The 71357-nt window shown below is 43.4% G+C and overlaps 2 protein-coding genes and 1 non-coding gene across 5 annotated transcripts; all 3 read right to left on the bottom strand.

The window, feature by feature from the left end:
* Positions 1-6117: 6117 nt before the first annotated feature.
* On the bottom strand, positions 6118-22461 carry SNRNP48 (small nuclear ribonucleoprotein U11/U12 subunit 48). 2 transcript variants are annotated; one of them, XM_061194802.1, is made up of 9 exons: positions 22282-22461; positions 19091-19204; positions 18781-18841; positions 17333-17407; positions 12514-12702; positions 11933-12054; positions 10224-10315; positions 9740-9904; positions 6118-7043 (listed from the first exon to the last, which is right to left on the bottom strand). In XM_061194802.1, exons 1-9 carry the CDS (start codon positions 22435-22437, stop codon positions 6995-6997), a joined length of 1023 nt encoding a protein of 340 aa, XP_061050785.1. In that variant the 5' UTR covers positions 22438-22461; the 3' UTR covers positions 6118-6994. The 2 variants fall into 2 exon arrangements, with proteins under 2 accessions (XP_061050785.1, XP_061050786.1); XM_061194803.1 differs by lacking the exon at positions 19091-19204.
* A 3655-nt stretch (positions 22462-26116) lies between these two features.
* DSP (desmoplakin) lies at positions 26117-68186 on the bottom strand. 2 transcript variants are annotated; one of them, XM_061195698.1, is made up of 24 exons: positions 67981-68186; positions 55869-55968; positions 54597-54745; positions 53716-53890; positions 50594-50722; positions 48928-48978; positions 47870-48031; positions 46929-47033; positions 45174-45269; positions 44720-44845; positions 44026-44178; positions 42687-42841; positions 41752-41878; positions 40774-40975; positions 40294-40520; positions 39465-39631; positions 38887-39025; positions 38166-38359; positions 36938-37100; positions 35765-35848; positions 35098-35205; positions 34409-34507; positions 33140-33637; positions 26117-30029 (listed from the first exon to the last, which is right to left on the bottom strand). In XM_061195698.1, the coding sequence occupies exons 1-24, from the start codon at positions 68169-68171 to the stop codon at positions 26805-26807; spliced, it is 6825 nt and encodes a 2274-aa protein (XP_061051681.1). In that variant the 5' UTR covers positions 68172-68186; the 3' UTR covers positions 26117-26804. The 2 variants fall into 2 exon arrangements, with proteins under 2 accessions (XP_061051681.1, XP_061051680.1); XM_061195697.1 differs by having other exon boundaries at positions 31343-33637; positions 67981-68171.
* On the bottom strand, positions 35609-35712 carry LOC133095799 (U6 spliceosomal RNA). Its single transcript, XR_009701662.1, has one exon. It is a non-coding gene; the product is annotated as a U6 spliceosomal RNA (small nuclear RNA).
* Positions 68187-71357: the final 3171 nt, after the last annotated feature.

Below are 71357 nucleotides of genomic sequence, written 5' to 3'. Positions count from 1 at the left end.
GCAATGATTTCCTTTAGCAGAGAATCCAACTCACCAACTTTTCCCAATTCTGAAGGCCGGCCTAAGGCTCTGAGATTTAGACTTGTTCCTCCATTTTGACTTTTAATGTGATTTCATCCAAAGAAGCCAGAAAAACATGACAAATTGTTTCATTTGTGTTTACATATTATCCTGAAACCTCTGACCTTCTAGAATTTTTTGAAAATTCCAAATCTTAATTCTTCTCCTGTCAAACAAAGCCACTTTTGTTAGTATTTTAAAAATAGACTTTATTTGGGGGCGAACAGTTTTAGGTTCACAGCAAAATTGAGAGGAAGGTACAGAGAGTTCCCAGACAGCCCCTCCACACACCAATCTACAGCCTGCCTAGTAATCTTTTTAATGATCACCTCTAATAAGATGAAGAGGCAGAATCTTTTTTCATAAACCCCATGGAATAACTGCCTTGGGTAAACAGTCACATTCTAACCTGCCAAAAAAGTTATGGGAAATGTATCTACTCTTGGTAAAAATCATAATTCAACAAAGCTATCATTTTGCTTCCTTGGCTCCAAATTTTACCTTTTCTCCAAAGAAATCAAATAAACTCTATACCCACAGCAATGCTTTATGGGAGAGGGGTTGGCGTTGTGGTTGTTTGCTTTTCAAATTGGACGTCCCCGTCCAATTTGAGTCCCCACGACTCAACCTCCATCTCCAGTGCTACCCCGTTCCTGTTGCCCTCAGAGTCCTGCTCTTTCTGCTTCTTTGGGATTATTATCAGAACTACTAGGTTTGGTACTTCACCTCCAGCAGACTCAAAACCCATGACCTGCAGGAATATGCCCATAAACAACTCTTCACATGGAATAACCAAATTTTCCATATTTAGTCTATTTATCCCCAATTACTATCAACTTTCCAGTTTCTCAAGTGTAGGTTTTTATTCCCTCAGTGATTGCTCTAAACTGTGTTTCTTTTCAATCCCCAAAACCAGGCTGGGCACACTGTGTATTCCAGTTAAAACACAGGTGCTTTAGGGGCTTTCCTGGTGGCGCAGTGGTTAGGAATCCGCCTGCTACAATGCAGGGGACATGGGTTCGATCCCTGGTCCGGGAAGATCCCACATGCCACGGAGCAACTAAGCCCGTGCGCCACAACTACTGAGCCTGCGCTCTAGAGCCTGCGAGCCACAACTACTGAGCCCATGTGCCACAACTACTGAAGCCTGCACACCTAGAGCCCGTGCTCCGCAACAAGAGAAGCCACCGCAATGAGAAGCCCACGCACCGCAACGATGAGTAGCCCCCGCTCGCCGCAACTAGAGAAAGCCCACGTGCAGCAACCAAGACCCAACACAGCCAAAAATAAAAATAAAAACTAAATTAAAAAAACAAAAACAAAAAACACACAGGTGCTTTAAACTGCCTTACAGAGTCAAAGAAGAACCCAGAGTCCTTCCAGATGGAAAAAAGTGAGACAGGAAAGCCTGCCATGACTTGTTAATAGAAAGCCTCAGTGTTAAGTTCCTTCCCTGAAGGAAACTGGAATTGCTGTTAATTTTCTTAACAGTGCCTTTTGAGGAGCAAAAGTTTAATTTGATAAAATCCAACCGAGGGATTTTCTCTTTTATGGTTTATGCTTTCTGTGTCCTATTTAAGAAATCTTTGCCTAACCCAAGGTCACAGAGAATTTCTGCTATGTTCTCTTTTAGAAATTTTATATTTTAGCTCCTACATGTAAGTTTACGATTCACTTCCGGCTGTTTGTGTATCGCTGAAGGTAGAATTCAAGGCTCACTGTGCTCCATGTGGATGTCCTGTTGTCCCAGCACCGTTTGCTGGTAGAACTGCCCTTTCCTCGTTGAATTACTTCAGTGGCTTGTCGAAAACCAACTGATCACATATCTGTGTATCTATTTCTAGATTTTATTTTTCTGTTCTATTCATCGACATGGCTACCCTGGTGCCAGTACCACTCGGTCTTAGTTACTGTCACTTTGTAATAAATCTTGAAATCAAGTAGTTTAAGTGTTCCAACTTTGTTCTTTTTCCTCCCTAAACTGTTCTCTTTCAGATCCACTGCATGTCCATATAAATTTTTAAATCAATTTCTATCAAAAAATAATCCAGCTGGCATACTACAACATTGCGTGAACTTTGAGGTGAAGCATGCCAGCTAAAAATTGGCACTTGCCGTCTGCCTCTACAAGGATTAGGTCACAAGCAACTGCAGCCACTGACCTTCAACACACCCTGAAAGGAGTTCAGGGTGGAGATCAGGAATGAGGCCCTCTGTGCTCTGAGAAAAACTGGCAGAACGGGCCTTCAGATAGTTAGATATTTTCAGGAGAAGAATTTATGAGCCCAATTCTTGCATTTCCTCATATTTGGAAAAGCACTGAAGTCATTCATGGTGACATCTGCTCCTTGTGACCAGCAGCCAGCATCTGCCAACATGTGTGACTGCACATAGACCCCTTCACTGAAATCACATATAACGCTGACCTCTCCCCCTACCTCTTTGGAGCAGTTTCTCAGAGCTATCTCAGATGCTCTCAGGCCATAGTCTTCATTTTGCCCCAAATAAAACTTAACTCACAACTCTCACGAGTTTTTGTCGACAAGTGAAATAAGCCAAACACAAAAGGACAAACATTGTATGATTCCACTTATGTGAGGTCCCTGGAATAGTCAGATTCATAGCGAGGGAAAGGAGAATGACAGTTGCCAGGGGCTGGGGCCGGGAGGGATGGGGAGTGAGTGTCTAATGGAGACAGAGTCTCAGTTTGGGAAGCTGGAAAAGTTCTAGTGATGGATGGATGGTTGCACAACAATGTGAATGTACTTAATGTCACTGAACTGTGCACTTAACACTGTTTAAAATGATATATTTTATGTTATGTATATTTTATCAGTTTTAAAGATGCATTATGCTTTTAAAAAAAAAAAAAGGCCTGCTGGGAAAGTGCCGCAATTGCACTGAAACTTGTTCAATCTAGAGAGAACGGGTACCTTAAACATGTCTTCTGATCTGTGAGCATGGTGCTGTTACCAAGCCAGGTTTGTTTGCCCGACACGCATCCAGCCAAACGCTGAGATGCTGAGGTCTGCAGTGGAGAAAAGGTTTATTCACGAGGGGCCGGGAGAACAATTCAATTCCACCTCCCCGAAGGCCAGGGCTTGGGATACTTACAGGATAAAGCTGAGGCATGGGGGGCATGTGGGAAAGGTGACTGGCAAGAAGAAAAAGGTGAGGTCATCGTGGTTATGCGCAGGCGCCACTAAGCTACAGGTTTCTCCATGGGACTCACACTCAGAAAACTGCAGCATCTCCACGCTCCGAGGGTGGAGTTTCCAGCTCTCTGACGTCAAAAGGTCACCGATTGGACATTCACTCAAGTCCAGCTGGAGGGTCTCAAGGGTCCCAACCCATCTTAACCAGCTGGAACTTGAACTGGATGCAGCTGACACCAAGTTCCTGAAAACCAACTCGGGCAAACATCTTACTGTTCAGGCTACTTGATGCTTGGAAGGCAGGGAGTTTTTCTTAAAAAGTTAAAAGCCAGCTTGATCAGTGAAGGCAGTTGCAGTTCATTATTTACTAAGCAAGCTACAGTTTAATGGATCCGATGACTACCCTCAGTTTCAGCACCTCTTCATTTATGTCTTTAATTTCTCTCAGGAAGGTTTGTGGTTTTCATCACGCAGGTCTCACACATACTTTATTAAATTTCTTCCTATGTATTTTATGCTTATTGATGCTATTTCCAATTTTCATTACTAGTATATAAAAGTTATAATAGATTTTTATGAATTGACCTTGCTAAATTTATGAGTTCTAGTAGGGTTTTTTTGGTAAATCTCTACATAGGTGATTATGTCATCTGTGAATTAAGACAATTACTACTTCATCCTTTCCAATCTATACACATTTTCTTTCTTTCTATTGCATTATTGTACCAGTTAGGACCTCAGTACAGTGTTGAATAGAAGTGGCAAGAGCAGACATCTTTGCCTTGCTCCCAGTCATAGGAAAAATTATGCAATCCTTCACTATAAAACATCTACAGTGTTTTGTAGATGTCCCTTTGCAAGGTGAGGAGGCTCCCTTCCATTTCTAGTTTGCCGAGTTTTTTTTTTTAAAGCCCTAAATAGGTATTGAACTTTATCATGTTTTCTCTGCATCTATGGAGGATCATACGGTTTTTCTTTAGCACATCAATATGGTAAATTACATTGATTGAGGTATGTTTCTTCTTGAGTAAACTTAGGTAATTTGGGTATTTCAAGGAATTTACCCATTTCATCTAAATTGTTGAATTTACTGGCATAATATTCCCTTTCTATCATTTTAAAGTCTGTAGAATCTTTAGCAACATCTCCACATTCATTCTTGATACCAATTACTTTCTTTTTTTCCTCCTGGCTAGAGTCATCTGCCTAGAGGCTTATCAAGTGTATTCACCTTTCTGAAAAACCAGCTTTTGGTTTCTTTTACTCTATTGCTTTCCAGTTTTCTATTTCACTGATTTATGTTCTTTATTGTTTTCTTCCTTCTGCTTAATGTGGGCTTAATTCAATCTCTTTTTCTATCTAAGTTTACTCAAGAAGAAACAGATACCTTGAAATAGATTCAGTATATTAAATTCATAGATAAAAACCTTCCCACAAAGAACACTCCAGTCCCAGATGGCTTCACTGGTAAATTCTACCAAACACCTAAAAAGGAATAGTATCAATTTTTCACAATTCCAGATAATAAGACGAAGGAAACTTTCCCAGCCATCATTATCTTGATACCAAAAACCAGACAGACATTACAAGTAAACTACAGACTGATATACCTCATGAACGGAGACACCTTAACAAAAATTTGGCAAATTTTTGCAAACAAGTGAATCCAGCAAGACATTAAAAAAACACTATCCTATTTTTCCCCAATCCCACCACCTTACTCCTTTCCCCTTCTCTCATACTAAAAGCCCAAGTACATCTTCTAGTTAGTAAAGTCATTGAAATCATAATGAAAAACAATATTATAAATTAAGTTATACTATATGAAACTGCTGATCATTCAAATGGATTTGACCTACAAAAGCAGCAATTTCATATGGCTCAACATTATGGTAACTCCACAAAGTCCTTGTTTTTAAGACTTTTCAATCTGAATTTTATATACTGAGAAATTAAGTACAACGGCACTCATAGGGCTTCATACTGGCAAGCGACCCGTTGATTCTCACCTTATAAATTGGAGAGCTTCTTCCACCCCTGAACCTAGCAGCCAATCTGATCTAAATCCAGTCAACCTTTCTGGCGTTGTCAGTTACTTACTCACATAATCAAGGTTTCCTTTCTATTTGGAACCCACCTTGGACTCTTTAACCTGGGTTTCCCAGATACTGCTCTTCAGATGTGAGATGTTTAACATTTAATGCCAAAGATTCAACTGAACAACCTGGCATACAACAGACTATACTATACTACCAGCAACGAGAAGGAACAGACTACCGACGCACACACCACACGGACCAGTCCGTGAAGAGGCAAGTACTGTGTTGCAGCATTCCACTTACATGAATGCTAGAAAAGATGTATATGATCAACAGTAACAAAAAGCAGATCTGTGGTTGCTTAGGGCTGGTGGTAGAGAAACTGATTGGGAAAAGGGGTATAAGGGAACTTCTGAGGGAGACGGAAATGTTCTCTATCTTGATTGAGATGAAGGATACATGGTGGGGGGTATAAGTTTGTCAAAACTCAATGAAGGGCTTCCCGGGTGGCGCAGTGGTTGAGAATCTGCCTGCCAGTGCAGGGGACACGGGTTCGAGCCCTGGTCTGGGAAGATCCCACATGCCGCGGAGCGACTAGGCCTGTGAGCCACAATTACTGAGCCTGCGCGTCTGGAGCCTGTGCTCTGCAACAGGAGAGGCCGCGACAGTGAGAGGCCCGCGCACCGCGATGAAGAGTGGCCCCCACTTGCCGCAATTGGAGAGAGCCCTCGCACAGAAACGAAGACCCAACACAGCCAAAAATAAATAAATAATTAATTAATTAATTTTAAAAACCCAAAAAAAACCTCAATGAAATGTGCACTTAAAATGAATGTATTTTACTGTATGTAAACAGTACCTCAATCAACTTTATTTACAAAAAACAAAATGACAGTATATTTTTAATTAACAAGTGAAACACAAATACTACCTTATTTTTAAACAATTAATGCATAATGGATGAAGCTGAAGTTCCCTTTGACCACCCTCCCAATGCTGGTTTCCATCCTTTCTCCCATTTATACCTCCTCCCTCAAATAATCACTGGTGGGAGTTTGGGATGAGCTCTTCTGAACCTTTACAACTGTATTTACATTCATATACAGCCAGAGAAGATGTACAGTATTGTTTTGTACATAGATATAACTTGTACATATGTTTCTGAAACTTGTTTATTTTCATTTAGCATGTCTCTGAGATCTATTCATGATAATATAGTTTATTTCTTTAAATCCAATATAGTAATCTATCATGTGACTATACCACATTTTACTTAGCCAGGCCTTTCCCCTTCTGATGAATATTTAGGTTTTTCCCTTTTACAGTTCACCCGTGGTTACCCCCTGGGGTGGCCACAGGGATCACACATGGTGCTCCAATCGTTCTTTAGCCTTATCTGTAAGGTTTAATTTTTTACAGTAACAATGCATTTATGTATTAGTTATATAGTTTAAATATTCACTTTAATTAAATAATTTTCTGATACATAATTTATCAAAAAAGAATGAAACATAATGAGTAATAGGAGGCAATCATCCATTAAAATATAAGGAAAACAAAGTTCTAGGGCATAATCAATGTACTCATGGTTTGAGGTTTAAGTATTGATTGAAAAATAATGATCTGAGCACTAAACAGTTCATATAAGCACATTCTCCCACTCAAAGCAATTATGATAAAAATATCAGCATACTGGTTACCATGGCATAAACATAATTAATACACGCACAAATACTTCGTTTACATTTTTTGCTTTCTTCTTTTATGACTATGATGTCTTTCCCCATCCCTGAAATGAAAGGGGTGAAAAAAAAATTATAAATGACAGGCACTTTAACATCAAAGCTTTAAAATAATAATTCACAGTCATATACTGACATCAGATACAAACCAGAACAAGTTAAAACATGCCCTTAAAACTGAACAGTGACTTTTTTTAGGAGTAGATATAAAAAATGCATCATTAAAACTACAGGACAAAATTGAGATGGGGATAAGGAAAATGGATTTTTTACCTGCGCTTTGGAGTTACACTTTAAAATTAACTCTGACTATATGTACCCGGTTGATGCCCTGAGAGTTCATGGCAAACAGGATGCTGGAGTCATAGGAGGAGTTCAGATGTCTGATCTCCTCACCCTGGCCCCCATCTCAGCTTCCACAGTTCATTCCCTCTCAGGGGTGGCCCTCAAAGACTATCCTACTGAGAAGTGTTTCCTGCTAATACTCAGTTTATCCTCTCTAACGGAAGATGACTCATGTTTAGATTTTGAGGCTCTCTAACATACATGAGTCCATAGGGACTGACTGGACATGTCAAAAATTACTTAAGTGGAAGAAGCACTGACAACCAGAAGAAGTGAGACAGCACAATTTCTGATAGCTAATCAAGAGTTAACGTGTGCAGGGGCTTTCCGGGTGGCGCAGTGGTCAAGAATCCGCCTGCCAATGCAGGGCGCACGGGTTCGAGCCCTGGTCCGGGAAGATCCCACATGCCGCGGAGCAGCTACACCTGTGTGCCACAACTACTGAGCCTGCGCTCTAGAGCCCGCGAGCCACAACTACTGAGCCTGCACGCCACAACTATTGAAGCCCGTGCGCCTGGAGCCCGTGCTCTGCAACAAGAGAAGCCACGGCAATGAGAAGCCCGCGCGCCGCAACGAAGAGTAGCCCCCGCTCGCCGCAACTAGAGAAAGCCCGCTCACAGCAACAAAGGCCCACGCAACCAAAAATAAATAAATAAAATAAATTTACTTAAAAAAAAAAGAGTTAACGTGTGCATAATTATCACAGATTATCATGCATTAAATGAATCAAAAGGGTTTACTAAGCAAATATTTCATTTTTATAAGAGAAGGACTAAATCATAGCTAGCTTTAACTCTATGAACTGAATGATAATAAGATGAGCAAAATTATTAAACCAATAAGTCTTACTAATTCCTGATCGCCACCGGCCCTGGAGAGGTATCATTTAAAAGCCTATTACTAGACAAGCACTGTGCAAATAATACTAAATAAGGCATGGACCTGCTTTCAACGAGCTCAGTCTAGTAGAGAGAGAAATAACTTACGTTCAATAAAAAGTAGGTGCTGGGTAGAGTGGTAACAAAATGGGAAAGATCAGCTCTGTTTGAATGAGTGAAAAAGGCTTCATGGAAATGACTAAGCTGGGTCTTAAAGGATGAGGAGGAGTTTACCGAGCAGGCTTAAAGGACTCCCCTGGTGGCACAGTGGTTAAGACTCCGTGCTCCCAATGCAGGCGGCCCGGGTTCAGTCCCTGGTCAGGGAACCAGATCCCACATGCATGTCACCACTAAGAGTTCGAATGGCAGTGAGCTGCAAGTAAGGAGCCCAAGTGCCCAAACTAAGACTCAGCGCTACCAAACAAACAAATAAATAAATAAATATTAAAAAAAAAAAAAAATCAGGCAGCAGAACATGAGGTGGAAAGGCATGGATGAGGCACAGTATGGACGAGGAACTGTGAGTAAGCCGGGCTGGCTAGAGCAGAAGTTATGTATTTCACGGGGTAGGGGCAAAATACAAGGTAGGCAGGCAGGTGCCCTGCTCCTGGAGGTCTCGAGAGCTGTTCTAAAGAACGTGAACTCTACCGCTGAGGAGTTTTAAGAGGTGAAAGTTCCGTCTGGCAGCAGGGCAGGGATGGATCCACATGGGACAAGCTTACAGACAGAACAATTAGGAAGATGGCAGCCTTAGGGACAGAGAGGAGGAGGAGCACGTGAGGGATCTTCACACAAAACTGACAATTAGGACCAGACGGGAAGGAGTAAAAGGGAGCTTCGAGCATGAGTCCCCGACTTCTGGCTCAGGTGAACAGATGATGGTCATCCATTAACCAGGACAGGAGTACTGGCCGAAGAGGAGCAGACCAAGAAAAAGACAAGCTCAGGTGTAGACCTGATAAATCTGAGATCCACGGAGATGCCCAGTAAGCAGCTGGATACAGGAACAGACCTCGGTCAATTTGAATTCATTATTTCAGTATTACTTTATATCTCCCCAGCTTTCACAATTTTATCAGGAATACCAACAAGGGCAAAACTGACTGCCATTAAAGCTTAGACCTTCTCTCTGACTTTATAACATCCTTTATCTGATGAATTAGCAAGAGAAAGAAAGGATGAGAAAGAGAAACAAGAAAGGGAGAGAGGGACACAGAAAGGACTGAAGAAAGAGCTAGGCAAACACCTTTTTAACACGATTAACTTTCTACCTAGACATTACTTTCCCATCTCCTGGTGAGGAAACAAGTAATAAAAAAGGGAAACCGTACCAATCAGGCAGATAGAGCTGTGGATATTTGAACTGAAACCGGAAGAATGTTAAGAATCTTCATCAATTGTTTACTCTCCTCACCTTACTTTACTTACAAGCCATTTTCTCAGCATGGCCTATGACAGGAGGACCTTTTGCTTCTCAAACATCAACAATTCGACAGCGAATGATGCAGTGTTGGGCTTACCTCTCTTTCCTTCTTCTTGAGTCCCAGTGTTTATCCTTATCTTTGTTTCTTTTGCGTTTATGTGGGCTCCTACTCCGATCCCTTCTATGTCGTGAACACTCCGCATCCAGATAGCTTCCCCCAGACTGCCGTGAGTCTACTGAAGCCGACCGCCTTTCTTTGTTCCTGAAACAGAAAGAACATTAAACAGTTAGTTTTAACCACGGTCTCCAGTACAGACCAGCCTAAAGCTCAATATTCTGTACCAGACCAGTGACAGATAGAGACTAAATACGTATAACCTTGCACTCCAGATAAGAGGGCAGGCAAAGAAGCTTAGCTCTTAATGGTATGTTTTACAACTGTGGTAAAATAAAGAACAATAAGCGTTCTGATGAATTACAGTGTGCTACTAATGGTCTTGGAGGCGCTAAAATTCAGTTGAACAATTACAGGTGACAGAATAAAAAGAGAACTATTTTCACCAATTGACGCATTGACATACTTTTCCGCATCGTCCTCTGCTTTCTCCTGCTCCTCCTCCTGCCAGTGGCTGCTGAGTTCCTCCATGTGCACGTTGATCACATCCCGAATCACCTACGGAGAGTTAAGTACCGAATTTCAGATAAGAGAGCTGCTCAGGGACTTCCCTGGTGGCGCAGTGGTTAAGAATCCGCCTGCCAATGCAGGGGACACGGGTTCGATCCCTGGTCCGGGAAGATCCCACATGCCGCGGAGCAACTAAGCCCGTGCACCACAACTACTGAGCCTGCGCTCTAGAGCCCACGAGCCACAACTACTGAGCCCACGTGCCACAACTACTGAAGCCCGTGCACCTAGAGCCCGTGCTCCGCAACAAGAGAAGCCACCGCAATGAGAAGCCCACGCACCACAACGAAGAGTAGCCCCCGCTCGCCGCAACCAGAGAAAGCCCGTGAGCAGCTACGAAGACCCAACGCAGCCAAAAACTAAATAAATAAATAAATAAATTTATTAAAAAAAAAAAAAAGTTAACCATAAAATTGTAAAGAACACTTAGCAACGACACTTACACTTGAGTTCAAGGTTATGAGACCAGAGAAGAAACAAGTGTTGAACCACCAAGGATTTGAGGGACTCTAAGAATCACTAGGGCGACGCCCAGTAAGGTGAGTCTAAAACACGTGCTTTCATTGTAAAAAGCACAGCATAAAACTAAGTGCTAAGCCGTCGGTACAGAGCATGAGTGCAGTAAGCCGGCAGATGGCTCTGAGCCATCAACACCCATGGAAACAGTGAGTGGGCATCAAGCTTCTAAACAGCAAAACAAAAGGCACCGCAGATGAGACAACATGTATTAGGATACTGAGGTAAGAATAAATACGTGTGATCAGATACAGTTTAACAGACAGGCTTGACTAAAGCAAAAGAAAACGCTCGGTAAAATGAGGCCAGATTATGGAAGGTCTCTGAAATCATAGAAGGAAGGAAAAAATAACATGGGAACAATTAGAGATTCAATAAGGAAATCATTTAGAGTCTAGGCAAGGTGATTCGTGTACCAAAAATTCATCAACTCTACCCACTAAATGACATCTGAAAATAAGTCTAGATATACATCAAGAGGTTAATGTACTTAAATTTTATAATATACATAAAATTATTTTATAATATAAATTACAAATAATTTATACCAAGACATTTCTTAAGCCCAAATGTTTAGTAAAGTACATAAAAGTACACTAAAATTTCTGCCAAAAAAGATAACTACTTACTGAACAATTTCTTTGTCCATAAGCATTATTTCAATTACTTCTCACAATAATCCTGCAGTCTGTATTACTATAAAATGAAAAAATCTGAACCTTAAAAAGCTCAAATAATTTGCCCAAGTCAAACAGCCAATGATAAACCGCAGAATCAAAACTCAAGCCCAGGTCTGTCTAAAGCCAAAATCTATGTTCTCATCGTGATGTAATACCACTTTCTCAAAAGCAGTGTTTTTGTAAGATTGCACAACCTCTTTATAGAAGGGCTTTGTACCCTGAAAAGCCTTTGTCTGGTAAAGGGTGGGTCTGAGAGTGATGGAGCAAATACAAAGCAGGTGTGGCCACCGTGGAGCCACTTCCTCTCAGAAAACCTCTAAGGAACTGTGGAAATCCATGGGATAGAGGACAACTATCTAAGGGAAATCTCTGTGTTCAACAAAGCTCTATACAATTATGTAAAACTTACCTCAGTATATGATTTCTTGGTTATGTGAACATTCTTAGCTCTATAGGACTGGCGTCTTCTTTTATAATCTCTCACTTCTGCCAGGATTTCAAGGTAAGATTTTGGACTTTTTCGACTATTATCTAATAAAAGAACAAAATAAAATTATTACATCCTCAGAAGCTATAAATTCTTATGAATTAGTGGGAAGGAACACCATAATCATCCGGTATTTCAACATGCTTTAATGTATTGCAATAATATAGGACTCAAAAATATTCTAAAAATTCTGTTATATAAATGGACTAAGTTTTATAGCATTCCTTTTCTCTGACCATTAACTGAACATAAGAGTGCTTAGGTACAGAAATGAAAGTAACAGCCCAGCTCAAGGAACATTCTTACAGAAGTAAGGTATGCTTAATGTAACAATCAGAGAGCAAAATTTCAAGTACTAAGTAAACATCTTAATATATATGTGAATATCAGATGATACAAAACCATCCTATTCCAACTCAAAGTGGCCTGACAAGTCATCTTAATAACACTCAAAGGATGGAATGACAATTAAGAAATAGAAAACTATGATATTCGTCTCAAACCTTGATTGACTTTGGCAGCCAAGTCTACAAAGAGATCGCTGTCATTTTCAATACTTTGAGAATCTGAGCGCTTTTTCTTTGTCTCCTCGATTACAAAATCATAGAGGGCAAGACGATCGGCTTGGGTTAGATCACAAACAAACCGTTTGTGATTCAGAGGAACTTCAACAGGCAATGAAGAATACATCCCTAGAGTAAAAATAAAATCACAAGAATAAACAATACATGAAGCTTTGTGGATTTATGATCTACTATACTTATCTTTAAACATGTGCTGTAATAATGCAACATTAAATTAACACAAGCAATCTGTTTTCATGGTAATCCCTAAACATACAAAACATCAATCTGTGTGATAACGGTCAACATTGACTCTATCCTGAATGCTACATCCACAGAACGTTTGCTGTTGTGGACGCTTGCTATTCTTTCCAACAATGTTAAGACAGATCCCATGAAGGCAGGCAGTAATAACTATGAGACAATTTGCTAAGAAAAAAAACTTTTAAAAGGCTACCCATACTGTAAAAGTAGATATTAACTTTCTTTCTGTCTATACGCTTTTCCCCATAAAAGCTGGGAAAAAATGTTTTTAATAGGTAATACACATTACAGTCCCTTTGAAGATAAATAATAGAAATATGAAAAATGTGTAAAAAATATCATTTTTTGTGAGACATCAAGCTAGATGTTCCATAGTCAAAATACATCCCATTTGTGCACTGACTTGGAGCTAGGGACCAAGAAACAGTTAAGTAGCAGAAATCCCAAGAAAGACCAGAGAAAGACAGACTGAGACTAACTCTGATTTAATTTTCGGAAGAAGCAGTATATTGGCTTCACCAAATTAACTGAAAAACGTTAACAATACCCGCCCCCCAAAGTCATAGAACTTTCGAAAATCTGCTCATTAATGAAAAAAAGTAAATACAATACCTTGATATGATGTATTAAACATTGAAGAAAATTTGTTTTGAGATTCAAATTTTCTCAAAGAAACAAAAAAATTACTGTAACTGTAAATAAAGCAATTTAAAACGATTCTTTCTAGACTTCATTATTCACGAATGCAAACAAAGAACATGAGCTACTAAAGGAATCCTTTTAATGTTTGCTAGTTACCCTAAAGTAATAACTTAGGTTCACAGAACAATGTAAAATCTGTAGCTCTTCTCAAATACTGATATTTGATGAAGTTTAACCTCACTGACTTTCTAGGTAAAGAGGCAAAACAAAAATTCAAATGAGAGCACCCTAGGAACTAAGCGTTACAACACAAGAAAAGAGGTGACTTTACATTTGTCGACAAATTAAGAGGAGAGCTACACTGAATCTGAGTCCGTGGTGTAACAGCTAGAGATAACCATCTGTACTAGCAGAAGGCTTCTGAATCAGTGCGGAAGGAGGGTTCCCTCCCTTTCAATCAATCTTACTCTAATTCTGGTAGACGCTAGGGAAAGCCAGATGTTAAAACATTTAATTTTATAATATAAAACTGAGATGGCTTTGATAAACCTAATTTATCTGAATATAGGTTATATATTCTGGGAGAAAAATACAAAAGATTAGAAAACACTGATGTATTATAAACAAGCTCCATATAAACCTCTCTCTGTTCTTTTTAAACAAAGAAGTATAATTTCCTCCTTAAAATATTTTGGAGTTTTCTTTATTCATCTTAAATTTCTGTATGGTCAAGACTGATAGTTAAATTCTTTGAAATTCAACTAAAATTCCAAATCAAGACTATAATATTGTGACAGTGATTAAGATAAAGTTTAGAAATTTGAGTGATACTTTTAAAAGGATATCATTTGCAAAAAGGATACTGCATATCTTTAAATAAGGAGTACATTCAGGTTCCTAATTCCTCTTTATACTCACCCCAATTACTGAAAAAGAAAAAGTACAGGAAAAGTTAAACAACAAAACTGCATTCAAATCATTCAGAACATAGATATTTCTGACAAAAAAATAAATAAACATACTTAAATAAGCTTACATTTCCACAAAATGTAAAAGTTCAAATGCAAGTTTCTATACAATTTAGAGGTATATCTGAATGAGCTGTAATCATACTAATTCAGTGACCCTCTATCTACTTTTTTTTTATAGTAGTTTTTAAAAACTGTGGTGAAATATACACATGAAATTTACCATTTTAACCATTTTCAGGTGTACAGTTCAGTGGCATTTAGTACATTCACACTGTTGTGGAACCATCACTTCTATCCATCTCCAAAACTTTTTCATCATCCCAAACTGAAACTCTAATCTACTTTTTCAATAACTTGAACTCTCATTCTTCTGTGTTAGTCCTTTCTACCATCACAGGGCATCTCAAACGTGTGAGATACAATATTAAATATTAATAATAAATATTAATATTAAATAATAATATATTTAACAATATTAAACGTTAACTCGTGTTAAAGGTACAAATTCAGAATTTTGTGAAGAATTCATACAGAGTCAATTTCCTAACACTGGAGATGAAGAAATGAGGCCCTTGGAAGTAAAACGATTTGCCAACATCTCACCAGTGGTAGGAACAGATCAGGTCTAGAACCATAATCTCCTGTCTCTTTGGGGTTCTTTAGCGTAGTACACTGATGTTCAAATCATGGCCACCACCCAAACAGATGCCATGAAATTGAAGTACAGCAACTTGAATTTTTAATATTGAAGGAAAAAGATAAACCACCAACTATAAAATGATTGTTTATGACTGAAATTAGTATCTTGGTTATAAAATTAACCAAAGTAACTATATCTGAAAATAAATAAGTAGACCTAATGGCTGTTCAAGCTTTGACAAAGATTAACGAATTGAGAATTCTATACCTTGAGTTTAGACCTGATGTGACTGATGAAATGAAAACATAAAAAACTTACAATTTAGTACATAACAAACAAAATATTAATGAAATGGAAAATATAAAACTATTCATGTTAGTCATTCTTCCTTCAGAGTAAACATCAACAAGAAAGTATTAAAGAGATTTTTGTCCTGGGGTAAAAAATTTTAGATGTGTAAGACATAAGGGCGCCACAAAAAATAATCTCTATTGAGAAATTGCAGAACTCTACACAGATGAAAAAAAGTTTTAAAAAGAGGGTTACAGATCATATAACATGTTATTCTTAACAATTAAGTCTTAATTTAAGGTAATACAAAAATTCAAAATCAAATAGAAGTTCCTCTTAACTATCTATTGAAAGAACAATTCATTCAAAGTAATTCTTTGCTTTTGTAAAGAATTAAACTCAATGTGCAAATCTGCAAAATTCAGAATTTGGCTCTCAATCCAGCTTTCCTATATTATAGCAAAGGGGTGTTAATTCACTTCTGTGTGCCTCTATTTCTTCATCTAATATGAAAGGGCAAATACTTGTTCAACCTATCACAAGTTTGTTGTCAAAGGGAAATGAAATACATAAGAGAGCTTTGAAAAAAAAAAATCTCCTCTAAAGCATAAAAGCACTGAGGACCTTTAGAACAAGCACCCCAGAACTTTATCATCTCTATCAGACAGGATTTGTTTCCTGATCCTTAAAAAGCAGAAGCTGGATTAGACGATCTCCAAGTTCTCTTTCAACTCTAAAATAAATTCAGTAAATCTATCTAACTAGCTAAGGTCAAAAAAAGTCCTTTAACTAGTAACCCCTCCAAAAAAAAACCAAAACCAAAATCCTTTACTTTAATTGGTTCACTAACGGAACAGGGGTCAAAAAAGGCTTGACTGACTATAGCTCAGTAATCTCTTCAAATAAGATGAGAGTCAAATGTCTCCCTCAAAGAATAAAACCTGCAATTTAGCATAAAAAGTACTAAATGGGATCTTCAAAACAGGAAATACAAGAAATATGCTTCTGGCTGTTACAAGGAACCAATGTAAGGCAGACTAAAAAGACTTCCTTCTGCAGCCACAGGGCAACTGAGGGAGAAATGAAGCCCAGATACTGGCTTAGAACAATGGGATTAAGACCCTGAACATCGACACAGGAGAAAAGAAATCGTAACTATGGGCTGGTGAGTATCATTCAGCTAAAGAGAAGAGTGAGGGAGAAAAAGGTAAGATGTCCAGAGAAAGAGCTACCTTCAGGAGGCTTAAAGAAGTCAACTGAGAATTCTTATCAGAGCCAGTCAGCTTTGGCTGGATGATCTACCTAGAGTCAGAAATCTGTTAACTCCATTTACTTGTTTTCTTCTATCATTTTGAAGGATTAAGGTTTCTTTCAATTTCCTAGAAGCGCAAACTTAAAAATTCTAACCTAGTCTCTGCTGAAGTTAAGTCCTAGGCAGAAACTCTTAAGCCAGCCTTCCAAAACTGGGCATGCAGAGATCCACAAACCCTCTGAAATTGTATATAAAACTGTTGTTTGTGTTTCACTGAGGAGTAGCTGTGGAGACAGATTAGCCCGAGCCTTTCCTCTTACACTGCATTTCGACATTCCTACATTTAACACTGGGCTAATTCTCAAGAGAGAGGGGAAATGTCAGGGTGAGACAGTCTACTCAATGGGATTTATTTACTAAATAATCATAATTTTAAAAAGATTATCTACGAGGCAATCTCACCTATTAGGTAATTCCAAAGCATGAATCCTTAGCTAAAACAGTGTCCTGGTGAGACGGGTGTATCTCAGTGGAATATATCTAACAAATGAAGCTGACACCAAGCACTGAGTCTAATGTCAAATGTAAAACTTAGCCTTTCTCATAACTGTTCTCATAAGATTTCTCTTGAAAATTAGTAACATGTGCTATGGAAGAAAAACAGTTTTATTAATTAGCTCAAACTCTGATGCCACTTACTTTGATTATAATAATCACCATCGTTTCCAACTGCATCTCTAGCTTGTTTAATTATCTGGAATTGTGAGTCCTTATCTGTCAAAAAAATCCATAAATACAATATGAATCATCAGTGTCCACAATGAAATTAACTGGGTTCCAATCCGAGCTCCTTGGGCACATTGAGAAACCTTCCAGAACCTTAACACCCACAGTGCTGCCAAGGTACTCTGAATGCAGAATTCTTTCAGATCTACCTAGAATCCAGTAAGTAACCAGACTTCAAGCAATTCAGAAAACACTATAATCAAGCATGCAGCAGTAGCTGCTACAAATTTTAGCAACCAGTATAATATCTAACATTTCTTGAATCCCAGCTAAGTGTCAGGCAGTATTCTAACCATATTACATATATCATTACATCATTTAATCCTCACAAGGGTGCTATTATCATCATCCGCATTTTATAAAGAAATTTAGGCAACAAACAGGTTAATTACCTTACTGAAAGTCACACAACCATTAGTGACAAAACTAGTTGACTCAGGGCATTCTGATTCCAAAGTCCAAGATTTTAACCTCTATGTATGCTGTGAACACTTGGAACACATTTCCATCCTCAGTTCTATCGTCAAATTATGTGTGTGGCCAGATTTTTGTTATAATCAAGAAGGAAGGCATCTGTCCTATTGTACAAAGCTTTGGAGGATTTTCATTGCCTATTATAAGCCTGGTCTCTAAATTTCAGATTGCGCAAACTAGTGTCACTATAGGAAATATCCCTCTTGGGACTTCCCTGGCGGTCCAGTGGTTAAGACTTTGCCTTCCAATACAGGGGGTGCGGGTTCGATTCCTGGTTGGGGAGCTAAGATCCCACATGCCTCGCAGCCAAAAAACCAAAAAAACATAAAACGGAAGCAATATTGTAACAAATTCAATAAAGACTTTAAAAAACGTTCCACATCAAAAAAAAAAAAAATCTTAAAAAAAAAAAAAGAAATATCCTTCTTAATCAACCATAAGCATACTTATAAAGTCCATTCTTTTGATAATTCAAAACTGAAACATCAAGACTTCCCTGGTGGCGCAGTGTTTAAGAATCCGCCTGCCAATGCAGGGCACACGGGTTCAGTCCCTAGTCTGGGAAGATCCCACATGACAAGGAGCAACTAAGCCCGTGCGCCACAACTGCTGAGCGCTCCAGAGCCCGCAAGCCGCAACTACTGAAGCCTGTGTGCCTAGAGCCCGTGCTCCACAACTAGATAAGCCACTGTGACGAGAAGCCCGTGCACTGCAATGAAGAGTAGCCCCTGCTCGCCGCAACTAGAGAAAGCCTGCGCGCAGCAACGAAGACCCAACGCAGCCAAAAATAAATAAAAATAAATAAATTAAAAAAAAAAAAAAAGAAATATCAATACCTATACAGGTACAGCTACACTAAGATATTTTTAAATTATATTAATACTTACTCAAGGTAACTGAAGGTATCTTCGCATTCTCATAGAAAAAGTCAGAATTATACATTTTATCCTAAATAATAAAAAAAACAAAATCTTAGTGTTCTTCAGTATCATATGACTATTTTAAGATTTGAGATAAACCAACAACAGATTAATATCATTTAAACATTTCTTGCAATAATTTGCAAAATGAGGCAAGTACCATTGCACCCCTCAAATGACTATTATTTTATCAGAAAACATCACACTGTACCTTCCAAATATTGTGAATTTATTAAGGCATGAATTACACAACATACACATAATAGATATATGGTACCTCTTCTTCTTTGGTATAGCCCAGTTTCCTCAATCTACAAGATACCATGTGCTTTGCTAAAGACGACTTAGGCATGTGATGATTGGAATCATAAGGGCATATGGCAACTTCATCCTATAAAGATCAAACAGAAGCAAAGAAAAAAGGTACAGAATTTTTAAGGAAATACTTATACCATTAAATGTTTTTATATCCTCTTCTGTAGGCCTCTCCCAACGCCCCTGTGTGAGTGTATGTATACAGAAAAAAGAAAAAAAACCTCCCTCATTCTCTCTCCCCCTTACAGCCTCTGCCCCCTTCAACCCATCAAAGCCCAACTCTTCTTTTTTTTAATTATTTATTTTATTTATTTATTTATGGCTGTGTTGGGTCTTCGTTTCTGTGCGAGGGCTTTCTCTAGTTGGGGCAAGCGGGGGCCACTCTTCATCGCAGTGCGCGGGCCTCTCACTGTCGCGGCCTCTCTTGTTGCGGAGCACAGGCTCCAGACACGCAGGCTCAGTAGCTGTGGCTCACGGGCCCAGTTGCTCCGCGGCATGTGGGATCTTCCCAGACCAGGGCTCGAACCCGTGTCCCCTGCATTGGCAGGCAGATTCTCAACCACTGCACCACCAGGGAAGCCCAAAGCCCAACTCTTGAAAGATGTGTTTACACTCACTGCCTGGACAACCTCACCTATCAATCAGCTAGTCTTTTTTCCTCCTAACGAACTCTGAAATCCTTCCACATAATCCATGCCCACTGTCATGTCCCCATGCAGGAGATCATCACCTCCCTCCTGGGTTACAAGGGCCACTGCCTAACTGCTCTCTCTACTTCCGGTCTGGCTGTTTTCTATTCTCCACACTGCAGCTAGCTTGAATCCCAGGCCTGCCACTTACTGACTGTATGAACTTCGTCAAGGTACTGAACCTTTCTTTGCCTCAGTTTCCTCATCTATAAAAGGGGTGTAACAGCAGGACTTCTCTCACAGAGCTATGAGTTTATACACATAAAGCAATTTGGACAGGGCCTGGTAAATAGTAAGCATTCAATAAATATAAGCAATTATTATTTTATTAAAAGGCAAGTATAATCATGATATGTCTTGGCTTAAAATACTTCCATGCGGGGCTTCCCTGGTGGTGCAGTGATTAAGAATCCTCCTGCCAATGCAGGGGACGCGGGTTCGAGCCCTGGTCCGGGAAGATCCCACGTGCTGCGGAGCAACTAAGCCCATGCGCAACAACTACTGAGCCTGTGGTCTAGAGCCCACGTGCCGCAACTACTGAGCCCGCGAGCCACAACTACTGAAGCCCATGCGCCTAGAGCCCATGCTCCGCAACAAGAGAAGCCACCGCAGTGAGAAGCCTGCACACCCCAATGAAGAGTAGCCCCCGCTCGCCACAGCTAGAGAAAGCCCATGTGGAGCAACAGAGACCCGACGCAGCCAAAAATAAATAAATTAAATAAATAAATTAAAGAAAAAAACAAAAACTCCCATGCCTCCCCCACTGTTCTCATTAAGAAGAAAAAAAAAAATCTAGATTCTTTAACACAGCTGACACAAGGCCCTTCAAGCTCTGGCCCCTACTGACCATCATTCCCCTCCTTCCCCATAGCCTATGCTCTTGGCTATCCTTAACTACCGGAGGTTTCCTATCTGCTCACACCCTTGTCTCTGGATTTCTACACATGCTGTTGATGCTTTGTCTGTGCTTCACTAGCTAATTCAGTTCACTTTCATTTATCAGCTTAGAATTCACTTTACCCAGGAAGTCCTGGCCATCCCCTCACAGCCTACAATAACTGGCACTACAGTAATTCCAACCCAGCCTTCACAGACTTTATCACATTACAATGTAGTGGCTGATCTCTCTGTATTCCCCCTCATCACCACCACCAGCCGCTGAGCTCTGTGAGGGTGGGAACTGTGACACCGGTCGCTCAACTTCAGTATGAAAACACTCCAGCAGAAAAGAGAAGATTCACTGCCTATCTGGACTGCACCTGGTCTAGGAAGTATGAATGTCACTTACCAGGATGTTTACGCCAGTCCCTCTCCTGGATATCAGACACTGGTTTTGCAAAGGTCAGATGCACACCCACAGCCAATTGCCAGAATTTTGGAATTTTAGAGAGGAATTTTAGAGCAGCCGCATGCCAATTAGGCACACGGACTCTCAGAGCAGAAGGCCTGGGGGTTCAAATCCTAACTGCCACCTATCAGCAACGTGCCCTGGGACAAAGTATCACCTCTTCTGGTTTGTTTCCTCATCTGTAAAAAGTGGCTAACGGTACCTACCTCATAGGATAACTAAGAATATTAAAGGAGGTATAGTAAGTGGCATATACAAAGCTCTATTTAACTGTTAATAAAAGAAATATAAATTTACTAAATCGCTGGGTAAACAGCGGTGTGGAAAGGCTTGGCAGGCCCCACTCAATGGAATTCGCAGCTTCAAATATACCTCTAAACAAATAATAAGTGTTGCTGCTGTCTTCTCCTCTGGCCGAGCAGCACGCGGGACCTTAGTTCCCAGGCCTGGGATTGAACTGAACCCGGGCCCCCTGCAGCGGAAGCGCGGAATCCTAACCACTGGACCGCCAGGGAATTCCCAAAAGTGTTTTTTTTAAATGGTAAACCCAGAAAGAATCGTCGACCGCATGAATAATGATGCCACACTGGAGCACTTCCCTTCCTCCCATCCCATTAAAAAATAAAATAAAAAATCAGGATTATTCACCCCAATACTCTTGCCTACATCTCTTCCTAACGTCCAGGAGAGCTGTTAGTACCGACTCTAGGTTGACATCCTTTAATAATCCTGGAATCGGTGCACAGTCTGGAGGCAGAGAAAGGTGACCTGCACTCCCAAGCCCTCCCGACACCGAGTCTGGTGCAACTGCGGAATCCACGCGACAGACGACAGGGCAAACCGCTGCCGCCTCCGCGAGCAGCACCCCGAGACCCGCCCGCTTATCTCCCAATCACACCCCAGCCCGGCCATCCGCTCCGCTCTGCACCCGCCGCGATCCCTCGGCTCCTTAGGGCGAGGTTCCGCGGGGGTGCGCAGCCCGGGGGTGGGTGCGAGCATCCCGGGGGCGTCGGGCGCTGCAGGCCGGATCCCGCGCCTCCCACGGCCCTGCAGACGCGGGGCCGCGCCCGCCGCTCCGCAGGCTGAGGGCCCCCGGGAGGACCCCGCGCCTCTCACCTCGGCCGCCTCCTCCTCCCCGGGCTCCAGCCGGTCCAGGCTCCAGCCCAGCGACGCCGTCACCTCCTCCAGCGTCCGGCAGCAGCTCTCCACGAACTCGCTCAGCTCCTCCCGCAGCCGCCGCCGCTCCTCCACCGGGGGAGGTTCGCCCTCCATGGCCGCCACACTGCCGCTTACACCCCTGCCAGGCCGGAAGGAGCGGCCCAACTGCCGGCGGCGCGCGCGGGCCTCTGGGAGCGGTGGGCGGGGCCACGCCGCCACGTGACTGGATCCGCCAACAGGGAAGGGCCCCGGGAAGGGCGGGAGACGTTCTGTTGCGAAGTCTCTTCCGTCCCTTCCCGACGTTGCTGCCTTTGTAAGGCTCGTGGATGCCTTTGCGCTTGGCCTTCCCTGAACGGCGTCCCCCCCACCCCCGCCCCAATTAAAAAAAAAAAAGGCTTATATCTACAGAAAAGTTTAAAGAGTAAGTACAATGAGCATTCGCATAGCCGTCCTCCAGTTCATTAACTGCTAACATTTGGCCTCTCTCCCACCGTCTCCATGCACACAGCCCCGCACACTGATTTTTGACGAATTATTTGAGAGTTGCGGATACTTCACCCCCACAGACGTCCGTATGTATCTCCTAAGAATAAGGACATAGCCCGACATAAGCACAATACATGATCAAACCTAAGAAAATTAATAATTTCATAGTATCATCTAACATAATTCATATTCAAGTTTCCCGAGCTGCCCCCCAAATTCCTTTGATAGCCGTTTTATTATTTTTCTCAACCCAACCCATGAGCTATAATCGGCTCTTCTAATGCAGAACAGTCTTCTCCACTCTCCTCTGTAACTTGTTATTGAATTTTGTCCCGACTCCCCACCAGTTGTCTGGTAGAATGTTCCTCCTTCTGGACTTGTTAGATCTTCCCCTTACGACTAGATTCAGTGTAAGCATTTTTTGCAAGACGTGTACCTCTTTATCACACCTCATAGAAGACACATATCTTAGATTCTCCTGCTGTCAGTAATGCTAAATTTGATCACTCGGCAAAGGCGGTGACTGCATGGTTCTATTGTAACTGGACATTTTCCTCTTGGTGTTTGGTAAGTAATCTGAGGGATGCTACTTTGAGGCCACGTGAACGTCCTGTTCCCAGCAAACTCACACAATCCTTCACTGAATCTGTGATTACTGATTATGTACCCGATGATTCTGTAACTGTCATGCTCCCACGTTTATTAGCTGCCATTCTTACCACACCTTCATTTTTTCTATCGTTTGTTTCACTATGGAATCACGGTTTGGTGTTTTAAAAGTCATTATTAAAAGTTTTAAAATTCGTTATTACATACTCCATTACCATCATAATTCTTGTTTTTTTTTTGTAAGCAGAAAATGTGTGTGCAGAAATTATAAAGTGAATACAAAATACTGATATTTTTGAGAAAATTGAATTGGATCAAATCAATAATAAAAATTCTCCCATGGTTCCATGGACTTCTGAATAGTAAGATCATTGGTATTTGACATAGCCATAAGGATGCTGTCCACACAAAGTGAACAATGCAAGAGGCATTTACTAAAGACTATTTGTTATATGGATTCAGCCCATTAATAATCAATGTCCATTTCCATCCTGTATCCTGGACTTAATTTTTTTTTTTTTTAACCATCATAATTCTTGTTGATGCTCAAATGGTCCCAAGTTTGACCAGTGGAAACCACTATAACCACCTGTGTCTCTTTGACACATCCCTGTTAGTCCTCAAGTACTTCCCTGCTTTGATTAACCCAAGTTTACTCTGTACATTTCCTACCCAAGACCTGGAACCAGCCCTTCTGGTTTCCCCAAATGGTTTTAACTACCAGAATCTAATCCCTCTTATGTTTTGTTTTTTTTTTTCAAGCCTGATGCCAAATCTTTGCTTTCCTTTCCACTTGCTTCCGTCAGGCAGTATACAGTGGAGTATACTTTTGTGAACAACTATTCTCAAAGGCAAACAGCACAGTTCTCACACACACACACAAATAAAGGTGATAATATGGAAAAAGGCCAGTAGCTACAAGTGGATGTGTGGCGAGAAGCAGTCTATTCATACTCTGCCCACAGCATCCTTACTTTTTGTTTGCAATTACGTAGTTTGCCAAGCCTCCTGGAAAATGTGAGTCTATTTTTGGGTGTGAAGTGGTGACTGTTGTTGAAAATTTACATATACAGTTCCCTTTTCTGTGGATGTACAGTATACATGAACCAGATCAAAACTCAGCCCAGGTCAAGTATGCCCTCTCTCCAGGATCCAGCCCTCTCATTTCACAGCTTAATGACAACTCTGGCAGCAGCTTGGAGGGGGCGTACCATTTCAACCTGAAGAACTCCTTTCCACTGATTCATGTTAATCTGTCCAATCACCATTTTCCTAAAGAGGTCTCCTGACCTCCAGAATAGGCCTCTATTCTGGGCTGAATTCTGTCCCCTCCAAAATTCAAAGTCCAAACCCCCAATGTGACAGTATTTGGAGAGGTAATTAAGGTTAAATGAGGTCATAAGGGTGGGGCCCTCATGTGACAGAACTAGTGTCCTTCTAAGTTGAGGAAGAGATGCCAGAGCTCCTTCACTGCCTGTTAGCCCGGAAGAGAGCGCTCACCATAAACCAACCCCGGTGGCATCTACCTTGACCTTGGACTTCTGACCTCCAGAACTATAAGAAAATCAATGTTTGTTTAAGCCACCAGGTCTGTGGTATCTCATCACAGCAGCCCGAGCTAATGCAGCCCCTCCAGCTCTGGCGTAAGGATCCTCCTTCATTTCCTTCAACATAGCATTTCCCACGCACTTCCCTTCCTTTTCAACTACAAGGGCTATTTCTGTACCAGGTACTTCTCCCATTAGATCCACAGCTTCTGGACCATGTGTGGCACACAGAACTCAATATTCAGTGAATGAAATTAATAACAAATCCTCCAAATTGGGAGGGGGCCAAGAGGAAGAAAAAGAGAGGCGAGGTAAGGAAGAAACGAGTGCTGTTTTCACCCTAAGTACCAAAAGCCCCCCCAATAAGTTAAGGATTATCTAGAGTATGATCATTTTTATTCTACACAATTAGCATTTCACTTGTCTTCCTAGTTTCTATTGTACCATCAAATGTGTCTGATTGTATTAATATATGCTTCTGATATATGAAAGTTGTCCCACTCATTGTTTTACATGTGTCTTCTGTACCCATCCAGACTGTACGTGCCTTGAAGTCAGGGTCTTATAAACTCTCCTGAATCCTCATTGTACCCAGCCCAATACTAGACATACCAGGCATTCAGTAAAGTATTATTAATTTAATAACAAATGTCTGAATTTCAAAAGTTTTCTTTGATCCAAAAAATAGGCTTATATTTCGTTGTCCTTCAACAGAGAACCAAAAACTCTTCAGGAATGTTTCATAGATTCAAGGTCAGTTCCTTCCTCTTTGGGGACAAAAATGCAACCATGTAGTTTAAGGCTACCCAAAATGGAATCTTAGCCACTGCATGTTTTTTAAAGGGTATGACAGTGACTTCTCCCCATGCTATGCACTGTCCAGAATAAGCCAGAAGTGGGTATTGACCTCTTGCCTGGCCTCCTTACACAGGCTTCTTTCAAGGACTCTACCTGGTACATAAATGTTGAAAAAACTACCTTCAGAAGACCAACTTCTAACAGGAATTCAGAACTAAAACAGTTTTTTAATGGTCTTTCTTAATAGGTATTTAGTAAACAGTTTCAGACACATTTTACAATAAACAAAAAGCTTCTGCTAAATGCCCTTGTGTGTATGAACATATTAAATCAAAACGCAAAAACTTCAAACGTCTAAAACTTTATTGCCAGAATAGCAAACTTCATAAAGACACCTTTTTGAAGTACATAGAAAATGACAAGCAAAATAAACAGAAAACTTTGACCAAAGAACAGCAAAGATTGCTACTATCATGCACATACAGTCAAATTAATACCAAACCAAACAGGTACAATTAAGAGTATATGGGTCATGCAATCCAAGGAGACTCATTCCAAAATGCTTGGGTTTGAGGGGGATTCTTTGCTTGGGGGGGAGGAGGGGAATAGGGTAATTTTCTCCTCATACAGAAAATGGAAATATTTAGATGAGACGCAGACTGATGACTACAAGGTCAATTTAATTTTTATCTCCAAGAACAGAAATCTGGATTATAGGCCATGAGAAGTTCAAGAAGCATTACTCAAAAATCTAAAGACAGAAGAGAAGAAACAAACTCTAGATTCAATTTGTGTCATCCTTACAACTGATTACTACTTCCTATGCACTACATCCAGTGTATGACATTAGTTCAGGTAAGCTAAGAAGATAAAAAGCCAGAACAGCCTTTACCATTTGATTCCCCCCATGGCTACGTTTTCTTAAGCCTAGAAAGTTCTATCACTATCCTACAAGCACAAGGTTTTCTTTTTCTATTATTTAGTAAAGTGAAAATTCATATAAATGAAAGCCAAGGTCTAGCAACCATTTCCAACTGACTACTAGTGCCCAACAGAGCTGTTGCTAACGGAGTAGGAGTGGGAGTAGGAAGAATTCCCCGTTGCATCGAAGCTTCCTCTCCGGGACCCACTGCGGGAACCGGATCGGGAGCCAGAGCGGGAGCCGGAGCGGGAGCCTGGGGCAGAAGACATGTTATAAGGGCTGGGCAGGCCCTTGGAGGAGACCGAGGCGGCCTCCAGAAGGTGCAGGCCGGTGATGTCTTCCACCATGGAGCGATTCATGGCATTCTTATAGGATATTTTCAACTTGGTTTTGGGGCAGGTCAGGATCTTGCCGTAGCTGCTGGGGTCTTGCAGCCTCTGCGCTGCCCGGCCGTCGATGTACCCCTTTCTGATGGCTTCTTCCATGCTTATCCTCCCTTGCACTTCGGGGTCAATCAGGCCCCCCGTGAGGTACTGGAACTCCAGGAAGCGCTGGCCGGCCTCATAGGGGAGCCACTTTTCTTTCACTGCCTCTGCTGCCGACATCTTCTTCTTTCCCTTCACGCCTTCAAAGCCGAGGAAGGCTTTCTGAGCAGGCTTCAGCCTGGTGGCCATATCCTGGTCAATCAGGCCCTGGGAGACGGCATCCTGGAGGGACAGCTTCTGCCCGGTGGTTGGGTGGATGATGCCGCCCGTGCAGGCCTGAGCCTCCAGAAGCCTCTGCCCAGTGATGCTGTCAACAATGCCCCGCTCGATCCCTTCCGTAATGGAGATCTTCTCCAGGTTTTCCGTGTCGAAGATGGCTGCGATGGGGCTTGATTCTTCCAGGGGTTCGGACAGAGACCTGCTCCTGATGGTTAAATTCCTGACGCTGGATATGGTGGAAATCTTGCTTAAGGACTCATGTCGCGAGCTGCTGAAGACATCTTCGCTGACGCCACTCCCGGTGCCACTGCTGTTGCCAACACCATTCTTCAAGGAGATCATATCAGCAAACTGAGTGAGGCTGAGGCTGCCGGACTGGTACTGGTCAAAGAACTTCCGGTCAATGAGGCCCTTGTCAATCGCATCTTGAATATCATACTGACTGCCCGTCTTCCTGTCTACCAGGACCACCCGGGTGGAGCCGTCCGATCCAGTGATGGTTATTTCTTCCCACTCGCACTCCTGCTCACACAGCTCTTTGAAGGTTTCGTAATCTATGAGGCCCTTCTTGTAGGCCTCCTGGACAGACATCTCCTTGTTGGTTTCCGGGTCAACTATGACCACTCTGCGCTTCCTGAGGGTATTCTTTTGTGATGTCTGCACCTGTTTCTTCTTTTCTTTCAGGGGCAGAAGACACAGCCCCGTTTCCTCATCCTTAACGCACCTTTCTTTCAGCTGCAGATACGTAAGGTTTTCCTCAGTGTTTGGGTCAAAGAATCCTTTTGTATCATCACTTGGATCCGAGAGAATCTCATTGAGCTCCTGATTGAAGTAGCCCCTCTTGTACGCTATGTCAACGGGCAGGCGGTGGCTTTCCTTCGGGTCGATGATCCCACCGGTTGCAATCTGCGCTTCCAACAAGCGAATGCCATGGCCCTTTTCGATGAGTTCCTTGTTCATGGCTTGGAACAAGGAGATGGTGTTTCCCGTTTCAGGGTCGTTGTAGCCGGTGACAGCTCGTTCCGCAGACAGGAGCTTCTCCTTGAACTCGATGCCCACCAGGCCTCTTTTGTAGGCTTCCTCCACCGGTAACCTCAAGTTGCTAACAGGATCCACCATGAAGCCAGTAGCTGCTTGCGCTTCCAGGAGCTCCAGGGCAGTACCAGGTCGGACCAAGCCAATTTTCATGGCCTCGTAAATGCCAAGCTTCTGTTTTGTGGTCTCATTGTAGATGCCTGCGATGCAGCTTGAACCCTGAAGGAATTCCTTAATTCTCTCACCAACCTCAGCATAAGAAATCTGACCTGATTCCAGTTCATTGACAGTGGACGGTCTCAATATACCGGAATCAACCAGCTCGGAGACGGTCACGGGTTGTCTGATTCCTTGGAAGGACATACTTCTCTTCTGTACCAACAGCAGAAGCAGACCGGTGTGTGGTTCGATTCTGCACCTTTCCCTCAGCTGTATGTAACTGACCTTCTTTTTGATGACCGGATCCAAGAAGTTCTTCTGACTGTCTCGGGGATCGTTCAGGGACCGATACAGATCTCTGTCAATCAGCCCACGAGCCAAGGCTACATCTTTCGGCAAAAAGACGCTGTTCACAGGGTCCACCACACCCCCTGAAGCAATCTGGGCTTCCAGCAGACGCATTCCGATTTCCCGATCAATCAAATTTTTCTTGATGGCTTCGGACACAGACACCGTCTTGCCCGAAAATGGGTCATCAAACCCAGTGATGGCTTTCTCTGCTGTGTATATCTGCTGGCGGTCATCGAAGTCGATGAGGTCCCGAGCTATGGCGCTGTCAACAGTCAGCTTCTCGTTCCTGTGGGGATCAATTATACCACCAGTGGCCGCCTGGGCCTCCAGAAGCATGACCGTGGATTCTGGGGTGATCAATTGCTTTCTCTTGGCCTCTACCAAAGAGTACTTTTCCTTAGGGGAAGCGGAAGCTCCAGCGATAGCTCCTGCTCCCCGAAGGAAAGGCTGGATCTCAGAAGAAACTTCTTCCACTGACTTTTTCCCCTTCAGCAGTTTGTCCAGGGTTGTTTTGTCAATCAGCTGGCACTCGTACAGCTGCAACGCCGTCACCTTCTTCCTCAGTCCGTCAAACACCAGCTTCGAGGAGTCAACGGACCACTCGTACTCAGTCTGGGTCTCGCGGTGGGAGCCGTACGGGCGCTGCTTGAGTTTGTCGATTTCCCTCTGAAGCCGGGAGCGCTCTGTCTCCAGCTGGGACTGGGTCTCCCTGCTGGAATCTTCCAGCTTCCGCTGGCACCGCTCCTCGATCCTCTTGATCTCCGCCTGGAGCCTTTCAATCTCACTCCTAAGGCTGTTCTTCTCTCTCTCGCTCTTTTCTCTTTCGGACTCTATCTTCCTCACAACCTCCTCTTTGCGGGAACACTGCGTTTTCCACTGGTTCAGGTCATTCTGGATCTGCTGTTTCTCACACTCCAGGCGCTGTTTCACCCTGCTTTCTGCCTCGAGGGTCACTTTGGCGCGATTCAGCTCATCCTCTAGCCTCTGCAGCCTGGCCTTGTCTTGCTCCAGAACTTTGATTTTCACCAGGAGGCTCTCTCTCTCCTGCACCGCCTGAGAGCACTGATTCTTGGATTCCTGAATCCTGTTAGATGCCTAGAATGCAAAAAAGAAAGAAATGGGAAAAAATAATGATGTGATCATATCACAGGACCATTATCATTTAACTTCTTTTCCCATGTTTTTTTAAAAAGTATATTTACACATTGGCTCTTTTCTTTTCCTTGAGTATACTGTTATTTTGTTATCTTACAAGTTCCTGAAAAAAATTCCGTAGATACATGTTGCCACTTTGATAAATGGCTTCTATACTTTCCATATTTTTCCACAGAAGGAAATAGGAGCAGCTGTAGACCTGGCTTACTCTTAATAGTAATTATGGTTTGAACACATATGGGGAGTTTTATTCCAGGTTATCCCACCTGCTGTACCTACATTTCACCTTTTACAGCTATACTCACATGTTTAATAAAGCAATACAAATCTACGGACATACACACACCCCTCACCCAGCCCCACACAAATATTGTCTACAGAAGTCAAACGTATTAGAAGTTAAAGAGGTTAAGTGTTTTAATTAGGGGTTAAAAGAAGAAAAGTCAAACAAAAAGAAACATATTAGGGCCACGATGAAAAGAGCACAGAATAACGCATGCAGAAAAATCACATAAGCAAGCAAGAAAGTGATTTTAAAACTGCACAGAAAACCCATTTAATGTGGCTTCTGTTTAGGAAAACTTTAATTACAAACGTATGTCACAGCTCACAAAGAGCCACCTTCTAGAAAACAGAGTGGAACATTGAGAGGAAGTGATCTCAGATGTCACACCCCAGCCAAAGTTCGAAAAGCAGAGCCAAGTGCGGGTTACACAGGGATGGGCACTCGATGTGGCAGTAGAAGAGACGGGCAAACAGCACTGAAATTACCCTGAAGCAGCGTCTGGATCAGGACAGACAGCAGCACAGCATCAAAAAGAAAAGCGAGGGCTTCCCTGGTGGCGCAGTGGTTGAGAGTCTGCCTGCCAATGCAGGGGACGCGGGTTCGAGCCCTGGCCTGGGGGGATCCCACATGCCGCGGAGCAGCTGGGCCCGTGAGCCACAATTACTGAGCCTGCGCATCTGGAGCCTGTGCTCCGCAACGAGAGGCCGCGATAGTGAGAGGCCCGCGCACCGCGATGAAGAGTGGCCCCCGCTTGCCGCAACTAGAGAAAGCCCTCGCACAGAAACGAAGACCCAACACAGCCATAAATGAATAAATAAATAAATAAAAATTAAAAAAAAAAAAAAAAAAAGAAAAGCGAGACGTGTGCAAGCATCCAGCCCAGCAGCAAGAGCACAGCCCAGCTGGGAAGACTGTGGAGGGAATTAGTTGAGAGGGAGTGAAGCAGCGATCAAATATTTGTGAATACCTCTAATGCCTGCTTTTGGAATTTCTCAATTTCCTGTCTCAAATTTTCCCTCTCTCTCTGTAAATCATTAATCAGGCCCTGCAGCTCCAGGGTCCGGGCGTTGCTGATCTGCAGCTGGCTCCGGAGCTCCGAGATGGTGGCGATTTGGGCGTGCTCAGCCGCGCTGCGGCTCTGCTGGAGGCCGTCGTACTCCAGCCGGAGGTTCCGCAGCTCCCCCTCAAGCAGCAGGTGCTCCTTGGTGAGGTTCTCGGTCAGCGACTGCAGCCTCTCGATTTCGATCCTGCTCTCGTTCAGGCTCCTGCTCTTGTCCTCGACGGCCTTCTGGAAGTGCTCGTTCCGCACCTGCGCCTGCCTGACGCTCTCCTGCTCCTGCAGCAGCTGCCGCCGCAGGGCCTCCACGTCGGAGGCCAGCCTACGCAGCTCGTCCTGGGTCCTCTGCTTCTCCCGCACGTGGCCGTCCAGCACGTCCCGCTGCTGCCGCAGCTCGTCCTCACTCCTCTTCTTGACGACGGCCGCCTGCTCCAGCTGCTGGGTCAGGCTGGTGACCTTGACGGCCTGCTCCTTCAGGGACCTCCGCAGGGTCTCCAGCTCCTCCTCCAGCGTCTTCCTCCGGCAGGAGTCCTCGGAGGCCGCCCTCTTCAGCCACGTCAGCTCCTCCTCCACCTTCTGCTTTTGCAGCTGCAGCTCCTTCAGGGAGCTCTGGAAGCGGGCGACGTCCTGCTCCTTGACGGTCCTCTCCTGGGACACCCGCTCGTAGTCAACCCTCAGGCACATCAGCTCCTGCTCCTGCGCCTTCAGTTTGCCGATCGTCTCCATGGCGCTGCTGTAGGCCTTCTGCAGCTCACACTGCGCCCTCTGCCACTTGGCGTTTTCATCCTCCAGACACTTGCACTGCTTTGCTTGCGTCTCGGTCAGCTGCTTTAGCCTCTCTATCTCCTTGTTTTTATCCTGGATCGTCTTGGCGGCATCATCCAGAGACTGCTTGTACCGCGTGCCCTCTTCCACCCGCACCTGCGTGACCTGCTTCAGCTCCACCTCCAGCTGCTGCTTCCGCTGCGACATCTCCAAGCCCGCGGCCTTTTGCTGTTGGACGTTCTCTTCGACCCTCCTGAGGTTCTCCGTGGTCTGGGCTAGAGCGTTCTTCAGCTTTGTTACTTCTTCCGAGAGGCTCCGCTTTTCCCTGGTGAGGGTGTCTATCTGGGCTCGGTAGCCGCTGGTGTCCTCCTCCTTCTGCAGGGTGAGCTGGTGGATGGTCGTCTTGGTGATGTTGATCTCCGTCTCGAACTGGTTCTTTAAGCTAATGATTTCCTCATCGTAATTGTTCCTTACCTTAGCCAGTTCATTCTCATATTCCCAGCGGCGCTTGGCCTCCTCCTGAAACTCAGCTTTGAGTCTTTCGATCTCCTTGTTTTTGTCCTGGATGGTCTTGGCAGCCTCCTCCAGGGACTGCTTGTGCCTGGCGCTGTCCTCGGAGCGCTGCTGGATGACCTGCTTCAGCTCCATTTCCAGATGCTGCTTCTTCTGCAGCATCTCAGAGCCACAGGCCTTCTGCTGCAGGGCCTCCTCTTCTGCCCGCCTCCGCTGCTCCGTGGTCTGCAGGATGCTATTGGTGAGCTGGACAATCTCATCCTTCAGATCTCGATTCTCCTTCGAGAATCTATCGAGCTGGTTTCGGAGATTTTTGGAATCATCCTCTTTTTGCATGGATATCTCCTTGATGGTAGTCTTTGTGATGTTAATCTCTGTTTCGTACTTGTTCCTTAAATTACTCATCTCCTCATTATAGTGGTTTCTTACCTTTGCCAGCTCACTTTCATATTCTCTCTTCCAGGTACCCTCCTCCTGCAGAAGAACCCTCAACCTCTCTATCTCGAACTCCTTCTCCTTGATGGCTTTCTCAGACTCCATTTTCTGCCAGTCAAGGCCCTCCTTCTCGCTCTGCCTCACTTTCTGCAGCTGGTCATAGTCGTTCTTCTGTTGATCAAACCTGTCTTCCATGGCTTTTCTGCTTCGCTTTTCATCCTCAATCTCGTAAGTCAGCCGGGTGATCTTCTCATTGAGCTCTTTGATTTGGCCGTAGCACTTGTCTAGATTTTGCTTGGCTGACTTGCCATCCAGCTCAGCCTGTCTCTTCAGCTCCTCCAGGCTCACAAGCTTTGCTTTGAACTGGGAACACTCTGCCTGGTATTTCTGCAGGTTCTGATCCAGGAATTTGTTCTTACTGCAGTTTTCAGAGTTGGCGTCTCGGCACAGCCTGAGCTCCTCTTCCAAAACTTCGATCTTGGTATTTTTCAGCTGTGGAAGGGAGATCAGAGAGCGTGTTGAAAGAAAGACGCCTCACATCATAAGAAAGAAGTGGTACTTCCTCCCCCCCCCAGGCCAACGTGCTTTCTCATTTCCTGTTACACACCTGCACACACACAGACAAGCACGCACACACGAGCACACATGTAGACACTGATACAAGGCAAAAGCTACTGGACAAAAAATTCAAGAAATCTGTATTCTTGTCATAATCCTTCCGTCAACTGCTTGCGTGATCTTAGTAAGGGATCTACCCTCTCTGAGTTTCAGCTTCCTCATCTGTGAATGAGGGAATTTCTTCCAAGACCAAAAGCTTATGATTTCCTAAATTATGTTTCCTTTATTTCCAGGTATCAAGTAAGTTTCCATATAAACTCAATTCGAATATTAGAAATGAGGAGTAAATTAAACAATCACTCGACATGGAAAATTCAGATCCAGCTAGTCCTGGATGTTCTTCTTAATTTAACACAAAGAAAGAAAGAAAGCAAATTCCTTGACCAAACATTAAATGAAATTACTGGGGGTTATGGCAAGGTAAAATAGCTATAATTTTGAAAATATTACCTGAGTGCGTTCCGAGCAGTGTACTGGAGAACAGGACTGACACCTGATTTATGAATAAACTATATTATACTAACTGTTTAGAGGAAAAACAGTTTTACCAATGAGTATGTCCAAATTCATGTTATAACGAGGCAGTAATAATTAAGTTCCATTCTATTTTCTTTTTTGATCCTCCGAGGAAATAAAGTAAATTACCTTCAGATCTTCCAAACTCTTCAGCATCTCACTTAAGAATCTGTAATAGTCTCCAGACCTTGTAAGAAGTTCTATGTACCGAGCATGGATATCTGCAGCCTTGGAGAAAAGAAGTGCAAGGAAAAATCAAAGGTATTGCATTCAAAAGAAGTCCTATGCAAGCTGACCAATTCTGTTTTCTAAAACAATCCAATAGTGAAATTATATTTTAAAGAGTGAATTCCCTTCTTTCACCTGTGCTAATTCCAAAACCCAATAAAAGAATAAAGTACAATGAAACAAAGGGCCAAAAACCTTACATTTCATCCTCATCACTCCAGGGTGTTCCCCCTAAACCATCTGATGGGTGATGTTCTCTGACACCTTTGAGAAGAAGTCGTCTTTTAGAAATCGACTGGATATTTTCCACTCTTTAAATGCCCCCCTCACTAAACCCAGAATTTAAGCCCAGTTTCTGCAAAGACTCTACTGTATGAGCAATAGACCCAGACTTCTCACTGATCATTCCCTAAAATGCATTATGCTGATGACTTACACTAGAGAGAGGATAACCTATTAAACCTTTTTGAATGGATACCCTATAGCAAGAGATGAATTCAGGGAGGGTAGGGAAGACAGGAAGGGGACAGGGAAAAGAGAAGATGCAGAGGGAGGGGCGAGCTCTAAGAGATGGGTAATGACATATCTACCTCTTGCATAATCACCCCAGAAGGAGACTGAACGATGGTTCTCTTGACAGGTATGTTCAGTAGAGTTTCCAGTCCTGAGGTGTATGACACCAGCTGCAGTTCATAATCCTGCAGAATAATAACGTTTCAGAAAAACATACTTAATTGACTTAAAAGGAGTCACTGATGGCTACAGTTCCCCAGCTTTAAATCACCAAGCTGTACTTCTAATGTCCAACCCCAAAGGCCATCACGTGCTGCTAGTGTCCAAGCATCATATGACACTATTAAACCAAGCAGCACCAGTTTATATGCAAAATGGAGATCTCTGCACACACCCCCAGTCTAAAGGATGAAGACCGGCCCATTCCCGTAGATATTGCCAATGTATAATCAATTCAAGCTAATGGATAACAGCATTTACAGTTTGTTCACGAGAGAACATATAAAAACCATAATCGCTGTCCTCAAGAAGTCTGTAATCTTTCAAGTGAATCAGAAAATAATGTAGTTAATAATATTCTTTTATAAAAAAAGTATGGAACACTTCATGGATTTGCATGTCATCCTTGCACAAGGGCAGGCTAATAATCTCTGTATCATTCGTTTTAATATACGTGCTGCCGAAGCAAACACGGTTAATAATATTCTTGATGAAACACCAACATTCTTTGTGAAACCAACATACCTTAATTGAATTTGCACAAAGTTCGGCAATTTTTTGTACTTCTTCTGATTTGTCTCGTTTGCCACTTATATCACCGTGCAAGTTCTATACAGAAAAGGAAATATTTACAAATGTTAAAATGTATACATATTTTTAAATAAATGTTTTTTTCACTCTTTAACCACTGTAACTTGTTTTTTTCCCCTCAGTTTATGACTACATGTTCAGACCCCATCGTCTCACAGTTAAACCTTGGGAGATGAGCAAGTTTTCTATTCAGAAACTAGAAGAAAGATCTTCAACTTCTTATGATCTAAGAGGTTACTATCTGGCCGGCACTCTTTTCTGGTCCTATCACCTCAGTTCATAAAGATACTTTACTATGACGGTCGTTACATTATTTCCATGTTCACAACTGCATTTCTTTGTAAATATCTCAATTGCTTTTCCTCTGGACACTATTTAAGCATTCACAAAATGGACTAGTAATAGTAAATATTTATCATTTCATGAAAAGATACATGCATCCCCATGTTCACAGCAGCAGTATTTACAATAGCCAAGAAATGGAAACAACCTAAATGTCCATTGACAGATGAATGGATAAAGAAGATGTGGTATATAGACACAGCTGGAATACTACTCAGCCATAAAAAAGAATGAAATAATGCCATTTGCAGCAACATGGATGGACCTAGAGAGTATCATACTAAGGGCAGTAAGTCAGAAAGACAAAGACAAATACCATATAATATCACTTATCTGTGGAATCTAAAATATGACACAAATGAACTTATCTATGAAGCAGAAACAGACTCACAGACAGCAAGAACAGACTTGTGGTTGCCAAGGGTGGCAGGGGGAAAGGATGCACTGGGAGTTTGGGGTTAGCAGACATAAACTATTATATATAGAATGGACAAACAACAAGGTCCTAGTGTGTACAGCACAGGGAACTATATTCAAGATCCTGTGATAAACCATAATGGAAAAGAATATGAGAAAGAATGTATATATATGCATAACTGAATCACTTTGCTGTATACCTGAAACTAACACAACACTGTAAATCAACTATACTTCAATAAAGTTTTTTAAAAATGTATCATTTTAAACCTAAGTACTGCTATGAAAACCAGAGGAAAATACAGCTTACACCCAGTGACATCTATGCAATGACAAATTGCCTTATACCTTCTGCTCATTCAAAAATCGCATGACCATGTTGGAATCTCCAAACTTCATGGATTCTAAGTTATCCTGGCAGCGTTTGGCATCAAAGAGCCATTTGCAGAAAGTCTGATAGTTATCACGGTAATTCCTCAGTTGCTTGATTTGTTTCTCCAGGTCCCATAATCTGGGGCAAACAGAGATAATAAAATTATTTAATATTGCTATTGCTCCGCAAAAGTATTTAACACAGAGTTACCCGATGACCTGGCAATTCCACCTGGCACATACTCAAAAGAACTGAAAACATACATCCACACAAAAAAATTATACATGAATGTTTGTAGCAACACTTTTCACGATAGTCAAAAACTGGGAACAACCCAAATATCCATCAGTTGATGAAAGAATAAACAAAATGTGGTATAGCCATACAATGGAATATTATAGAGTCATAAAAAGAAATGAAGTACTGACACGTGCTACACCATGGATAAACCTGGTAAACATTATGTTAAGTGAAAAAAAAGTCACAAAGGACCACATAGTGTATCTTTCGATTTATAGGAAATGTCCAGAATAATTGGCAAATCTATAGAGACAGCAAGTAGAATGGTGGCTGTTTGGGGCTGGAGGGTTGGGAGGAAATGGGGAGGGACTGCCAGTGGATATGGGGTTTCTTTTTTAGGGTGATGAAAATGTTCTAAACTTAGATTGTGGTGATGGTTACACATTCTGAATATACTAAAAACCAGTGACTTGGACACTTTTGGTGGGTGAGTTATACGGCATGTGAATTATATATCAATAGAGATGTTTTTAAGAAGCACTGCTAGTAAAATAAACTACAAGCAAGATTCAGGAGATGTTTTTAAACCCTCATTTGCAGTAAGGCATTTCTTTTGTATAAGATTTAATTTTCACAAACTTTTGGAAAATGCTCCCTCAAAGGAGCTCCTCCTTCCAACAGTCGTAATAGGAGTTTACAGGTCACGAAAGAGCTGGATCAATGGCTTCCATTATTTCCCTAAAACCTGAAGTGCCTCTGACACAGGTTGGTTCAAGCTTGGCTACTGGATGTACTCTCTTCCTGTTGTCAACAAAGCTGCCCACAGCCAGTGCGTGAAGAGAGCTCCCAGGATGCTGAACTCACACACAAAACAAAACCACTGTTTTTTATAGTGATGACTTCAAGCGACATTATCCTGGGAACAACCAAATGGGAAGAAAGTGTGGAAGGAGGTTGGCACACCTGTAGTCTATCTGTTTATCGATTCTTTGCCAGCGATCTGTCAGCTGTGTGACTTTTTCGCTGAACTTGCCCAGGTCCAGGTCGTACAGTGGATACTGCTGTGAAGTCTGGGAGTAGATCTGCTGGGCTTTCTGCAGTTCTGTCTTCATGGTGGCCAACAAGGACTTCTTCAAGTTCAAGTCGTTTTTAATTTTCTGTCACAGGAGGAAAAAAAAAAAAAGTACAAATTAACCTCATTCCCACTTGATGCTACACCGCAAGGAAAATATATCTACTGATTGCATCTCCCTATATTTATGCCAGTGACCTAGTTCCTTGTGCCGACTCATTAAAAAAAAAAAAAAAAAAAAAAAAAAGGATTCGATGTGTAAATTAGTTTGAGAAATGCTACATTATCACACTCCATTCTGTTCCTGAAAAATTATAAAATCCATTAACCTATTAAAGGTTCTGAGAAGTACTACAGTACCAGCTTAACTGTGTTTAACTCGCGTTCCCCAGACTAATCTCACCACAAACGACTTTCTCACATAGGTCCTGCCAACACGCCCTGGACAACAGTGTTCTAGAGATAACGGCTGATGTCAACCACGTGTGGCCGACGAAATCCAGTAATCCTCCAAACTCATGAAGACTTAGTGAAGCTCTACCACCGGGGACTGAGTAGTCCTGTATTCTTTCCCATAAACCGGGCCGCTCGCTGTTCAACCCTTCTCCTTACCTTCAGTCCACAGCGGTGAGCTTCCATTTTATCCAGATCCAGGCAAACTGTCTCCTCTTCAGTAAGCCTGGCTTCGTAAACCTTCAGCATGTCTTCTGTCTGGAGAATGGCCTGCAGGAGTGCTCTCACCACGCACAAGCTGTCAGGAGCCAAAGAGGAAAATAAAATTGCCGGCGACATAATTAGACTTGGAAACTCTCTTGGGCTCTTGCCACTCTTCATAAAAGGGAACAATATTAAAGCAGATAAAAATTTACTCTGCTTATTTTATAAGTTGCGGAGCAATACACTTTTTCCCTCTTTCATGACTCAGAACACCATCTTGCATCAGTGGAAGAATTCTAAGTTCTGGCCTTTAGAGGATGCCTTGGCTGGAAGAGACAGTTCAGAACAATGGGATTGGCACCCGAGGCTGGAGGACCCTCTCTCAAAAGCACAGAAGAATGTGAGTGAGGCTCCAATGAAAAGAGAAACCATAAGGCAACAGCTCCAGCAACCAGCACATAAAGCAAATGAAGTCTCAGAAAATGAAGCTTGAGAAAAGCCAAATATCTGAGGTCAGTGTCAGTCGCGTTTACCTATTTAAGTAGCCGTCTGTAACGCCATTGATATTTTCCAGTTTCTGAAACAATCCAAATACCTCATTCTGCAAATAGCAATATTTTTCCGAACCTCTGAAGTTAGCTAGCATGTCCTTCAGCTGGTTGAGAACTTGAGCAATTGCTTGAGAATCATTCTGTAAGCCCTGTCCAAAAAGAAGGGAAGCGCTTTTGATTTAGCTGTATGCTTCTCACCATCATTCATGTCCTCAAAAGGCCCACAAGATGTGAACAACTCAAGTGAGAGTTGACCTTTCATGTCCTTCATCAGAGAGGCCTTACCAGCACTGGGTAAATGTGACCCTCTTCCTTAGAATATATACCTCGGAGATTCCAGTGCAGTGCCCAGGCCTGGCTGAGCGGAAGAGATCGCTGAGCTTGACACTGAAACACCTGGGCTGCAGTCCCAGCTCGGCCGATGGCTTGCAGCTCTTACCCCACCCCTTACTGTCTACAAGTAAGATCATTCTACCTGTCTAGCCCACGTCATAGATTGTTTCAGGCAGAAGCCAAATTAATGTCTGTGAAAACTTTCGAAATCTACAAAGCACTACATTGCAGAAAAGGAAAAACACTGCAGCCAGACTGAGCGGCCCACAAACTAACAGCAAAGGTGGTTTAATCCCCAGCCTGGTATCTTTCCACAGATTCGGCAGCATGGGAAAGAAAAGAGGAAATCGTGCCAGAAGCCTCTTTTCTTGAAAATGAAGGTTTCTTGCCTATGAATATTTAAACCAGGAGGTCTTTACTACTTCACAGTTAAATATAAATATACCTAGACTCAAGCAAAACATTAACGGATACCTACCTTTAGCTCGTTTATTTTCACTGTGATGTGGTGCGAAGACCCTTGTTCTGCCAGAAGGACGTTTTTAAGGGTCATTCTGCTCTCACAGAGCTCCATCTCCCTGCGAATCTTCTGGAGCTCTATCAGCAACCACGTTTCCTGCTTGTCATTTTCTCTGTTGGTTTCAATTACTTTATTATGGTTGACAGCTTGGCAGGAACCAAGATGAGTGATTTCAGTTGTGGTTACTGTAAAAATGTTAGGACCACAAAAATCAGAGACTTCTTGGCTAGAAGGGCGCAAGGCCTCAAAAAACCATCCATGCTGCATGAAAGTGTCGCTACTTCCTTTGATTTGGTTCTGAAAACCTAGCATCTCAATGACTTTTGATATACGATCTTTCAAAGAAGTGATTCTGCAACTAGTTTTTGGCAAACTACGTACTTTCTTTTGAAAATGGCATGTATGGTGGCTGCAAAGAAGGACTGGCTCTAAACCAACCTGTCTGGTGCTGGGGGTAGCCGGGGAGCTGTATGACCAGGGTCTGGTAGTGCTTCTGGGCATCCGCGAACTGGGTCTGTACTTTCCTCTTGTCATCATCTCCAAATACCTCTGAGCTTTGGCTGTCTCTGATGAACTCTTGGTAACGTAACTCAAGGTCAGATATTGTCTTCATGTAATCTTCCTGCCGCATCGTTTTCAGCTGGAAATAAACCAGGCGGGGAGTGTTTCTTGGCCCCAGAGCGTGGCCAAGAAAGCTTCCCGGGAAATGCACTACTCTGGTGGCGCTTGAGGCAACGCCCCTCAAAGACCCATTAAGACAGAAAAGGTCTTTGATGATTTAGAGCTTGCGCCTAAGAACCATAGCAGTGGGTTGTCAATTTTCTTCTTCCTACGGAATTTTCTTCTTCAAAGGAAATAGGACTCGGAAGCCCCAAATGTCAAGCAGATCACAGCAAAGCTGCTCTGACTGAAAAGAGTTAAAGGGGTAAAGGGAAGCCCCAAACTTACCCATTCCCTGCCCCTCTCCTCCCTGCTGTCCCTGTCATCCCAAAGGACTCCCTCACCTGGCTTCTTGGGCCACTACCTGAAAACCACTGATCTAGGGTAACTAATGCTTCCAAGAATTCAATCCCACCTTTTACTTCTGTACTATCCAGTCAATAACTATGCCCTCATTTTCCATTACATCTAAGGAGAGTGGGACCCTGAGTATCACAGGACCTCATGCCTTTCCCACAGGGACTTCTGGCTTGTCCGGTAACTTTAATTAGTACTTCTGTTTGTCTCTTAACCGGCCGGGTGCGAATCCCTCCCATCCTGTGTTGGACGGACTAGAACCTCTAAGGAAGGCTCAGCCGACTCTCTTGTTGACGCACAAAAGCCATCAGCTGCACAGCTAGGTTTGCCTGGTAGAAACTGCATTTCAGGGAGCAGCTGGGGGGCCCCTCCAGGCAGCGGGTGGTCCTGAGGACGTACCTTGGCGATGGTCATGGCCTTGATCTTCTCGATGTCGATCATGCAGTAGTGCCAGGACACCAGGCTCTTCATGTTGATGTAGAGCTGGTTCCACAGGGCCAAGATGGCTTCATAGTACTGCTCGATCCTAGGAGGCGCAGAGGGAAAGCACGCTAGCCCGGCTCTCCACGTTCATCCCAAACGGGAAACCTGGCCACGCTCCCCCGATGGCACAGAAAACGCAAAGGAGAACTAACAGAGCAATGGGTGAATGGAGCATTTGCAAAACATTCAACAGTTCAGTGGATTTAGACTAATACCCAAAAGTACATTCTCAATGACCGACATGGGTTTCGATACACTGGAATCATTTTGGTCAAAACAGGCTGTACAATTTGTGGTTGTTGGGCTGTTTGTCAACAACTTTTTAATTGACGGAGGTCTGGCGCCGTGCAGGCAACAGTGAGAAATGGGTCTCGGGTCACAGAACGCCTGCTGGAGCTTGGAAACGGGCTCATTGGGCTACTCTCACCCCACCCTGAGCAGGCTGAAGACTTCCATCATAAAAGGTTTGGAAGAATCTCCCCTGGACAGTCTGTCAAATGAATGCGCCACCTACTGATGGCCAAATATTGATGCTGAGTGCATTTTCTATTTGTGGCTACAGGCCAAACTACTGATCGTCTAAAAGGCAGAAGAATTTCGAAACAACGTCTTTAAGGTGAATGGCCAGAATGAGCTCCTCTACTGTCAGACATTCTTTTTCATCTTCCCATGATAACCACAGTATCTGCAACATAAAACCTCCAGACAATGCAAAGGGACCTTCACCGGGTCCCCCTCTGGGGGGAGGTACAGCAGTAAGGAGCGGTGTGTCTAAGTGTCTTGTATCAGCGTCTGCCCTATCTCTCCCCACCCGCGTTCATGTCACGGCCAGAAGGAAGCTCAAGACGTACTTGTTTGCGAGGTCCACGGCCAGAGGGTTGGGCGGAGGAATGATGAGGCCCACGGAGGGCACGAGCATGTCCACGCCCCCCGGGCCAGTCACGTGCCACTTGCTCCGTTCATTATTGTCCTTCAGGATACACTCGTCCCCTTTGTGGACGATTTTCTGCAAGGCAAGCAGCACTGTGTTTTGGCTTTATCCACGAGCCCACATTTATATCTTTTTGCTCAAGAACAGAAGCAGCGGCAGCGACCATGTGCTGTTTCAGCTTTGCTCTTAGTATTTTTTGCCTCAGTTGAAGCTGATCTTGACACAACCCAACACGACTGATGCTTTAAATAAGACAGGTGAGCCTACAAGGTGTGTCTGAAGGGAATTAGGTAGAGTGACTTTCCAGGGGACAGCCAGGGGAGTCCCCCGGTGAAGCGAGCAATCCTTCTGTAAAGCAGAAACTCACCCCCTGGCTTTTCTATTTTTGTGAGTTTGTGTTTTATATCGTAGATTTCAGTGCCTGGCAGTCACTTGTCTCATTCATTTGCTCTTAAAATTGTTAAATAAAAACAAAAAAATTTTGGTATCAGGTCCCCCGAAAAATAACTTCCTAAATTAACTCCAGCATCTAAATAGCTTCTTTTCTAAATTAACTCTAAATAGCTTCTTAAAATAGGTATTTAAAATATGCCAACTATCTTAACTACTAAAATGTAACAAGTTCGACATGGAGGTATTTCAATCTCCCTTTAGATTTCTTACTTCTCTCCACCCAAGTTCTAAAACCATTTCTGCGTGGTAGAATAAACTCCATTGTTTTATAACGTCCATCTCACCAACTCATCACATTTTTTATTTCTTAAGTCCTCCATAATTTTTATAAGAAAATAGAGCTGTGGGAATTACATAAATAATGACTAAAAACAAGTCATCTTTCTATATAAATGTTTGTATTTACCACTGAGCCTACAGAACTGATGTGCTCATTTAATGCATAAAATCCGCAATGACATTCCCTTTAATGCAGCATAATGGCCACGTTTCTCTCTTTTTTTTTTAATTTCAGAAATTTAAAGAGGGATCACAGATGCTAATTGCATATTGGAAGAAAAGAAGGCTTAAGCCTTAAAATAGAATTAGAATAGTTTAAAAATAACTATTGTCCTACTTATTTGCAACTATCATACAACTCAGAACAAAAATCACTGCATTTTTTCAACAGCTTGCCACTTTGTATACAAAAGAAAGACATTTACTAGGGTACTCACTGAAACCTAAATTAAATTCTGCCCTGGACAAAAATCCATCCGTAAAGAAAGGGACAACTTTGGCAGCATTCTGACTAGCTGAGTACACACCTGGTCCTGTTTGTAGTCACAGAGAGCCCTGACAATAATGGGTTTATTGCTTCTGTAGTCCGGGTTCCGAGGTTTCAGCTGCACAATCCTCTTGGACTTGTTTACCAAGTTCTGCACCTGGCGCCTGTTTTCAAGGATTTTCTCCCATTCTTTCTGCAATTGCAAATAAAATCATACTCGAACATAGATACTCTCTGAAAGTGAGATAAGACCTTCAAATGGCATTACTATAGCTATCATGACATTACAAATTAGATACCGCTGTAGCTGCATTAGCTGTAAAAAGCCACCAATTCATCTGTCGGCAGGGACCACAGGTACCTTTCATAAGAAGCCACTACAGAGGCAACACAGCCATGAATTAGGTGGGCGGGCAAGAATATCACTTTGCAAAAAGGCTATGCTGACAACATGTGAAGTACGCTTTTCCGAAGGGATTTTCATGTTAAGTCATCAGTGTTCTCTCCGGTTTTGTTCTGAGCACCCGTAACTACTGGAGCAGAAGTAACGTGCCACAGCAGCTGATCGTGCAAAGAAATGTATTTTGAGAAAAGCCACTGAAAATGAAGACAATGCTTGCTTGAGCTTTGGGTACTCGCTGCTCTATAGAGCAATACAAATCCAGATAATCTGAATTGAGTCGGTGGGCGCATTTGTTTTATTCCCGGGTAAGGGCCTGGGTCTGAGACAGTACCTCCAGCACTTTGATCTGCTCCAGCAGACGCTGCAGGGGCATGCTCTTGTCGCACAGGTACTTCTTCCTGGCGCAGTCTTGGACGCCCTTCAGGTAGGCTTCCGTCGACTGGGCCTCTTCAAAAAACTGTTAAGGATGCGGGTGACCCCGTGTCAATTAAAAGCAACTCAATACGCAGCGTCACCACGTATTTCAACTTCAAGGATTATCTTCCCTACGAGTCTATCTGATAGGTGGTTAAAGGAAAGAATTAGAGCAGAAAGTGTATTAACTTATGTGAGAGCAAGAGGCTACTTGAATGATTGGTGACCAATCTGTGCTCCTCTAAACTAAAAACCAATAAATAGTATTCACGCCATAGCGTGAAGATTGTTTTCAGTGCTTTTTCAAACACATTCGGAAGAGAAGCTGTGAAGACCCAAAAGACAATTAAATGATTACTAGGTATAAAAACCTGAAAGTAGGCAGCATTTTCTTTGAGATGAACATCAATGCATTTGGTGATCTGAAGAATCCAGCTCCACTGTGTCTGGAGAGTATCCATATATGCCTGAAACAAGAAAACAGCAGCTGTCTCTCCACCATTCAGCCGTAGAGAGGCATCCGTTATTTCATAGATAAGTGAGCCTGAATGAAAACCATGAAGCATTTTTTATCTAATTCCAAATCAAGCAAAATTTTTTCTAAAAATTGAAACCAGAATTTCCCAACAGGGAACTCTTGGTATGGTAGAAATTAAATTTTAAAACCAATTTTGGGAATTCCCTGGCGGTCCAGTGGTTAGGACTCAGCGCTTTCACTGCCGTGGCCCCGGGTTCAATGGTTGGGGAACTAAGATCCTGCAAGCTGGGTGGCCAAAAAAACAGAAAAAACCCAAAAAAACAACTTTAACAAATGGATATAATTAGGAGTATTAGTCAAAATATTCATCCAAATGGCATGGCTACTGACCAATCAAAACAGAGCAATCAGAACAGGGATAGCACTGGGGCACCAAGCCCTGTTCCTGTACAGCTGCTAGATCATGCGGAGGTCCAAGGTGAAACACAGCAGGACACTATGGTCCTTGCCCCCCATGTCCTCAACCTGCCTTTTGTCTGTGGAAAAACTCTAGCCAAAGAATAAGTTTAATCAGAGAAGTGAGAAAATGCAGAAACAAAGGAACAGTCCAACAAGACTAAATAACAATAGTTTATTCATTAAGCTTAGTCAAGGACCTTTAGTTCCTCCTCAAGGGCTATAGATAATATTCTGAACAATATCCTGTGAGCTGTCTAATAGATACTGAAACCCACACCAGGTGGAAGAAGTGAACTACATGATGACCAGACTGTAGCCATGACATAAGCTGCCACAGTTCTAAGAATTGGCCTCAAAGAAATGGGAACAAACCGACCCTGGAACTAAAGACTAACTGCACTTAACACAATCAAGATGACGCTGATCAGACCGCGGCACGACTAATTTCAAGACGACTGTCAGAGCTGACTGTGCTGTTCCTACTAATTTCAAGACGACTGTCAGAGCTGACTGTGCTGTTCCATCGATAAAAGCTCTTGCCCCGGGGTTGTTAAGTGGGGGGAGGTGGCCTTTGGACAGGTTGCCGGCATCCAAAATAAAGCGAACTTTCTTTTCCACCAACCTTGCCTCTTTGTTAGCTTTTGAGCAGCAAACAGCTGGACCCCCCCTACCTTCGGTTACAAAGGTACCTGCCATGAAGAGCGCCTGTGGGGGACGAAGGCAGTGATGCTTACCAACTGATACGGAAATATCTGGATTTTTTTAAACAATCAAAATGGTCATACCAGTGCTACCAGCTAATGTCAGCCTTGAGCACAGCCCACAGATGGCAGTCTAGGGCAGAGGTCAGCAAACTACAGCCCAAGGGCCACATCCGGGCCACGACCTGCATTTATAAATAAAGTTTCACTGGCACACGGCCACAACCGTTCATCTACACGTTGCTATGGTTGCTTTCACACGACAATGGCAGAGTTAATATCAACAGAGACCAAATGGCCTGCCAGTCTAAAATATTTATTATTTGGTCCTTTCCAGAAAAAGCTTGCCAACCCCTGGTCTAGGGTATTGATAAAATAAACTTGTCATGGCTTTATGGTGGATAAGAACCACTCATCTGCATAGTCTTATTTTCGGAAAAGTATCCCCTTGTTTCCCCCGGTAAGAATATAAATCTCACGAAGCCCACCTCAATTTTGTCTGAAGCTGGATGCTGACTGAGGACAAGTTGGTCACTTTCTTGTTTAAGCTTATTGAGCTCTTTTTCCTTCACCTCCAGCTGACTCATGCGTATCTGCGAATAAAAGAAAAACAAGTCCTGTAGAACAAGTCACCGGTAGCCTTCCATCCCTCCCACCATTGTTAAAGGAAGTCAAACACAAAACTGCATTTTGGAAATGAACAATGTCAAAGAATTGCATTATGTGTTCCTCAAGAATCTTAGCATTTTTAAGACCAGAAAGGATGTCTGAGATCATCCAGTAAGCAGCTGAGGCCGGATTGGTGACACGGCTTGTCTGAATTCACCCAGGTGAAGGGACAGAGCTACAACACACCGTGAGATTTTCTAATTCTCGGTTCTAAGCCACCACACTCTGCGGTACACACACTCGAGGATGTCTGACCGAACCAATCTCACCCTGTCTGCTGTCTTCTGAGATGCTAAGCCCTGCACTGCCTCTCTTAAGTCACGGAAAAGCCTTCAGAAAGGAATGGTTTTTCATGACCACTCCACTGAGGCTGAATCCCAGATGGCCGAGTAAATGATCACAAATGGGGCTTCCCTGGTGGCGCAGTGGTTGAGAATCTGCCTGCCAATGCAGGGGACGAGGGTTCGAGCCCTGGTCTGGGAAGATCCCACATGCCGCGGAGCAGCTCGGCCCGTGAGCCACAACTACTGAGCCTGCCGCGTCTGGAGCCTGTGCTCCGCAACAAGAGAGGCCGCGATAGTGAGAGGCCCGCGCACCGCGATGAAGAGTGGCCCCCGCTCGCCGCAACTAGAGAAAGCCCTCGCACAGAAACGAAGACCCAACACAGCCATAAATAAATAAATAAATAAATAAAATTTAAAAAAAAAAAAAAAAGATCACAAATGCGTTCATGAGCGCCGCACGGCGCCCGGGGGCTTACAGAGAAGGCCTCCTGCTTCTGGGCAATGTCGGTGTTCCTATCGCTCCAGTCGTACAGCAGCTCCTCCTCCTCACAGTCATTGATCCACATGATCTCTTGGGACGTGGCCTGAATGATGTTCTGCAGCTGTCGCAGGTGGTCCATCCTCTCAAAGGATGTTTTCTGCACAGGAAGGTCAGGGCAGCGTTAGGACAACAATATGCACATGAATGGCGCTCCCTGCAGATTTCACAGATAAACCCTCCGGGATCCCTTTTACCAACAAACATTCCACGAATCAGTCAAATGTTAATCTTTTGAATTCACTGATCAGCTGGTGGGTGAAAAGGACCCACCCAAACTTATGATGAATAAGGGGTCAATTTTAGATTCAAAGTAACAGCCTAATCCAGAAGGGTCTTGATTCAGACACTGGTGTTTGGCTTCAGTAATTAGTTTTAGACTATAGAGAGAAAATAGATTATTAAAAAAGATAAATCAAGCTTTTTCTGCCCTCTCCCACATCCCCAAAATTCAAGGTGCCATCACCTTGGAAAATAGTTGTGTCACCACTAGTCATGGTATTTAAATAGTATCACTGCCAACAAGGAAATACTGAAAAAGTGAAGACAGGGTGACACAAATAGGCAGAAGAATGGAAATATCTCTTCTTATGAGTCAAGTAATTGATTCAGTTTGTCACAAAATGGTGATGATGGTTTGATAAACCTCTCTCTAAGGAAAACAAGTCTTATTTTTGCTTATACTTCCTAAAAAGGCTACAGTTCACAAGTGGAAAAGCTTTATGGCTTTAACTGCAAGTATTTAACAAGTGCTAATTGTGTGACACTTAAACTTGCAAAAACTAAGCACTGCCTTCAGAAAAAATTCTTTTCAAATGTCCTTCTAAAGGGAACACAGCAGTAGAAATAAAATTAGCATCTATAAGCCCCTTGGTATACTTCCAGGCACTTCCTGGGTCCTTAGGGATAACGCCAAGCAGGTGCTTTGTCCCCAGGTCCACATTTATACAACCGAATTGCACTGAACACAGAGCCTTCAGAAATAAGTCGTCTTACCAGCAGGTTTTCATACTCCTCCTCCAACTGGTAGATTGCAGATTTCTCACGCTAGAAGAAGACCAACAGTGAGTAATTATTTACTTAATAATTAATTAATTATAATTAATAATTATATATTAATATAATAATTAATTATATATTAATTTACTTAATAATTAATTCCCCTTGAGGGTTTATATAGAAAGAACAGCCCTTCTAAATCTCCTTCTGTCAAATACATACTAACTTCAGATTCCCCGCTGGAAAGAAGAATTTGCTCTATGAAATCTTTCACCCACAGGGACCTTTCTCAGTTGATTTGGAGGCAAACCTCACTGGCCTGGTGGTGGCATCTCTAAAAGGAAAGGGCTCATCACTGTCACTTAAAGAATCACTGTTAAACAAACTTTTAAAAGTTTGAAAATATCATTTAGGACTCCTCAGATCTCAGAGAAAAGAGGGAGAGATCTGATCAGATACTCAGGTAGACAAAAGCAGGCAAAAAAAAAAAAGGTGGAAAAAGTGAGGATGAGCATCTCCGGGCCAAGTACAGAAGTCAGTGATTTAAATGGCACAAATGAACTTATCAACGAAACTGAAACAGACTCACAGACATAGAGAACAGATTTGTGGTTGCCAAGAGGGAGAGGGGTCGGGGAGGGCTGGAGGGGGAGTTTGGGATTAGCAGATGCAAACTAGTATATACAGCATGGATAAACAACAAGGTCCTACTATAGAGCACAGGGAACTATATTCAACATCTTGTGATAAACCGTAATGGAAAAGAATATGAAAAAGAATGCATATATATGTGTAACTGAGTCACTTTGCTGTACAGCAGAAATTAACCCAACATTGTAAATCAACTACACTTCAATTTTTAAAAAGTCAGTGATTTAAAGTGTAGAGATCGGGTGGAAACCAGGTACTTAAAATCAGATGAATATTTTAGGCTGTAATCTTGGACCCAGCTTCAAGTCAGTACTTTCAGCAAAGGAAAAATGTCAGGATGAGACACGATTTCCTTATTAGAAATACAGTTTAATGACCACATAGGAAAGGCTTCACCAAGGACTTCACCAAGGATTCACCAAAATAAAACTATAGGATTGTCGCATTTTCTCTATTTGAAGAGATGGTCTGCTTTCTGCAGAAAAGAACTACCACCCCTGAAAACATGCATTTACCAGTGGCATAAACGAGTGTGTGTGTGTGCCCTTAGTCCTGGAGGGTTAGCACGATCCCTAGCAGGTCTTTCTGATTCCACATCCCCATTTACGAAATGGGATTTTAAAAAATTTCCAGGGAAGGATAAATTAGTAGTTTGGGATTAACAGATACACACTACTAGATATAAAACAGATAACCAACAAGGACCTACTGTATAGCACAGGGAACTATGCTGAATATTTTGTAACCTGTAAGGGAGAAGAATCTGAAAAAGAACAGATACATATGTATGTATAACTGAATCATTTTGCTGTACACCTGAAACTAAGACAACACTGTAAATCAACTATATTTCAATTTAAAAAAAAAAATGCCAAGATTAAAAAAAAATTTTCCAGTCTGTTGGGGAAGAAATCACAGACTCATGTTTCAGCCCAAACTGCCTGGGATCAACTAACTACAGCATCCTTGAGTACACTCTTGGAAGACTCTCCAGTGAAATGTTCCGAAGTACCAGGTCGGCTTTAATCTTGTCCAGCTGCCAGCGGTAGTCGCCGATGGCATTGTGGATGCTCCTGTGACTGCTGATGTGCTGCCCGACCGAGGCCAGGTCCACGCCCCAGGTTATCACGTCCATCTCCGCCTGCCGAGGGAGAGAGAGTGGGCCCTTCATTTCTGACCCCCCTCACCTACAGCATCATCAGGGGTCAGGTACCAAGGGACGTACACAGCTTCCACTCAGACACAACTGAAGTTGTAAACAGAAAATATTTTTGAAATGAAAAAAAAATTTGTAAAGGCTTGGAATTCCCAAAAAGCTAGTGAGGGTTGCCCAACACAGTAAGTTGGGGGGTCCCCTCAACGTATCTGTCCCTAGCTCAAGATGGGCCGAGGAGAGGTGATTCCAAAATGAGATCCTTAAAACCTAGATCATGTCCTCTAAAGAAAAAAAATCTACCTGTGCACATGCAAGTGGCCTGTGTGTATATACAGCTGTGGGTGCACACCTATGTATGATACAATGTTATAAGATACCGACAGAAGTTTCAATATTCAGTTATTTTTAAATGTGCATTAATAATAGTTCATTAAGCTCAATCAGGTACTACTTCCCAAGCTAAACAGTTGACCCAAGAGAATTTTTCATTGTTTATTTCTTTAAATTGTTTTGAGCAATGTAATTTTTGACTCTTTAAATCCAGAATTTAGCATTGCCTTTCGGGATGCAAAACTTCCTATGACCCATTTCAAAGAGAAGTTACAATATATACCCAATGCCTTAATTTCAATGAATATTGGCAATATGAAGATTGTGGATTTATGTTTGCTTTTTAAAAATTAAACCTAACTTTCTAATTTGAGTCTCCACTACTTCAATTTAAGAATGCCACATAGTAAGAATCAAACATATTATTTCACAAGCTTCGTACTGTGGCGAGTCTATTGTCTTTCTTTTGCATGAGCTCATGTAAATTTCCAAATCACCTGTGTCATCTCTCGGACATGCTGAGGGCAAACATTCCAGACTGCAAGAACATAACACACATTGTTCTAAGCCACATCCAAGTTCTCATGTACTTGGCGAGCCTTCAGAAAGGGCAGCCATCAGAAAACCGTAAGTTACCCAGGACTCTGACCTTTCTCTCCCGTGGCTCATTGCGACTTTAAAGCAGAAACAAGCGAGTGCACTGGGAAATTAATGAGATGACCAGGCTCCCGATCCCACCTCTCATTACCAGCCAGGTGTACAGTATCTGCCCCATCCATCAGCAGAAACACAAATCAGGGAAACACAACCCCGGCCCAGGAGCTGTGTGACTGTGTACGGATTGTGCCTCTGGGGACACTTCTCCCTTATCAGCTGGCCCTACAGTTCAGTCCCCTGGGAGTGGGAGGAAGAATGCAGGCTATGCTTAGGGGAAGAAGGGATAAGAGGAAAGGGCCCGAGAACCCCAGAGCAAACCAGCAGCAAGTGATAAAACTGCTTTTAATCCCTTTGAAACCCTGGGGGCTGCCTGATCTGAAAAGCAACGCTCATCAGTTGCATCTATAAAAGGGGTGTACCCCACCCCCTCTCCCCGACCACCTGCCATGACAGAAAACTGAGTCCACGTGATAATGCCGTTTTCCAAAATTTTAAAATGCTGAGCTACAAAAGATTCTTACAAAGCTACACCCAATATGAATACAGAAAATGACAAATTATGAGCTGTCATGTTATAGAACTGTCAGAGTGACTTAAGAAGAAATGAGGGAATTTGCCATTTCATAAGTAATCTGGTTCAAAGGTTGTTTCACCTAACGTCTGTCACTGGTCACTGACCCTCCCCATGCAGTTCAAGCCCCATGAACCTGGCCCAGCCTTCTCTGCTGGCTCCATTCCACAGGGACGGGAGTGCCAGCCCTCCCCCACTCCCATCTGAGCAGGGTTTTAGTACAGCTCATGCAGAAAAATTTGGCATTTGGCTGTATGTATCTTGTTTTCTTCAATAATATTCCTTTTCAGGGCTATGGGACATAAGCTTTGTACCTCATTTTCTGGCATGGTGCCAAAACATAGTAAATGCTCCAGATATGTGTGTTCAAAGATTAGAAGGGAATTGGGAAACATGCAAATAGGTTTGTATTTAGGTTTCTGGGATTACAACTGACTCTCCTCCTCTATAAGCCCCACCTTCTTGTAGGTGTTCTAAAGTCTTCATAATACGTGGGAGAAAAGGTCAACTGAATGAATGAATGCACGCATGCATGTTTAGTTGCATAAGCCCTCACACTTGCAAAAGAACACCCACAAAAATCTTCAAGTGGCTGAGAAACTTCAGAACCACTGCTAAATTGGTCCAACAACAAGTAATAAAACCACTATTTCCAACAACGACAACTGCATCTCTGCACAACTGATCATTCTAACATGCCCACCTCCTCACGAGAAGGACAGTTCATCAGGATCGAGTCTTCATTACAAAATTCCCATCTACATTCATTACAGCACATAATTACTACATAAAACAACAAAACAATAATTAGCACTGAAACATCCTTTGTAGAAACTCCAGTTCTAGGGAAAGGCTCAGCACCTCTGGTGCCAGTATTTCACTTCACTCCCACATCAGTGATGTCATGATTGCCCAAGACAACTGACACTTCAAAAATATAAGGTTAGGCAACCGACGAGCCCAAACCGGAAGATCCAGTTTTACTGCGCGTCCAGCTCCTCCGGATTTGTTAACATTTTAAATGAACCTCCACAATGTTCTCTTTTTTTCTCTTAAGTACCTCTCGGTAACACCCGGGGAGCTCAGCGATGAAGTTTTTCAGCGCATAAACTCCCATAACAGATCTTCCAGCTGTGAACGGTAAGAACTAGATTTTCACAATCTACCAATTCAGTGATACGTGTTAAATATTACCTATGTGATAAAGTACAACTGTAAAGCAATGAGGCTGGTTCCCTAAGCCACGTGGGGAAGAAAATAATCCCTGAATTTTCACTTATTTCAAAGTAAAAGAATATGAGGAAATGCCGAAAACAGCAAGTGGTTGCTGCCAGCTGAGGTCCCGACCACCATCCGGCCAGGTCTGCACACCTGGCCAGGATCTCTGAGAACCAACCTCCTCCCACCGGAAGCTGCTTACCCTCTGCTGTCGCATCCACCCGAGACATTCGCTGGTGAGGTGCATGGTGAAGTCATCCCACCCGGAGCCACTCTGGCAGGTGTACCCTCCACCTCCCTTGGAGCTGGCCCTTCGGGCTCGAGGGACACTGATGGCTTTGTAAAGGGCTCGCATTTGCTCCTGGAGCTGCAGCAGTCTGAAAGGAAAGGAAAACAATCACACCACTGCAGGAAAACAGCCCATGAAACACGTCCTGGGCAAACAGCCCCCTCTGTGTCAGTACAGAGATCACAAATGTTTTACTCATAGACTTTTTTTTTCTTGATCACATGCAAAGCCTTAAATATTCTGACGCTCCAAGCCTGAAGCATCACAGCAAGTGTAACTGCCTTTGCCCAACCTGGCAGCATCCTGTACTTTCTCACAAGTTCCACCCTGGGAATTTCCTAGGACCATGCGCCCTGGGTAGTGTGATCTCAAAATCAGACTACACACCTCTGCTTTAAACGGCATTTTCAACTCTGTGAGTCTCATTTCTGTGTGCATTAAACTGAGCTGGACTTAATTTTAGACTCTTCAAAGTCAATTGCTGTGCCAAAGGTCTTTGCTGCCCCCTAAGTGGAAGCACGGTGAACATCTCACAGCAAACTCAACTCTTCAAAAGAAGCACGCCCTCTTGGGCAGGTCTGTTTCGTTCTTCGCATGGCAGCTTTGTGACTCCACAAAAGATGAAGGTAGTGGGCTTAGTCAATTCGTATTAGAGACACATAAAGCTGCAAAATACCAAGCAAGGGAGCCCTTCCTGGGGAATATCTGTGCTTCCTTCAGGGAAGACCTGGGTCAGGGGATTGAGTGCAACTCCACGAGGCGTGTGGGCACCACGCTCGCTCTGTGGGCAATACCTTTTCTGATAAACATCACAGGGCTGGCCCATCTGCCGCATCTCTCTAATCAAGCTATCGGTAATTTCCATCTGATCATTGGCCTGGGCAAAACACTCATCCAGTTCTCTGCTCTGAGCCAGCTGGATCCCATCTCCATACTTCAGTTCCTACAAGAAAGAAGTCACATGAAGGAAACACATAATACTGGAAAGAAAAGCTTCATGTGTATTACTAGAAGCAAAAGCTTCTGCTATAAACTTAAATATTATAAGTCCCCTGCCCCGTTCCACGTAAGTGCAAAAAATCTCTAACTGAAAATTGTCTTATTAATTTGAAATAGGGAGGTAAATTAGGGAGATTCATGAAGCAAAATTTGTAGACTATATTTTAAATTTTCAGACGCCTTTAAAAGCATATTCACAGAGTGCTGACCTTTCCCTTGCTTCAGTGTTAAATGCCTATCTTTCTTATTTTCACAGGACACTCATCTAACTGTAATTTCACTGTGATAAGAACACTGTACCAGATGAGGTCTTTTTTACACATAAACTGAGCTTTTCCTGCAACTTGTGGGAAATAGCTTTTCGGTTCTTAAAAAGAAAGCTGTCTAGTTAATTGTATTGAGCCAATCCATTTCCTGGTTTTGATGATGGGTGATACTCAGTGAGATGGCCACCTTTGCGGGGAGCTGGGTGATGGGTACTCGGAAAATATCATGGATCTCGTGCCTTCTAAGCCTGTTTCAATAAGATCCTAAGCTATCTCTGTAACATCAAGAAATACTGTGAGGCTCTCACGAATGTTACCATTTTCCCTCAATTTTCAATTGCTTATTTATCCATATTTTGTAATGTTTCTCACGTAGAATTATTCTCACAAGATGGTAAATTTTCCTGAAAAAAGACATTAAATTGATGGTGTACATCACAACCCATGACAATCCAGTGACATAAACATGTCAGGTTGCATCTCTAGGAAGAGAAAGCATTACAAAATCAGAGAAATGACAACAGGTTGTTGCAATTCCAAAAGGGTGGCAATCCGTAGTGTAAATATTTGTTGGGAAAAAAACTATGTGAAAACTGGTTCCCATTGTTAAGCCAACATTGCAAGTAGGTTAGGAAGATGGACATCCTGCTCTAGTCTGTTTTGAGAAAAAGCATCTCTGAACACTAGGAGGGCAGGGGATGAGAATGCACAGGTCAGGGCTATGAGTTCTAAGTTAACCAGGAGCAAAACCAGGTACAGAACCAGGTGTGGACAGTACTTTAGGAGAAAAAGAAAGCTTACCGGCTGCACGATCAGCTCGGCCCGCATCAAACAATCCGAGCAGTTCTGCAGAAGCTCCTGGATGGTGTTCTGGTTTTGCCTGGACATCGTTCCGGTTTGACTGATGAGCAAACACAAAGAAAGAGAATATGAACATTTTTTTTCAATTTTGAACTAATTTTAAACTTTCAAAAAAGCTGCAAAAACGAGACAAAGACAATTCTGTAGGCCCTTCACCCAGACTGCCCAATTGTTCACATTGGTCATGTCTCTTTGTTCCCCTCCCCCCTGTATGTGTGTATATCTATTTATAGTATATATACATTTTTCTGAGCCATTTGAGAACAATCATGCTTCTTTATCCCAAAATATTCCAGCATGTATTTCCTAAGAACAAAGCCATTCCATTATATAACCACAGTACAATTACCAAAATCAAGACATTTAAAAATGATGGAATACTATTTTCTAATCTACAGAACTTTTTCAAATTGTACTAACCTTCACACCAAGTTTTTTTTTTTTTTTTTCTGGTGTAAAATCTAATCCAGAAATATTCTTTTGAGTTGTGAAAACACATTTCCAGCATCTTCCTTCCCTGTCACCCCTCCCCCTTCATCCCACATCAATGCCATCACGAGTCCTTCTGGGAAAGGTGGCATCAGACCCAGAGCTGCAGGGTTTCATTGACCAGTCTGGCTGAGGACAATTGTAGGAGACAAAAGAAAAGCTTATTCTGCAAAAATATTTTCTGCAACCAGAAAAAGCTGATAATGGTAAAGGAAGAATGGGGTGAAGAAAGTGATGGGAAATTTAAATATCTTTAATGCAAAAAGAAGCCACTTTTCCTTTCAGGATGACCCCAGAATATTATCCTGTACAATGATACTCATCCACACGTGTACTTCAAATGCAGCACTATTCTGGAAGACAGGTAGCAGAAACCTTAAAACGACGGTGGTATTTAAGAAGAATGTTGTAGATATTCTACATTTTTTTTTTTTAATAGAGGATATCACGGCCAGCTGATTCTTTTTTTTTTTTTTAATTTTTTATTTATGGCTGTGTTGGGTCTTCGTTTCTGTGCGAGGGCTTTCTCTAGTTGCGGCAAGTGGGGGCCACTCTTCATGGCAGTGCGCGGGCCTCTCATTATCGCGGCCTCTCTCGTTGCGGAGCACAGGCTCCAGATGCACAGGCTCAGTAATTGTGGCTCACGGGCCTAGTTGCTCCGCGGCATGTGGGATCTTCCCGGACCAGGGCTCAAACCCATGTCCCCTGCATTGGCAGGCAGATTCTCAACCACTGTGCCACCAGGTAAGCCCCCAATAGTCTACATTTTAAAGAAAGAGATTATAGAAATTCAGTTTGCTCCAGATACAAGTAAAAAGAGTAATCTATCATAAAACAAGTCTTACTTTTTAATTTGCCAGGATACATTATGCTACAGCACAGCCCACTACAGCTTAGTTTAAGAGAGATTTAAAGCACATTAAATTATTAACATTCAGGAAAGGCCTTATGAATGTCCTACAAGAAACCTGAGTTCCTCCAGGGCTTCTGAGCTACCAGCCAGGCCGGCTTGAGCTTTCAGATAAAACAGACGCCTGTTCAATGTACTGAACTTTCTTTTATGTGTGTCTGTGTCGGGAAGGGTATCTGTGTGTGTTTTAAAGAAAGAATTTCTGGACTTCCCCGGTGGCGCAGTGGTTAAGAATCCGCCTGACAATGCAGGGGACACGGGTCCTGGGGGTCTTCGAGCCCTGGACCAGGAAGATCCCATATGCTGCGGAGCAACTAAGCCCGCGAGCCACAACTACCGAGCCCATGTGCCACAACTACTGAAGCCTGCGTGCCTAGAGCCCGTGCTCCGCAACTAGAGAAAGCCCGCGCGCATCAATGAAGACCCAAAGCAGCCAAAAATAAATAAATTAATAAATAAATTTTTAAAATAAATAAATAATGAAGAAAGAATTTCACTGTTTAAAAAAAACGTTTGAAAGGCACAGGCTGTACTAGGCAGAGATAGGGTAAAATCACATGAATGTGGGAAACTTCTCCCACCGCCCCTTGATTCTGCCTCATTTCACATGGGAGAGGCGCTTTCTCTCTCTGCCGGCCAGGCTTCCCTACAAGCCAGCCCTGGCTGAAAGTATGTGGGTGAGAAACCAGCTCTCCTGGGAACCAGTGCCAGATGAGGCCGCAGCTCCTCCAGGCAGGCCCCGGCACTGCCCACCCATCAACACCAGGGCACCCCACCCTCACCCCGCATGAATGCTGCCCTCCTCTGCCTGCCACTCAGAATCAGACAGGAAACCTGGCACACTTCTCGGATTGCTGAGATGTTAACAGGACTCCATCCGTTGTCAAAACTTGTGTAAAATTCCACTTGACTTAGAACACTTTCCAAAATGCACCCATTATAACAGGGAGGAAAGAAATTCAAGAGACAAAGGGAAAAAAAGAAAAAAGAGAGACAAAGGGAGAAATTAAGAAATACAGAAACATCACTGAGAAGTCTAGGATGGGTAAGTAATTAGGCAGGTCCTGTGTAATTAGATTTGTTTTCTTTAATGAAGGGGCATGAGAGGCCCTTTCTTCTGAAACATTTAGTAATTCTGGTCAGCAGTTGGGTTCAGAGGGTGATTCCAACAGAGAATGTCAGTCCCTTGCATACAAAGGAAAGGGCTCTCTCTTAGCACAGTGGAAAGTCAAGAGTTTCTGAAATGATTTAATAACGTGTGCTACTGTAAAAACACAGTGAGTGCGAAGACCGAGGGAGATGGGGACACTGGGTGAGGGTGTATGAGAACTCCCTCTACCTCTGCAGCTTTTCTGTAATCCTAAAATTATTCCAGGATAAAAATGTATAAAAAAGAAAAAAAAAGCAGAGAGGCCAAACTCACTTGTGAACGAAAGGTCCAAAGTGTATATACAAGTCTTTTTAAAATGAATTTATGACACTAAATTCATTTGCCAACAAAATATGAAACTCTTCAGCTCTTTTTACCCAACTACTAGAGTAGTTAGTTACATGACACTTAGAAATGAACTAAGGAAAAAGAGGTGAGGCAATTAAATGCTGGCTTAAAATATTGGTGGACTTGCACTTAAAAAACAAAAAGGTAAAAAAAAACAAAAAAAACAAAAAACTAAAACTGTAACTTCATATGCTGTTAATGATACTAAAAAGAATTATTCATGCTTCACTAAAAGGCCTGCCTATGTTCACCATACACGCCCTTGATAGCCACTAAAACCCTATGTGTTTGCCTTGGCATTTTAGGAATAGATTAACAACTGTCTGCACAAAAATCTAATCTTTTTAAAAGTCAAAAGGAAGAAAAAAGAAAGAAAAGCTAAAGTGTTAGAACAATGTAATGAAGAATCTTTGGTATTGTGATTTGTCGGTAGGAAAGTATGATCTAATTAACCAAATTTCCTTAGGCACAACTTTTCAAGACTGTGTCTGGTCCTGAAAGCAAGATCTACAGATCCCGTTTGTCATCTGTAAGAATCTCACTTCAGTCTGAACATCCTTGGGAAACAGACCATCAAATCGAGCAGGTGGAAGGACAACTCAGGCCCCTGAGGTTTATTGACGAGAAAAGAGAATCCACCTTCACATTTCAGCTTGCTTGTTCCCGCCCAGTGAAGGATCCACACAGAACTGACTGTACTTAAATCAAGGAGGAAGTGTCCGTGGAGAGGATTTTGACTCACTACACACTGACTCAGATGCTGTGCAGTGCTGGATGAGTGCTGTACTTTCTCACAAGTTCCACCCTGGGAAACGCCCATGAGGGCAATTCTCTTCAGCAGGAGAGCCAGGAGAGCTTGCTTCAGGGAACACGGGCATTTTGTGTGTCATTCAGAACTTTTTAAGTCAAAAATCATATTTTTGCACATAATTTTAGGTCTTTTGTCTTTTATCTCAGAACTATTCTAGATCTCAGTTTTCTCATCTTTTGGGCTAAGTGCTATCTAAGATTTCCTTAGCTCCTTTGTTCTGTAACTTTATTTTATGAAACCACCAAGCTCACTCCTCCTATTGAAAATAATCCAAAAGTCTATGCTCGTGTAAAGGTAATGAAGTTTCCTCTTCATACAGTGCAATTTGGGAAAATGCAAAATTCCATCATATAGGAAGAAATCATTTTAAAATAAATACTTATTTAACAAGCATATAAGGACTTTAAAAATCCCTAGCCTCAAAGAAATTTTCAACACTGGTACGTATTGGTATTAGGGGTGCAGAGATTTTAAACCATGTTAGGAATTGAACTAACGAGGTCAGAGTTCAATTTCTAAGTCCCATTTCAGTGTCACAGAAGATGAAAGAAGTCATGCAAAAAAAAAAAAAGAAGAAGAAAGAAAAGAAAACAAAACTCATTTGGGTCAAATCAATCAAAAAATATTGACTTCTAAACTAAAATTAATAGCTGGCCTTGAAAAAATAACATTTGTCCTTAAAAGTCTTTAACTTTTCTGAAATCCTCTTTTATTTTCAAACTTACAAAAACAAATTATTCGTACAACAAAGAACCTGCCCACACTTTTTTGGAAAACTCATTCTAAAACTTGTTTAAACAAGTAAGGGTTCCAACAGTTTACATAAAGATCCCTTCATCAGAGGCTAAAAGCAAAACATGGTCTGGGCCACATGAATGTGTGAACGGTATTAAATAGCTTTCGATGTTTTATTTTACTACCTCCAAATAACAGTCTTTTCTTAAAAAATAAGACCCCAAAATTAACTGTGAAGTCACTAGTTTCACACTTTTCCCAAGAATATTATAGACAAAAATACAAGACAAATACTTTGAAGAGAGTCTTGAAGCATTACAAGATATTTTTAAATAGTTACTCTCTTTGTTTTATAAAAGTCATTTTACAATCATCTATGCTGTTCATTAGACACTTGGCCGGTGCCACGTAACTCTGGATTTCTTTTTGTATATACACTGGGTTGGCCAAAAAGTTCGTAAGAGCCTACGGAAAAACCCGAACGAACTTTTTGTCCAACCCAATACTTTCTCTCCCATTGGGTTCCTTCTTTCCTTCCTTCCTCTTTCCTTTGCCCCTTCTCTCTCTCTCTCTTCTTTTTGTTCATTCCATCAACATAAGGTCCTGGATGTGTGCCAGAAATTATGTCTCACGTGTATTTGGATTCATGGAATAATGACCTTGGAAAAACTCAATGAAGATTTGATGGAAATGATAATTATGTAATGCATTAATATTGATCTTAAAACTTATTTGCATTCATATTGATCTAAAACCTATCTGCTGAGCTCCTTACAATGTTTAAAACATATTCCATACGTTATTTTGAGTTTCTTTAAAAGATCTTAAGTAAAAAGGAAAACATCCATGGAGTTTGTAAAAAAAAAAAAATTTACTTCTTCATTTAAGGACAATACCCTACCTCCAAGACTCACTAAACACATCAGTGGAAATGTCACGTATCAGAAGTTACACACCAAGTGCTTCCACCTCCAGAGTTTTCCCGGCACATCTCTGCCCTCCTTCTGCATGAGTTATTTACACACCTGTCTGCCCACCCCTGGAGAGCAAAGTCCCACATCTTAGTCACTTTCGACTCCTACATGCACCTAACAACACAGAGTTCCGCACCCAGAAGGTCCTTAACATATGTTTGTTTGGTTTAGGAAAGTAGAAGAAAAACAAAGGCAAATCAAAGACTGATATGAAGATATTACTACTCATTACCCTGATTTCCAAAGCTCAGTCAGGTAGCGCATCTACTGCACCCCAATCCCCCACCAATAGTGGGCAAAAAAAAAAAAAAAAAGGTTTTTTCTATCAATTTTAGGAAGAAGGCCTCCTCTGGGCCTTCATCTTGTCCTCACCCAGGAGCTCTGGAAGCGGTACTCTAATAAAGTTCCACTGCCTTTTCATGTTTGCTATTTTCACAGTTTTTGGTGGCTTGGGGCAGGCCGGGGAGGGCAACCTGATCACAGATCATTAACTTCATAAAGAGTTTGGGGTCCACCCCGTTCTCAGCCACTTCCGGCTGGACAGCCTGTGACTTGGAGCAAGTTAGTAGACTCGCGGGGCCTAGGGTTTCTGCAGGAACACAGTCACCTCTCGGGGTTGGCCTGATGTTGAGAGGAGAAGCCAGTGAGGTCTGCAAAGCCCGGCAGAAACTAAATCCTCGCTGCGAGATTGTTCGTACAGGGGAAGCTGCTGTTGTGACATGATTCTCAGATTTTGCTTTTATTTTTCATTCTGTGTTTTTTGCCCCAGTTCATAATTTTAAGGCTATCCTGCAGCAAATTGGAGGTGGAGTGAGAAGCGAAAAAAAAAGAAAGAAGAAGAAATGATGATTGGGTATTAAGTGTGAGGCATCTGAGACTTTCCCAGGTAATTTTTAATTCCTAAAATTATCTACGAGACCTAAAATAAGGTTTGAGACAATTCAAAGACAGAGATACATTTTAACTGCACGAAAGACATCTTTTGAAGGGATAAGAAAATTCAGAAAAAGATGCTTTCCTTTCCTTTATTAAATGGGGATGAATATTTGACCCTTACAAAGTCAAGGCCAAAACAGGGATTTCTGTTTTGAATTCCTTCCCTATGTGAAAACTTACATTCATTCTGACGCCTAAAAAAAATCGTTTACAAGTTATCTGGTTATCCACCGAAAGGCCAACTCCTTTTTAATTTTTTTCAGGTACCTTATGAAGCAAGGGATATTACGTTTGCATGTCACACATTTGAATTCCAAGCAAAAACTCAGACCTATGGCCTGCAGCCTCTCACTCTGGTGTCCTCATTTTCCTGAAATGTAGATTTCACATTCCTGAGGTCTCTGAAGGTCCTGGACCCTCCCAGCCCAAGGTGTTGGTGGTAAGGTGCACGTGACGGGGCTGCGCTGGCATTTTACGGGATGCTGAGGCTTGGGGTCCGTGGGGCAGTGGCTTCAACATCGGAACTACCCCTGCCCATTATCCCAGGAGGGCCAGAGGGAGACGGAGAAAAGCAAAGGGCGGAGCGGCAGGGCCCCAGGCACCAAGGCCTCGGGACTGAGGCACTTCTTCCAGAACCTTTGAAAAGTCTGGAAAGACTGGTTGGCTGAGGGCTGAGTTAAGACTCCCCAAGACACACCCAAGCCCTCCTCAGCTCCACCCGAAGAAGTCAGCGTGGAGGCATCAGCACTTTTTTGTCTTTCCCAAGACATTTCAGGCACCTGGACAACAATGAAATTACGCCCATGTTTACAGAAAAGGTTAACTCCTTGTTGAAAGGTGCTCTGTAGATGTGCCTGACATTTAGTGGGCTTAACGCAGCATCACACTGTGTTTCTTTCCTCAGCAGATGGAAACTCTACAGGAGTGTGAATGCAAGAACACAATGGTTATGAAATAAATATTTCCCAGGAATGCAACAATTTAAAAAGAAGTAAAAACTCCTATTGGATAGAAGAGTTTACAAGAAGAGATGAACTCTGACACTTAAAGTTAGATCTTTTCTTGCACCATCGTGGTATACTGGATTCAGATGCAGCTTAATTACGAACTTAGCTGCTTGACCTAAGCCGAGTCATCTAACTCCTTTAACCTCAGTTTCCCACCTGTGAAACGGGAAGTCTGTCGTGAGGCTTGAAATAACAATATACCTGGCACATGGGGGGTGTTTGCCAGGCAATGGTAACTATTATTAACCACTGATCTGATGTTTGTATAAAATATATAACCTACTCAAACTTAATCACTATGTAAGTGTTACTATCTGCCATATATTAAGCTACACTGAAGCTTACCTTGCCATCGTTTCCCAGAAAAATATTTAGTATAACCATTCTGAGTCAGCCAACTCTAAGCCCGTTTTCTCAGACTCTCCCTTGCCTCTCTGATCCAGTTCTGAGCTGAAGCTCTCACTCTATCACATCTACCTCCTGTCCCACTGCCACCAACCTCGACCAGACTTTCATCACCTCCCTCCTTCACTGGTACAACTGCTTCCTTAAGGCAACCCCTCCCACACACTGCTGGCCACAGCAATAATCCTACAGCTCCCTGTGATGGTCTTATCTCCCTGCTCCTTCAAAGGAGACCTTCACTGGCTCTGATGAGACCTGCAAGGGCTCCCCTGTGCCTAACCCTAACCCACCACCTTGGATTCGAGGTCTCCCAGGTTCTGGCCCCAGCCCGTCCTTCCTCCTTCCGTCTTACTGTTTCCCCACTTAAGCGAATGCTCCAAGAGGAGACCACTCTCTAGGCCTTGAAGTTGCGCCTGCTTTTCCACTTCTCACACTTTTCTCATGCTTTTCTCTCCTCCAGGGGCACTCTCTGCCCACTCTCTTTACCAACTGAAATTCTCCAAAGTCCAATTCAACACCACTTCCTTTATAATAAAGTCTTACTAGTGCCGCCACTACAGATGTTATCTTGTCCCCATACGAAGCCTCTGAGTCATGGGCACCGCTCCTGTGCATTATCCGTTTGTATTATAGTACTCATGTACTTATCTTCCTCTAAAGAGCATCTGCTCCCTTCCAGAAGTCTTTGTATTTTCACCTCTGAATCTCCCCCACATCTAACACACAGCAGATGCTCAGGAAATATTGGCTGAATGAATGAATGAATACATGGACTTGAGGTACTTTCATCCTGTAAGTACAGGGCTGTCCAGTCTCATACACGAGTACGTGGTCTAAACGCACAGGATGCCAGAGGGCAGAGGGAGGAGCCCCTGATTCTCATGCCAGCTCGGCCATGGTGGACTCCGGGATTTGGGGCAAGTCTTAATTTGTCTCTAAAGTGGAAAAGTGAGGTTTCTGTCCTCCTAAGGACCCCCTTCCACTCTAAAATTAAATGTAAATGCGCCTGTTTAACCTCACACTGAGAAACAGCCTTCTTTGAAAAGGTAGTTTAAAGCAAACTAAAGTAGGTATCAAATAGTGATCACACACATTTCGCTTTGGAAATCATGAGTTCTGGAGAAATGTAAGCATTACCATTTTATGCACATATTTCTGAGGCTTAGTGACTGTATTTGGCTTGTAATCCTCCTACAAATTCCACACTTTGATCGGCGGAAGATCTAACTGGGGGACTTTGTCACTTGGCCACCAAATTTCACTACAGATTTGTAATTTCTTTTAACTACAGGAATAAGACTAGCGTAATTCTGCCATCGTTGAAAACAATATAGCATCTTATACAAGAAAAATCCAAAGTTTAAATTTTCAAAAGTAAACATCTTAAATTATCAAAGTATGTAACATGTACCAAACTTTAAAATATTAAGAAAAGCAGCGGAAGAAGGTAAATAAAGTAGTTGCAGATTCCATGCAGGGTAAAACAAAGACACAAGAGACAGGTGGGGGAAGGAGGGATAATCAGAGTGAGAAGTATCAGGTTCTAAACAGTGACAAGTGTTACTAAATAAAAGACAGACAAAGGCAAGAGGCTGTAAAGTCACTTTCAAAGGAAAAATAAGATTTGGGCTCTGTACACACTCAAATTAGCTTATTTAGGGAAGGGCTAAATACACACATTGATCATTAAAAAAATCACCAATCTGATTCAGCCAATGAAGTGGGAGTTTTAGAAATAAAGGAGTTTAGATTCAACCAGTCGCTTTCATACTGGTTTTTTAGGGTTTTTTTTTTTTTTTTTGGTTTTGTTGCTTTAAAAACAAAACACCTCTATGTAGAAAAACTTTCGGTCAGAAAAGTGCTTTTAAAATCCTCATCATCATTCACTTAGCAGAGGGCAGTCGAGTCAGAGATGCCATCCTGCTTCTGCAAAGTGCGTGCCAGGGCCAAACAAATCCTCCCGCACAAGACGCTAAAAACCCCAGGAAAACAGGTGCGGTGCTGGCCCCGACCCTCTCCAGTCAGTCGCCCTTATTTTAAAGTGCAGACCTCAGCGTTTGCGGGCTACTGTGTATTGTGCTAACGCTTCGCTTCTAAGGGCTAGCAGCACCAGCGCAGGCCCGGACAGGCCTGGGGAAACTCCAGTACCTGGATCCGGAAAGAACGCCGGCCACATGCTGACTCAAGCCCCCAGCCCGCCGCCCCGCGGCCCTGGCAGCTCGACAGCAACGCGCAGAAAAACAACCTCCCTCCAAGTTAGGTAACTTTTCACTTGAGTCTCTTTCCCCTTCCCGGGGAGATGTTAAAACTTGACAGGTTTATCAACAGCCTTTAGGTTGGAAAAACCGAACACAAGAAATGATGCTATACTAGGAGAAAACATCGAGCCTCGCCCAAATTTAACGTTCGGTGAAGAATCCTCATAAACCGGGTATCTTTATGCAGTTCATTAACCAAGATATTAATTACAAATTTACTTCTACAAGAAGCCAAGGGAGTGAAATATTCCATTAACAGCCATGTTTATTGTCAACTTAAAACATAGGGACGCTAAGAGAACAGAAGCATATTCAAAAAAAAAAGGAACCAAAGAAACAAAAAACCACTTGGTTCATAAATGCAGGAAAGAAGCAACCTTGCAAATTCTGACTTGGATTTAAATGTGTGGATTCAAAAGCATGTGCTTTCCAAATACTGCAAGATTGGGAGGGAAACGTAAAGTTTCGGATTTAAATGGTTGGCCAACTTTTCAAACAAACTTAAAAACCAAAGTGTAAACGAGCAAAAATTTCTCCCCAGTCTCCCTAATGGTTTGGCATATTTTTTCCTGGAAACCCCCAGGTGCATTTTGTTCATTAAAGAAAGAGCTCCAAGTTTGAGACTATTCTTTGCTAGCTCAAAAAGAGAAAATAAATTTTCAAGGTGCTCCGGGAAGATAAAGAAATGAATAAATCGAAGCAGAAAGCAGGTTGCAACTCGAGTAGTCCATCCCGGCCTCCAAAACTGCTGGCAAAACAAAACCCCCCTGGAGTGTATTCAATTTGCTCCTCCCCAGCCTAAGGCCACAAGGCTAGGTCGACAAAGTTCTGGAACTCAGGCCTCTTCCCCCGAAGCCCTACAAGGGAAGGACTTGCAGGGGGCGGGAAAGGGGGGTGAGAGCCGCAAAATTCTCACGGCTCACGTGGGAGAGTCCGGCTCCGGGGACCGGGTAAATGTACGTTCATTATCTTCCTCCACCCGCACCCGACTGACCACCCCCTCCCCAAGCTGGGTTTCCCGGATGACTCGGAGAGGCAGACCCGGGCCTCTTCCCAGGGCGCCTCCCTGGGGCAGCCGCATCAGGGCGCCCCCAGCATCGCGGGCCGGCCGGGGTGGTACGCGGAGCCTCCCCTCCACGGGCCCCTGCCCGCGCTATCCCGCTCAGAGCGCAAGACCCTGCGCCCGCGCTCCGCCACCGAGACACTGAGGCTGTTCCTCGGGGGCTTTTTAAAAACCGGGAAACAAAGGGCGCAGGCGCGGGGCCACAGGTGTGCTCGCTGGCGGGGGCTGCCGCGCGGCTGATCCGGGCTGGGAGGACAGGCGGCCGCCCCCGCCGGGAAACTTGGTTTGGGTAGCAGGCGAGGCCGAGGCGGGGCCTTCTCGACCCGCGACCCCGAGCTGCCGGGACGCGCAGCCTCTACACAAAAGCCCCCGGGTGGCCGAGCAGCCCAGGCGCCGCTGCGGACGTGGTCTCGGGGTGACCACGAGCTTGCAATGAGCCACTAGCCACAGCCGAGAGCCAAGTCCACCGTGGCCACCCGACAGGCCGGAGCCCCCGCTCCCCTCGCTGTTTTACTTTTGGTTACAGTTCGAGAGGTTGGGTTTAGTGGTCGCAGCCACGCCCGCCTGACCTCCCACCTGCGGCCCGGGACAAAGGCGATGCCTCGCTGGGGACAGTCCCGGGTACAGCCGGGACCCCCGCCGTCCGCCGCGCCCTGCCTGCACACTCGCTGGCTGGCCTCGGGCCCCGGCACGCGGGAAGGGAGAAGCCGCTCCTCTGCGGGTTGGCGCACATGCCCACCCGGTCTGCGCGGTGCGCCGGGACACTCGGTCTTGCCCCAGCGCGAACACGAAATGCGTGCATGACCTCGGACAAAGAGACTGTTCCCTTTCTGGACATGAGCTTCCTCGTCGGTCAGAGGTCGACGGTCCCTCCCGGTCCCACGGCGCTAGGGGAGTGTAGAGACCCCGCCGCACCGGCCCACCGGCCCACGCACACCGCGCGCTCCGGGTCGGCCCGGTACCCACCAGTAGCCTTCCGAGTTCTGGTCGGTGACCGTGCAGCGCCGGGAGTAGTACATCCTGTTGGTGCCCCCGCCGCCGCTGCTGCCGCCGCCCCCGCCGCCGGTCATCTCGCAGCGCAGGTCGGGGCCGGAATCGGCGCGGGTCATGCGGCCCAGCGTGTTGATCCGCAGGTTGGAGCCTCCGTTGCAGCTCATGTTGGCAGGCACTCGGAGCGCCGCTCAGCGCCGAGGCGGACGCGAGGGCTGGCCGGCTCGGAGAGGGCGAGGGGCTCCCAGGAGAGGCCCAAACCGGGGACTGGGCTGGGGGCGCAGAAGGATTGCGAGGACGCGCCTCTCCACCGGGGCCGTTCCGGACACTGCGAGCGCGGCACGGCGGGCGGGCGGGCGTCGGGCGCCGGGGACAGCGACGGGCCGGGAGTGGAAGCGGGAGCGAGGGCTGCGGCTCTCAGGGCGGCGAGGGCGCAGAGGAGCAGGGCCGTGGCTGGGTGGTGGTGTTGGTCGCCGGGAGCGCGAGTCTCCTCCCCGCTGGCACACGACGCTGCCGAAGCCCCACCTGGCCGGTTTCTTCCCAGGGTGGGGTGCGGCCGCTGCGCCTCCCCGCCCCATCGGGTGTCACCGACGCGCACCGGCCGCCCCTCCCCACCTGCGCCACCGGCCCGCGGCTCCGCCCTCCGCGCCGGAGCCTGAGTAACACACGAGGGGCGGAGGCCCGGGACCCGCGCGCCCCCAGCGCGCGGCCGGCCGAAGGGTGGACAGCAGGGGCGTGCGCTCCGCGCGTCGCTGCACTAGCGGGGAAAGCAGGGCCCCCGCTTTTGGGGATTTCTACGGCCCCCGGGCGGAAATAGGCTAAAAAATAAGAGTCATTCGATCGGACAGTTACTTACTAAACTTTTACTTCTGCTTATCCCTGAAAACGGTGCCAGCCAAGCTCTGGCTAGAAACAGTTGAGGAGAGAATGCTTAGGTGAGGAGGGTTTGTTCGGAGACTTTTTTCGAATTTTCTTTTATTCCGGTAATTCAGAAAATTGCCTCAGAAGTCTGTTTTCCGATGTGTAAAACGATTTTTACCCAGAACCACCGCTTTCTGGAGAAGTCTTCACTGGAAATAACTAATCTCTTTAGCATGAAGATAAAGAGGAATCCAGTACGGTTTCCACAGGGTAACAGGAAACTGTAAATTGCAGTGTCTTTTATTTTGCCTGGTGATGGTCAGTCATTTTAAACGAGAAATGGCAAAAACTTCCACCCCAGACCGCTTCCAAATTTTATTAAAAAACCTTGGGACCACTCCTCTCTTGCGTGCCCCTGAGCACCTTATCCCCGGACTCATCCCTTTTGAAACAGCTTTTCCCACAAGTCAGTGGTGGTGGCCTTCCTGGGACTTCAGTCTACCTGAGAGCAGCAGAGACCCTGAGCAGAGATCATCTACTGGGTACAGCTGAGTAACTCAGAGCCAGAACATTCCAGCCACCTGATCTAGGGCCCCTCCCAATTAGTGGCTGCGTGCGAACAACACCGCAGCCTCTGTGACTCGGGTTTAGATCCAGAACCAGTCACAACATCCATAAAAAGCTGTTTTTATGATTTGGAAAAACTGTTCAGTTACTCTTTAATAAACACCATTTAAAGATCTTTATAATAAACATTTGTCATCTCCCTAAACAATGACAGTTAACTCACCTTCTTATACAGTATACTTCTGAAATGTTTATAAACTGAAAAGAACAAAAATCAAACTATAATTGCATGTTGTAAAGGGAGTGGAGGGAGTTCTCTAAAAGGTCCCAGATTATAGCACCCCAAGTTACACCTCAAATTTTAGGCAGAAATCTTTGACAAAATGTCCTTTCTCTCCACAATGGTCCACAGAGTTGACCAGCCTAAATCCAAGGAGTCAAAGATACCATGAGATGAAAGTTTACCACTGTTAGCACTCAATAATTCCCATCATTTTCTCAGTTTTCTCTTCTAGTAAAGGCAAATGTGATAAAGTGTTCAAATGATTTCACAAACACTGATGTATAGACAAGAATGGTGTTTCTTCTGAAATTGAATCAATGGCTGGAAGTCAGCATCAGCACAAATGGCCCAGATATTCATGGGTCGGCGGAGGGGAAGCCTTTTGGGGTGTCAGTCCAAAATATGCAAAATACTTCTATGCACCTCATTTATTCAGCAAGTAGTTATAACCTCCTATACAGAAGGACCAATGCTAGACTTTGGAATATACACAGAATGTCCTTGAAAACATTATAGTAAAACTTCAATTTTAAAAATTCAGGGATTCCTTCAGTCCAATAATGTGTAAATAGAAGGTCATACAACTGCACAGTAGAATTCTCCTTAAAGACAGCACACATCTATGAGCCACCTCCCAGTGGTGGCAGAAGCTGTACTCAGCCAAGGGGTCCCTCTGAGAGCTCCCACTCGGTAGTCAGGAGTCCAGCTACACACAGACCTAAACATCACCCAGACTCGCAGAGCTGTTTACAAAACAGGGGTAGAGGTGAAGAGCACAGCCCACCGATTACACATTTCTGGCTGCCCGTTGCTTCCCGGCCTACCTTACTGCTTCCTGTTCTCCTTAAGATGTTCCCAAGAAGGTGACCGACTTCCAGCTAGCCAAACATGCCAGGTCTGGGAAGACAATGACTTTCATTTACCTTTCTCTAAGGAAGATAGGAGGATGAGATAAAAGATCGACATGACAGATGGAATCCAGACATACGTGCATTCGTTGTCTAAATTGTCTCACAAGAGGCCCCCCAGTGAAGGCTGGGGATCGGAAGACCATCCTCTGATATGCTGCAATTTACTTGGGAAGAGCTCCATCTCCTCAGGTGCTAGATGGAAATAATACTCGTCCTGCCAACTTTCCAGACCTACAGTGAGGATCAAGTGAGATAAAATATGTGAACATTCTTGGAAACATATAAAGCAATGGCACCACTCATTAAACCAAAGCTCTTTGCTTGGTGTGAAATTTTTAGCTCTAGTGCTTCTGTCTTTACCCCACATGTGACTCAGTATAACTCCCCCTTGGAGACATTTAACATTCACTCAAGCAGTTATTAAGCATCTACTGTGTCACACAGCAGGCTCACTGCCGGTCACTCTCTGTAGGATATCTGTAGGAAAACAAATAATTGCAATATAATGTTAGGTCTGCTGTTATAAAGGTAGGTCTTCAGAGTTGTGGGGCACAGCAGAGGGGTTGAAAAGTAGCTTTTTTCTTACAACTAGGTTTCTACAGTTTAGAGTCCAACGTCTGGCAAAGTCCTTGCTAGCTGACCTAAGGTCAGCTATTTTTTCCCTGCCACTTGTAGATGACTGCCCTTGTACTTTTAGAGACACATCACTGACAAGTCACTTTCTCTCTGGC

This window comes from Eubalaena glacialis, chromosome 7, assembly GCF_028564815.1.
Source record: "Eubalaena glacialis isolate mEubGla1 chromosome 7, mEubGla1.1.hap2.+ XY, whole genome shotgun sequence".
Classification (NCBI taxonomy): domain Eukaryota; kingdom Metazoa; phylum Chordata; class Mammalia; order Artiodactyla; family Balaenidae; genus Eubalaena; species Eubalaena glacialis.
The sequence above is the reverse complement of the archived record's forward strand: the minus strand, read 5'-3'. Positions and strand labels throughout refer to the sequence as shown.

What these genes read in the sequence shown, in the direction of transcription:
- DSP (XM_061195697.1), bottom strand. Translation starts at nt 68,171, where the DNA reads ATGAGCTGCAACGGAGGCTCCAACCTGCGGATCAACACGCTGGGCCGC. An exon ending in AAAATGCTGCCTACTTTCAG is followed by an intron (nt 44,846 to 45,173) that starts GTTTTTATACCT and finishes CATCCTTAACAG; the next exon opens with TTTTTTGAAGAGGCCCAGTC. An exon ending in AGAGTTTGGAAGATCTGAAG is followed by an intron (nt 33,638 to 34,408) that starts GTAATTTACTTT and finishes TCCCTTCCACAG; the next exon opens with CTGAAAAATACCAAGATCGA.
- SNRNP48 (XM_061194802.1), bottom strand. Translation starts at nt 22,437, where the DNA reads ATGGAGGGCGAACCTCCCCCGGTGGAGGAGCGGCGGCGGCTGCGGGAG. An exon ending in GGGAGGAGGAGGCGGCCGAG is followed by an intron (nt 19,205 to 22,281) that starts GTGAGAGGCGCG and finishes TGATCTTTATAG; the next exon opens with GATGAAGTTGCCATATGCCC. An exon ending in TCAAGAAGAAGGAAAGAGAG is followed by an intron (nt 7,044 to 9,739) that starts GTAAGCCCAACA and finishes CTTTCATTTCAG; the next exon opens with GGATGGGGAAAGACATCATA.